Source organism: Apium graveolens, unplaced genomic scaffold (assembly GCF_009905375.1).
Source record: "Apium graveolens cultivar Ventura unplaced genomic scaffold, ASM990537v1 ctg4841, whole genome shotgun sequence".
Classification (NCBI taxonomy): domain Eukaryota; kingdom Viridiplantae; phylum Streptophyta; class Magnoliopsida; order Apiales; family Apiaceae; genus Apium; species Apium graveolens.
Genome location: NW_027418713.1, coordinates 1 through 72,089, shown reverse-complemented (window position 1 = coordinate 72,089; position 72,089 = coordinate 1). Strand labels below are relative to the sequence as shown.

Genomic DNA, 72,089 nt, shown 5'->3' with positions numbered 1-72,089 from the left:
ATTATGATTCTATAAATTCTGATGACTTAAAATCTGAACCTGTAAGTACTGATGTTATTGAATCTTTGGTAACAACTCCAAAGAAAAATACACCTGTACAGGGGAGCAAGCTGAAGATCCTACCACATCTCAAGACTCTCAAGAAGCATCAGAACCTGTCACTAGCTCTTCAAGTTCTGATTCATCTAGTTCTGATGAGCCAAATTCTGATAATTCTGGAAGCTCTGATACTTAAAATCCTGAAGGATCCAAGTCAAACTCTGAAGTCTCAGAGAGCATAACTACAGGGAGAGCATCAAAAAATACTGATGGAGACAGCATGGATCATGGGGGAGGATCCAGTTCTAGAAGTCAACTTCAATCTGCAAGGAAGTGGACCAAATCACATACACCTGACTTAATTATTGGAGATCCTGAAGCAGGTATCAGAACTAGAACTACAACATCAAATGAATGTCTCTATTATTCTTTTCTATCTCAGACTGAACCAAAGAAAGTGGAAGAAGCTCTTCAAGATGCTGATTGGGTGCAAGCAATGCAAGAAGAGTTAAATGAATTTGAAAGAAATAAAGTCTGGACCCTAGTGCCAAGACCAAAGAACAGATCAGTTGTTGGCACAAAATGGGTGTTCAGAAACAAAACTGATAGTGATGGCATAATTACAAGGAATAAAGCAAGGCTGGTTGTTAAAGGCTACTCTCAACAAGAGGGTATTGATTATGATGAAACATTTGCACCAGTTACTAGATTAGAAGCCATAAGGATCTTTTTGGCTTATGCTGCTCACAAAAAGTTTAAAGTCTTTCAAATGGATGTGAAAAATGCTTTTCTTAATGGAGAATTGGAAGAAGAGGTCTATGTTGAACAACCTCCAGGCTTTGTAGATTCAAAATTTCCAAATCATGTCTACAGGCTTGATAAAACACTTTATGGCCTTAAGCAAGCTCCTAGAGCATGGTATGAGACTTTAGCTCAATTCCTTCTGGAAAGTGGATTTCACAGAGGTACAATTGATAAAACACTGTTCTACCTCAACCATGGAAATGACTTACTTTTGGTACAAACATATGTTGATGATATCATATTTGGTTCTACAAATGCCAAACTCTGCAAGAGGTTTGCAAAGCTAATGCAGTCAAGATATTAAATGAGTATGAAGGGAGAACTCAGCTATTTTCTGGGCCTTCAAGTCAAGCAGAATGAAGAAGGTACTTTTATCTGACAATCCAAGTACACCAGAAATTTACTGAAGAAGTTTGGAATGCAATATAGTTCAACAGCATCCACTCCCATGGCCACTGCAACCAAGTTAGATAAAGATACCGGTTCATTAGTAGATATTACTAACTACAGAGGTATGATTGGCTCTTTACTCTATTTAACTACAAGTAGACCTGATATCATGTATGCTACCTGTCTTTGTGCAAGATTTCAGGCTGATCCAAGAGATAGGGCTGTCAAAAAAATTCGAAAAATCCGATATTCGTCCGAAAAATCCGCATTCGTGTCCGAAATAAAGCGGATATTATCCGTATCCGACACAAAGCGGATATTATCCGTATTCGAATCCGACGATTGCGGATACGGATATAGGCATATTCGTATCCGATAATATCCGAATCCGAATAAATATATTTTATATTTAAATATTTAAATAATTTGAAAATATATTATATTAAATTTATAGTGTGTTTATGTATACACACACATACACACACACACATATATATATATATTAAATATTATGTTTATACAAATTTTATAGACATATAGAAAAAAATCATTTGAGTTCAACAATTTAAAGAGTACGTTTATATTGAAAAGAAAAATAAAATTAATTTTTGAAAATTTAAAATATAATTAAATCACTTTATCACTTATTTTAATTTTTAAAAATGAATTTTTATTTTTAACTATATTTTTTTTATTTTTTTTCATTTTTTTTAATTTTTAATATAAAATAAAAAAATCTGACTGAAAATCAGATTCGGATCCGGATATTATCCGTATCCGGATAGTATCCGTCGGATCCGGATATTATCCGTATCCGGATAGTATCCGTCGGATCCGGATTCGGATATTATTCTTTAAATATTTTCGGATTCGGATTCGGATACGAATACGGATTTTCGGATTCGGATCCGGATTCGGATATAGGCAGATCCGTATCTGAATTATCCGTTTGACAGCCCTACCAAGAGAACCTTACTTAATAGCTGTGAAAAAAATTTCAAGTACCTTAAGGGTATAGCTGATCTGGGATTGTGGTATCCTAGAGAATCTGATTTTAAGCTAATAGGTTACTCAGATGCAGATTTTGCAGGATGCAAAATAGACAGGAAAAGCACTAGTGGAAGCTGCCAATTTCTTGGAGGCAGATTGGTTTCTTGGTTTAGCAAGAAACAAAAGTCAATTTCCACATCAACTGCAGAAGCAGAATATATTACTGCAGGAAGCTGTTGTGCACAGATTCTTTGGTTAAGTCCAAATGCTCACCTACTGAAATACTGAAGAAAAAGGATGATAAAAGTGATGATCATGGAAACTCTGATAAGAGTAGAGGTCAAGGAAAAGTTCAAGGAAAATCTTTTACACAGAACAAGTCAAGTTCTGATGATGTGAATGCTAAAAGTTGAAAGTCAAGTTCTGATAAACAAAGTTTGATGTCAAGTTCTGATATTCTGATTCAGTCAGGATCTAAAGACTCTCAGAAGTTTTTACAAACTCTGAAGCTAAAGGGGAAGCAGACTACTGTTTATTACAAAAATCCTAAAATCCAGACACTTGATGAGGAGATAGCTAGAAGATTATTTCTGAAACAAAATCCAGGAATGGATTTGGAAACTCTCAAGGAGGAAGAAGCTAGATTTGCTGCTGAGAAGACAAATCTTAAGTCTAAAGCTTCTGATGCAAAGAAACCTCCAAGGCCTAAGGAAAAAGGCATTGTGATCAGGAAAAAGTCAAATTCTGAGACTTCAAAGTCCAAGACTAGATCACAAACTAAGATTGATCCTAAGTCAAAAGGAAAAGAAAAGGTTGGTGAACCTTTAAAGATTGAGAAAAAGATAAGTTCTTCCATTCCAGTCTATCAAACTACAATGCATAATGATGATTTGATAGAAGATGTAACTGTTCATATTCTGAAGAGAAGAAAGATAATTGAAGAATCTAAAATAACCTCTGACACTGCTCAAGTTGTTCAGAATGAAGAACAGCAAGTTACAGAAGAAACAACAAATTCTGATCAAGTTAATTTGGAAAAGATGACAATTGCTGATAAGAAGAAGCTGTTATGGAAGAAAGCTACTCCAGTTGAACCAAAATCCAATCTTATGATGAATCAACTCGCAATATTTGGGTTGAGATCCAAGCAACCAAGAGATAAAGCTGGATTAGGTTCTGATGAAGAGAAAATACAAACAAGAGTAGAAGTTACTCTAAGAGATCCTTTCATGTTGACAGACAAACCATATGAACAAATTAAACAAAAGCACCTTGACAAGGTGTTGTCTGCTCAAATCGTGATAGATGTTCATGATAAGGAAAATCTAAATGAGAAATTGATTTTATTTTTCTATGATGGATTAACTTACAGGCTAGCTGATACTGATGTGTTAAAGAAGTCTGTCAGAGGACTTCAACATATTCACTATCTTCTGGAAGTAAAATCTGATGTTACAAGAAGATGGTCAGAATACATTTTGAAGGCTATAAGAGATCTATTCAGAATCTCTGGTACAAAGACTTCTCAGTATATACCAATGATTACTGAAGATGATGGAAAAGAAATTCCTATGCTGAAGAATTCTGCTAAGGTGGAAGTTATTCTGAAAGGAAAATGCTTATGTTATAATGAAAACTCTTCACATCCTAGAGTTATCAGACTTGGTGATGGACTTGAAAGAACATCAATTCAAGCTCTCAGAACAGTCATTTATCAGATTTGTGATAGTAAAGATGAAGAACTGATGTTGGTCAAAGCACAGTTAGTTGAAATTCTGAGGAAAGCTGAAGACAAGCTAGTAAGAGATTTTGTTAAGAATCATTATGGATTCAGATTGATCCAGTGAAGTTAGTAAAGCTATAAGGACTTAAGTTGTAGTTAATAGTCTTATTAAACTCTTATTGCATTTGAACTTAAATGTTTTTGACATCATCAAATTTATTAACTTGTATATTTTGAACAATTTACAAGTTGGGGGAGATTGTTAGATATATTTTAGATGTCATGTCTAATATATTTCATGTTTAGTTTTCAGATCTTAACAAACAGGAAATATCAGTACTTACTGGAATCAGTACTTACTGGAAGTCATAACTTAAGGATATCAAGACTTAGATTATCAGAAGATAAATATCAGAAGATGGATATCAGAACTTAAGTACGGGAGGACTAACAGTAAAGGAAGGAAGTTGATTTATAGGAAAGAAGATCGAGACTAATACAAAAAGAAGATATGCATGGAAAGAGTTAGAGGACTTACAGAATTGAATAAGATATCTGATTGATATATTTTATGAGACAGAATTATATTCCATATCAATTAGAAGTTATCCTGTAACAGTGTACTATATAAACATAGACATAGGTTTACACTATATGTGTTATCATTATCGAGAAGATCATACATTATAACCTAGCAGCTCTCGTGATATTTGTTCATCACTGAGAGATAACAGTTCCATTGTAACAAAGTTTATTATATCGAATATATCTGTTTACTGTTACTTTTGTTCGAAATCGATTTGATTGTATTCTACACTGTATTCAACCCCCTTCTACAGTGTTGTGTGACCTAACACGGATTAATGCCTGAAATGTAAAAATACTAGAAAACATATTAAAACACAAATAACTTGAGTACAAAAACACCAATTCAAAGCTTAATGGAGTGTTATAAAGTGTCATAAATGTCATTCAACACCTCTGTCGGGTAAAGGAAAATCTTTCTATCCCAGATTAAGTGAAGGCGTGGGAGGAGGTACATATTAAATATAATATTTCATTATCATCCTACAGTGGGTTTATGATTTCTTAAATGTGTTGTTATGTGTTCAGACTTATTAGCCTATGTTTGAAATGTAGTTAATACAAATTGGCATCGAAGGGTTTCTAGGACTTTAGATTTTTGTGCCCCTTTGGATATAAGGTCTTGTAATGCATGATGGATTTTGAAGCGGAAAGCTTAAGAGAATATTAGTTGTTCTGATCAAACAATATTTGGAGAGGATGGTCTTCATCGAGACGAGGAAAGTAATGATTTTAATGAAGGTATGATTTTATTTGGGTGTATAGGCCTGCACTGTAGATTAACAGTGTTTAATTTGGTTCATGCTTATATATGGTTGTTAAAATGTAGGTGCCAATTTTGTTGATCAGTCAGTGTGGAGTGAGGGTTCTGATGGTTTTGATTATGATGGATGTGGGTCTGAGACTAGTGGTGAGCTGGGTTTTTAAGTGCTGTTAGTGAAACTAAATTACATCATATATTTTCTTACTTTAAAACTTAAACGTTGCAGGTTGTAGCGATAGTTTGGGTGAATACGATTATGTGGTTCCTTGTTGAGTGGCATTTATGACACTTTATAACGCTCAGTAAAGCTTTGAATAGTGTTTTGTACTCAAGTTGTTAGTGTTTTAATGTGTTTTTGTAGTGTTTTTGCATTTCAGGCATTTACCAGGTAACCAGGTGAATTAGCATGGTTTTAGTGCTAATTTGGTGTTAGGATGGTGTCCAGAATAAAAGCTCGTGAAAGACCAACTCAAATCAGCAAGAAAGGAAGAAGTTTGGAAATTTTTCCAGAGGCACAGCGCGCATGCGCTGAAGAAGCGCGCGGGCCGCGCCGGGAAGGTAGAATTTTAACCATCTTACTTGTCCTATGTAATCACGAGAGATAACTTGTGCATTAAACCGTTATGTTGTCAAATTCTATAGACATATAGGGTCTCAATATAATTGGTATCTATTCAGCTTCTATCTCTTTTGTGGATGTCTGGTAGTATGATATTCGTACAACAAAAGTTGGCGTTTATCAGTTTCGTGTTATCTGATTAGTGTCATCACCATTACATGCTAAGGTTAAGAACGAAAAGGCTATTGAATGAAGTTAGAATCTCATGTTTGTGTCATATATTATTCAACTCTTTTTAAACTCTTAGTTTGTGTTCTTTAGTATAATCTCTTAGTTAATTTAGTATAAATCACCTCAATTTGTTATTCGTCTTAGCATTGGATAATAACCATACTAGTGTTGCATAGATACATTGATTGAAATTAACCTAAACCTATCCTTGTGGGAACGAATTATAATTTATTCTATATTACTTGCGATCACATATACTTGCATGAATATTAGCGCGTGTTTTAGCCCTAACAAGTTTTTGGCGCCGTTGCCGGGGATATCGGTGTTAATTTTTAGTTTATGTGTTTGTCATCATTAGTCGTTAAAGTTCAGTGACTCGGACATTGTTACTTACTTAATTCCTTATCTTGTTTCAGGTACTCTAGCGAGCGTGTATGCATACGCGTTCTCAGTCTCGTAAGAGGACACTGGATCAAGCTGAGGAAGAAGTTGTAGTCGAGGAGAAATTTGAGGAAGAGATCTTAGTTGAGAAAGAAGAAGAGGCTCTTATTGCAATGGGAGAACCAGAAGCGAATCCAAAGGCTTTGATGGACTACTCTCAACCGAAGATCGATGATATTCAGTCTCGCATTGTTCGACCAACCATCTCGGCTAATACCTTTGAGGTCAAGTCGAGCACGATTCAGATGATACAGAACTCAGTTCAGTTTAGGGGTTCTCCGACAGAAGACCCCAACATGCACATCAGAGATTTCATCGAGATCTGTGACACTTTCAAGTTCAATGGAGTTTCTGAAGATGCTATTAAGTTGAGGCTTTTCCCATTCTCTCTGTGGGATAAAGCTAAGTGTTGGTTACATTCTCTACCACCAGGGTCTATCACCAAATGGGAGGATCTTGCTCAGAAGTTCTTAACCAAATTCTTTCCCATGGCGAAGACTACTGCAATCAGAAACACACTTACTCAATTTGCTCAGCAATCTGGAGAATCTTTATGTGAGGCTTGAGATCGATATAAGGAGATGCTTAGGAAGCGTCCTCATCATGAGATGCCTGACTGGATGATTATTAACTATTTCTATAATGGTTTGGGTGCTACTTCTAGACCCATGCTCGATGCAGCATCAGGAGGAGCCTTATGGGCTAAAAGCTACGATGAAGCTTATGAATTAATTGAACCGATGGATGCTAATGAATACCAGAATCCTACTCAGCGACTATCTCAGGGTAAGGTAGCAGAAATTCTGGAGTTGGATGCAGCTACTGCCATAGCTGCTCAACTTAAGGCTTTGACGATGAAGGTGGATTCTCTGTCTAATTATGGAGTTGATGAGATCACTAGTGTCTGTGAGCTTTGTGCTGGTGCCCATGAGACTGATCAGTGTGCCATTTCTAGTGAATCAGCTCAGTTCACGAGCAACTTCCAGAGGTCACAGCAACCTGTACCAACCACCTATCATCCTAATAACCATAATCATTCTAACTTTAGCTGGAGCAACACTCAGAATGCGGTTCAGCAGCCTTATTAGCAGTATCCGGCAAAGCAGTACAATCCCCATGGTTTTCAGCAATCGCAATATGCACCAAGGCAACAACTCCAGCTGCAACAGTCTAATAAAAATCTGAATTGGAGGAGTTGAGGCTCATGTGCAAGAGCCAAGTGGTTTCTATCAAGACCTTGGAAAATCAAATCGGACAAATTGTCAGTGCCTTGTTAAATTGTCAACCTAGTACACTCCCTAGTGACACTGAAATGCCAGGAAAGAGGGAAGCTAAGGAGCAGGTAAAGGCAATTATATTAAGGTCCGGGAAGGTTGCAAATCCCGAACACTCTCAAGTTTCGGATGAAGAAGCTGTAGATGAGGAAGAAGTGCAGAAGGAAGCTGAAGTGGAGTCAAGGAAGACTACTGTTGAACACACTCCTCCTGAGGGTAATACAGGGGAGAAACAAATCTATCCTCCACCTCCCTTTCTTAAGAGGCTACAGAAGAAAAAGTTGGATAAGCAGTTTGAGAAGTTTCTGGAGGTGTTCAAAAAACTTCACATCAACATACCTTTCGCTGAAACTCTTGAACAAATGCCTAGTTATGCGAAGTTTATGAAAGGTATACTCTCTCGGAAGGTGAATCTTGATAACTTAGAGACAGTTGCTCTCACGGAGGAGTGTAGTGCTGTGCTGCAGAAAAAGTTACCTCTCAAGCTTAAAAATCCTGGAAGCTTCACTATCCCTTGCACTATTAAAAATGTGTCATTTGACAAATGCTTATGTGACTTGGGGGCTAGCATCAATCTGATGCCCTTGTCAATCTTCAAGAAGTTGAAATTACCTGGAATAAAAGCCTACTTACATGACCTTGCAGCTGGCCGATCGTTCTATTACTTATCCATGAGTAATGTTGAGGATGTATTGGTCAAGATGGATAAACTCATCTTTCCGGCTGATTTTATAATTCATGATTTCGATGAGGATAAGAAAATTCCCATAATCTTGGGAAGACCTTTCTTGGCTACTGACCGAACCTTGAAAGATGTGCAAAAGGGTGAGCTCACCATGTGAGTGTTGGATCAGGATATAACTTTTAATGTGTCCAATGCCATGAAATTCCCTACAGAAAATGAGGAGTGCTTAAAGGTGGAGTTGGTCGATTCTGTGGTTACTTTAGAACTTGATCAATTGCTAAGGTCTAACGCCTTAGAAAAGACCTTATTGGGGAATTCTGATAGCGAAGATGATGAAGGTGATGAGAAATTGCAATATATGAATGCTTCTCCCTGGAAAAGGAAGATGGAAATGCCTTTTAAATCTCTTGGAATGGAGGAGCTGAACAAATCTCCCAAGTGCCTCAAGCCATCTATTGAGGAAGCTCCTGCACTTGAGCTTAAACCATTACCTGAACACTTAAGGTATGTTTTTTTGGGTGAGGAATCTACTTTGCATGCTATTATTGCGTCTAACCTTTCAGGTAGTGATGAGGAAAAACTCTTGAGAATTTTGAGAGAATTCAAATCGGCAATTGGATGGACGATAGCAGATATCAAGGGAATCAGCCCTTCTTATTGCATGCATAAAATTATGCTAGAGGAAGGTAGCAAGCCTACTGTTGAGCAACAAAGAAGGCTAAATCCTATCATAAAAGAAGTTGTGAAGAAGGAAATTCTTAAGTGGCTGGATGCATGGATAAATTATCCCATTTCTGACAGTTCTTGGGTGAGTACAGTTCAGTGTATACCAAAGAAAGGGGGTATCACCGTTGTTGCTAAAGAGAAGAATGAGCTTATTCCTACTCGAACAGTCACGGGGTGGAGAGTTTGCATGGACTACAGGAAGCTGAACAAGGCCACGAGAAATGATCACTTCCCTCTACCTTTTATCGATCAGATGCTTGACAGATTGGCTGGGCATGAGTACTATTGTCTTCTGGATGTCTATTTGGGCTATAATCAGATTTGCATTGCCCCGGAAGATCAGGGAAATACTACTTTCACTTGTCAATTTGGAACTTTCGCCTTTAGGAGAGTTTCCTTTGGTTTATGTGGGGCACCGACCACATTTCAGAGATGTATGATGACTATTTTCTCTGAAATGATTGGTTAGAATGTGGAGGTGTTCATGGATGACTTCTTTGTGTTTGGTAATTCATTTAATTAGTGCTTGCAGAATCTTGGCGATGTTCTTAAAAGGTATATTAAGACCAACTTGGTTCTCAACTGGGAGAAATATCACTTTAGGGTGCGATAGGGCATTATTCTTGGTCACAGGGTCTCTAGTATGGGTCTTGAGGTGGACAAAGCCAAAGTGGGGGTCATCGAAATCTTCCTCCACCAATTTATGTTAAGGGAGTTCGCAGCTTTCTCGGTCATGCGGGCTTCTATAGGCGGTTCATCAAGGACTTCTCAAAAATTTCTAAACCTTTGTGCAATCTTCTTGAGAAGGATGTCCCGTTCAAGTTTGATGACGAGTGCCTAGCTGCTTTTGAGTTTTTGAAGAAGAGTTTAATCACGGAACCTGTCATAACTACACCTGATTGGAATGAACATTTTGAGATGATGTACGATGTAAATGACTATATAGTTGGAGCAGTTCTTGGGCAGATATAGAACAACATATTTCATGTGGTCTACTATGCTAGTAAGACCCTAAATGGTGCTCAACTAAATTACACTACTACTGAGAAAGAACTTCTGGGTATTGTCTACGGTTTTGAGAAGTTTCGATCTTATCTGCTTGGGACGAAGGTGATAGTTTTCACTGATCACGCTGCAATTTGATATCTCATCTCGAAGAAAGACTTGAAGCCTAGATTGATCAGATGGGTTCTTTTACTTCAGGAGTTTGAATTGGAGATCAAGGACATAAAAGGTACTGAGAATTAAGTTGTTGATCATCTCTCTCGTTTGGAAGATCCAAGTGCAACTTCACTGGATAAGACATTAATAAATGAGTCTTTTCCCAATGAGCAGATGTTTGGAGTGCAAGAGGAAGAACCGTGGTTTGCAGACATTGTGAACTATCTTGTGAGTCGTATCATGCCTCCCTGACTTGTCGTATGCTCAAAGAAAGAAGTTTCTTCATGAGGTGAAGTGGTACATGTGGGATGAACCATATATGTTTAGGCAAGGAGCTGACCAAATCATTAGGAGATGTATTCCGTATAGCGAAAGGGAGGGGATCTTGCAAGACTGTCATTTAACTGTTTATGGAGGCCACTATGATGGAGAGAAGACAGCAGCTCGAGTCCTTCAAGCGGGATTTTTATGGTCTATATTGTTTAAGGATCACATCAATTTGTTTTGAAGTGTGATCGATGCCAGCATGTGGGTAATATGTCCAAGAGGGATGAGATGCCTCTTAATGTGCTTTTCGAGGTTGATGTCTTCAATGTGTGGGGAATAGACATTATGGGGCCGTTTGTCTAATCTTGTAATAATCAGTATATCTTATTGGCGGTCGATTATGTGTCGAAATGGGTTGAAGTCAAGGCTTTTCCAATAAATAATGTGAAGGTAGTGCTTAATTTTCCTCATAAGCAGATATTCACAAGATTTGGGACTTCAAGAGTCATAATCAGTGATGAGGGATAACATTTTTGCAATCACAAATTCACTGCCATGATGTAAAGATATAATGTGAATCATTGCATTCCTACATGTTGTGTATATGTTGTGTACTTGATGATTTCATGAACAAAACACCTTGGCAGATTTTACTTAGTGAAATTATGTAGCACTCGACGGATAAGATCTATAGTCCCGACGGATGACTAATTATAGTCCCGACGGATGATAACTCATTATCCATCGAGTGAGTAGCTTATGTAACAATAAGACTGTAGCATATTTATGCATACACCATTGTATAGAATCTGTAAGTAGTATTCAAGTCATGTTGACTTCAACTAGATATGCAGAATAGGTTGATCAATTGTACATAGATGATGTCTTGTAATTCTGCATAAATGAAATGAAGTCAAGTGCCAGATTGCTACCCGACGGATAAACTACATTGAAGTCGACGGATGATCAACTAGACAACCCGACGGATGATCAATAACTCGACGGATGATCATGAACCCGACGGATAAAGAATTCAAATATCCGTTGACAATGACAACACAGTCACATACGTCGAGTGGATGCAAATAGAATGTGGTAGCCTATTCAATTGGGTTTTCGAGAACAAAGAAGCATTGCCATTTCCATGCTATTATGAAGATATTCAAAGATGCTGGAATAGAGTAATGAAGTAGCATTGTAATAGACTAGATAGTTTTGTTTTATTATCCTGTCTCATTACTTTGTAATCTTGGTGATATATAAACCAAGAAGTAGCAACTAAGAAACTATCGATCTAAGTAACATAGCAGAGAAACATTTGTAAGCAGAATTCTTAGCATTTCTCTGCAGTCTTTGTTGTTCAATTATTGTAAGCAGCTGTGAGTATTTTGCACACAGGGTTCTCTCGATATATAATATATATCTCTGGTGGAATCATTCAAATCCACTAGAAATTTTTTAAAGACTCTTGGTTTTTAATTACTTGTGTTTTAATTCATTTAAGTTTTTATTCCGCATTCTGCTAATCAATTCACACTATATATATATTTGAGTAGGAACATTTTTATTGAAGAAAAAGTTTCAAGAATTCCATTCAACCCCCCTTCTGTAATTCTTGTTATATTGTTAAGGGACTAACACTACAACCTACCATCCTCAGGCTAATGGTCAAGTAGAGGTGTCTAACAGGAGATCAAGCATATTCTAGAGAAAGTTGTGTGTCCATCAAGGAAAGATTGGTCTTTAAAGCTTGATGAAGCTGTTTGGGCGTATAGGACAGAATACAAGACTACATTGGGAATGTCACCATTTCAGTTGGGTTATGGTAAGGGGTGTCATTTGCCTGTGGAGCTCGAGCATAAAGAATATTGGGCTTTGAAGAAGTTGAACCTTGATTTGGATGTAGCTGGTAAGAAGAGAATGCTTCAATTGAATGAACTCGACGAATTTCGGCTTTAAGCGTATGAAAACAACAAAATGTACAAGGAGAAAGTTAAGAGGTGACATGATAGGGGTTTAGTGCTCAAGTCATTTGTGCTTGGACAACAAGTTCATTGTTTAACTCTCGTCTCCGTCTTTTTCCTGGAAAATTGAAGTCGAGATGGTCCGGGCCTTTCATAATCAAAACTGTGTTTCTGCATGGAGCTGTGGAGATTTTTGAGAATGATCCAGACCAAACATTTAAAGCAAATGGTCAGAGATTGAAGAAATACTATGGGGATACAGAAAACCGTGAGGTGATTAGTGCCTTTTTATTGACTACTTGATCTCAAGATTTTACGTCAAGCTAACGACGTAAACCAAGCGCTTCTTGGGAGGCAACCCAAGTATGTTGTTCATTAGTAGATAGAGGGAGCAGAAAGAAAAGAGAAAAAATACAAAAAAATAGAAAAATAAAAAAATTCAGTGCCAACTACAGTAGCATGGCGTGGCCGCGCCTGAAATTCCAGAAACTGGGCGCGCCCGCGCTGATCTAGTACGCGGCCGCGCTGAAATGACGGAAACTGAGTGCGCCCGTGCTGATCTAGTGCGCGGCCGCGCCGGGTTCCTGAGTTCGAAAAAAAATAAAAATAGCAGAATAAAGAGAAAATTGGGGGATTATAATACAAAATCAATTCCCACCCGAATTTTACTCTTCCACATCCCAAAATTCCCTCTCCAAATCAAACCCATTATTCCCATTATTCCCATAATTAATTTCCACTCCTTTTCTATAACTAATTCTCTCCTAATCTGCTATATATACATACACTTATACACAAACTTCTCCATCACTTCTCAAAACTCTCAAACACATAATCTCTCTTACAAACTTGTATTCTCTCAATCTCTTTCAATCTCAATGGCACCAAAAAGACAACAAACTAAGGTAAGCAGCAACACCGCCAATTTTTCGAGTGCAGGTGGTGTGAGGCCTAGGTTTTCAACTCCCGAGGCTGAGGCGGAGTATGTGAGGCTAATTTCGAAGCCTATAGCCAAGGAGCATGGTTTTCTGCCATAGGGGAAGGATGGTAAGTTGTTGGAGATGATATTGGAGATGGGCTGGGTTATTTTCTGTGAGACACCCGCTGCCATACCTAAGAGTGTGGTGCATGAGTTTTATGCCAATGCTAAGGCGGAGAAGAATGGTTTTATAGCGGTGAGGGGGATGCCGGTGGATTACAGTGCGAAAGCGATTCGTAGGGTGATTGAGCAGCCCGAGAGGAAGGAGGAGCAGGAAAACTGGAATGAGAAAAATCCGGAGCAGTTTAACTTGGATTTGATTGTTGCTACCCTGTGCGTGCCTGAGACGCATTGGAAGTTCAAGAAGGGCACGAGCGAGTATACCACGTTCCCTGCCTCGTGCATGAACAGGTTTGCACGCGCATGGAATCCTTTTATTTATGCTAATATCATGCCATCTTCTCATGTGCATGAGATTAATGTGGAGCGTGCACGGTTGTTGTGGGGTATTCTGCAGGGGGATTATGTGGATCTTGGGATGGTGATCCATCAGGGTATTCTGAGGTTCTTGCAAAGGGAGTACTATAGGTTCGATACCCTATGCGTCCATTGTGATGAAGTTATGCGTGGCGGTTGGAGTTTGTTAGCCCGCATATGAGTAGCTGCAGCTCCCTAGTGCTCCGATTGATAATTCAACACTGTTGAACATGACAGAGTGGTATGGTGGGAAGCCCGATCCTAAGGGGCTTGGTTATTCTTATGACCATCTGCCAGGTGGAAGGTCAGCGAATCAGACTTATGCTGGGATTTCGCAGGCTCGTCGAGCAACTTGGAGAGCTTAGTTGGGAGAGAAGGCTGGTCCTTCGGGATCGCAGCAGCAGCAGCAGCAGGAGGAAGTATAGGGCAGTGCTGGTTTGAGTTCGACACACTATAGGCATCTAGCTAGACATCTATAGCAGGTTTGCATATGACCTCACCCAGGCAGTTGGGGACTACTTTCAGAGCCACATGAGTTGACATCCAGTGGCTAGTATTTGGTGAGAACTCGGTGTATCCACCTCCAAACACTCCTGACACTCCACCCATTGTGGGTGATGATCCTGGTTCTGATTATGTATGCCTGTTTCCTTGCTATTACCTTCACCGAGGACAGTGAATATTTTAAGTTTGGGGGTAGTAGTTAAGGAGTATGTGTTTTGTGTGAGTCACATGTAGTTTCTATATTCATGCTAGTTTAGTTCATGTAGCTGCATGTTTGCCATGTAGTAATTTTTTTATTATTTTTGTAGTTTTTATGATAATTTGTTCATATAGTTTCATGCATTTGCATAATAACATGATCCCGTAGATGATTTTGCCGATTGATTGGTGATATTGATGCTAGTGTAGTGATGTCGTATTTAGTGATGTTAAGTCTTATCGAGTTGATTCACATGCTAGAGACAATTGTATTTCACTAAGTCTTATAGGTTACTTGAGGGCTAGATCATGGTCATGGTTTATTTATTTTTCGAGGTTTATTCGCATGTTTATATTTAGAATTTAGGATATTTTCTTAATGATAAAATAACATGGATATTAAAAAGTGGATTTCATTGCTAGTTGTTATGGCTAGTAGCCGGCTCATTTTATATGAGTAGTCTAGGGTTGAGCGAGATGGAGCGAAGCGCACTCGTTCAAAAATTTGTTAAAAAAAAAAAGAAAAGAAAAAAAGGAAAAAACAAGAAAAAAAAGAAAAAAAAATGTGTTTATGCATAATTGATCACGAGTGGGTTCTTAGGGGACTTTGTGCCTAGTGACCTAAGGATTTTTATAGTCTGGGATTCACTAACCTAACGCTCGCTATATGGGTATTATTATATATGTCTTTTGTGGACCTTGCTCATTGTACGATCAAATAAGCATATTTGTGTTGTTTTTGTGTTATGAATAAAAGCGTGAATCCATGTAACCTCCGATATAAAAATTGAAGTGTTATAAGTTATTTTGAGTCTAGCTTTTATTCTATTTATAGCCTTGCGATTGCTTTGCTGAGTAGTGAGTCATGATTATTGATCTAGTTGCGATAGTATATCTGTAAGCATTTGCACACATGCACGTTTCTGGATTGAAAGTTGATTTGTGGGGTTTTATTGATCTTTGTGCGAATAACCGCATTTGCTGAGAGATTGCTTATTGATTGGGTTAGTTATTCTATGGGGATCGTTGCATTCATATAGTTTGCATTCATACATTTTTATTTCTTGTTCTTTGAGTCTATTTTTGCTTGAGGACAAGCATTAATTCAAGTTTGGGGGTATGTTGAGTGGCATTTATGACACTTTATAACGCTCCGTAAAGCTTTGAATTAGTGTTTTGTACTCAAGTTGTTAGTGTTTTTAATGTGTTTTTATAGTGTTTTTGCATTTCAGGCATTTACCAGGTAACCAGGTGAATTAGCATGGTTTTAGTGCTAATTTGGTGTTAGGATGGTGTCCAGAATAAAAGCTCCTGAAAGACCAACTCAAATCAGCAAGAAAGGAAGAAGTCTGGAAATTTTTTCAGAGGCACAGCGCGCCCGCGCTGAGAAGCGTGCGGCCGCGCCGGGAAGGCAGAATGTCAGCGCACGGCCGCGCCAGGTCGAGAAAAGAAAATTTTGTTCCTATTCTGCTTTTGATCTAGAAGACTTCTACTTTGCATGGGCTGCTATATAAATATAATTTAAGGTCATTTTTCGAAAGGAGACGTACCAGAGCTAAGGAGAAGGCGTAAGAAGACCGTAGAGCACAATTCAACCAAGGCGAAGAAGATCTAGTTTATTCTTGTGATTCTTTGTTTTAAGTTGTAACTTTGAATGCTAGTTTTCTTATTCATGAACCTTTACTCTTGTTTCGTACTTAGTTTTATTAAGTATAAAGACTATGTTTATTAGACCATGCTTTCATCGAAACCCACGTTCATGATGAGTCCGATTATGGGCTAATCGTTATCGTGGGGTTATAAAGAATTTATTTATGGATTTCTTTAATTAATTAGTTTTGATGCCTTAGTGTGTGGTGATTGTATGATAACCTAGTTTTGGTTGTGCTTATTCGTCTTATGAGTATCGCGAACTTATAAGATAGCGTGTTAATCTTTAATGAAGCGAAAGTGAATTTAAGGGTTTAGAACTTGCCATGCTAGCATAGGTTCATGTATGTGATATACATGATTCGTAGGTAATTTTAACCATCTTACTTGCCCTATGTAATCACGAGAGATAACTTGTGCATTAAACCGTTATGTTGTCAAATTCTATAGACATATAGGGTCTCAATATAATTGGTGTCTATTCAGCTTCTATCTCTTTTGTGGATGTCTGGTGGTATGATATTCGTACAACGAAAGTTGGCGTTTATCAGTTTCGTGTTATCTGATTAGTGTCATCACCATTACATGCTAAGGTTAAGAACGAAAAGGCTATTGAATGAAGTATTTAATGAAGCTAGAATCCCATGTTTGTATCATATATTATTCAACTCTATTTAATCTCCTAGTTTATGTTCTTTAGTATAATCTCTTAGTTAATTTAGTATAAATCACCTCAATTTGTTATTCATCTTAGCATTGGATAATAACCATACTAGTGTTGCATATATACATTGATTGAAATTAACCTAAACCTATCCATGTGGGAACGAATTAGAATTTATTCTATATTACTTGCGATCGCGTATACTTGCGTGAATATTAGCGCGTGTTTTAGCCCTAACATTCCTGAAGATAGTGATATTAATATGGATTCATTTACTCCTGTGCGCCAGACAACCCATGAAAAATGTTTTGTTCCTGAGGAGTATGCCTCGCTTGGGGCTCCTTCTTCCATGTGTAAATATTGCGGTGCTCGGATATGAAAGGAGGAAGGGGTTAATAAAGCTATCACTAAAGGCCCTCCAGTTATTTCACTTTGCTGTATAAAAGGTGCTGTGAGTTTGCCTGTGGTTCCTCCCACTCCTCTTTATATGATGGATTTGTATAATGACATGACTCAAGGGCCTGCCTTTCACAGATTGATACACCTATATAATGCGATGTTTGCTTTCACGTCCAGTGGTGGTAATATTGATCATTCTATAAACAGTGGTAGAGAACCTTATGTTTACGGGTTAAATGGATAAAATCATCATGTGTTTGGATCTTTAATACTAAATGATGATGAGACTCCTAAATTTTATCATCTTTACGTATATGACACGGTGAATGAGGTTGAAAATCATTTTCGTTGGGAAACTGGTGAGGATAGGAACACTGTTGATGCGGGTGTTGTCCAGGGTCTCATTACGATGTTGGATGAAACTAATGAATTGGATGGAAATTTTCGGCAGCAACATGATCACTATGAGAGTGATGAAATTATTGATTTAGAGATTACTCTTAAGGTGATCAAATTTGAGAGTGGGTGGGAAACTAATTTTTCAAGTACTGACGAGGTGGCTGGGATAATGGTTGGTGACACAGATGAGACGTGTGGTGAACGTGATATTATGGTCGATGACAAAATAAAAGGGTTGCTTCGTGTCTCCTATATGCATGTAAAGTTGATGGCTCTTCAATATCCATTTTTATTTCCTTGGGGTGAGGATGGATGCCACATGAAAATCAGGTTTCAGAATAGTGATGATAGTTCTTCTAAAGTTCGTGGTTATATATCATTGAAAGATCACTACTCCTATTCGTTCCAAGTTAGGCAACATAATGGTATATACGTGTTGTTAGTTTTTCGATTTTCTTTCTTGGGTAATTTATATTTAAGAATTCTAATAGTACTATCATTTTCAGGTCTTACTCCTCGCCTTGGTGGGCGATTGTTTAAGCAGTATTTGGTGGATGCCTTTTCGTCCATTAAACAAACACGTCTTTGGTGGTTTAGAACGCATCAGACCACTATACGCAATGAATTGTACATCCATATTTGTGATTCTGTTCCTAGAGGTGATGTGGACACGTCAAATACAGGTAAAGGAATTATCCTTCCAGCAGGATTTGTTGGTTCAAAAAGATACATGCATCAAAATTTTCAGGATACGTTAGCTGTGTGTCAATATGTTGGTCATCCTGATATATTTCTCACGATGACATCTAATCTGCTGTGGGATGAGATTCAGAAGATGATCAAGTTTGTGCCTGGTTGTATATCTCCTAATTGTCCTAACATAGTTTCTAGGGTGTTTAGATTAAAGCTTGAGCAGTTGATGACAGATATAAAGAGTAAGGCCTACTTTGGTGTTTGTAATGGAGGTATGTAATTTGAAGATATAAATATATTACATATTTCATTGCTTTTTTACTTTTTCTACTTTTCGTGGTTTGGTGCTTTATTCGTATTTTTTCCCAGTTATGTACGTTGTCGAGTTTCAAAAGCGGGGCCTACCTCATGCCCATATGTTAATATGGCTTGATAGTGCTGCCAAGAAAAATTTAAAGTTGAATGTGGATAAGTACGTTTCTGCAGAGATTCCTGACCCATTATTATATTCGGTTGGCTATGCGGCTGTCAATGAGTTATGATTCATGGCCCATGTAGATTGCAGAACTTGAAATCTTCTTGCATGAAAGAATTTCATTGTATATGTCATTTTCCAAAGAAGTGGGTGTTTAGAGTTTTGTTTCTTAATAAAAAATTTCTTTTTTAAAGAATAACATAAATCTTTGTTTGTTAGGTATTGTCCTCGGACTACTTTTGATGAGAGAGGATTTCCAATTTACATGCGGCACAAACAAAAGGTTATTGTTCAAATTTGTAAGAGTGATTTAGACAACCATTAGGTTGTGCCTTATAACCGTGATCTATTGGTCAAATATCAGTGTCATATCAATGTGGAAATATGTTGTCATCCAATAAGCCTTAAATATTTATTTAAATATTGTCTTAAAGGTCATGACCTTGCCACCATGTATGTGAATAAGAAGAAGAGGTGTCGGCGAGGGGAGGAGGAGGAGCAAGGTGAAGATGAGATTAATGCATATTTTGATGGTCGATACTTATGTGGTGCCGAAGCAGCGTATAGGATTTTTGGATTTCCCATCCATTATCGGAGTATTTCTGTTGAACGCCTTCCATTTCACTTACTGGGGAGAAAATTTGTACTTTTGTGCGAATGAATCTTTGCAAAAAGTTACTACAAGGGAGAAATATAGGCTAAGCAAGTTGGAGGCATTTTTCTTGCTTAATACTGTGGATGTTGGTACACATAAGTACATGTACGACGAGATATCTAGATATTATATTTGGAATAATATTAAGAGAAGACGGGCTCCTAGAAAATGAGGTTTGCAGATTGGCCGTCTCTGTTATGCTCATTATAAGGAGAACCTTGGTTTTTAAGATTATTGTTTACCAAGGTTCGTGGTTCTACTTCATTTGAGTCCATTAGGATTGTAAATGGTGTTTGTTGTAATCCTTTTTGTGATGCCTGCAAGGAGTACGGTCTGTTGGATGATGATAAAAAATGGCATGAAGTGTTGGCTCAGGCAGCTGCTGGTGGATTGCCTCCTCAGATTCGGCAACCCTTTGTGCATATCATAGTTAATTGCATAGTTACTGATTTGAAACTTTTGTGGGATTCACATTGGAGGTGTAATATCCGGGATATATCGTGTAATTATTGTTGCTAATAAATAATGATTATATGTGTTCAGTATCTATTCTGTGAATTATTTGATAAGTGTTAAATGTGTTTGGATGTTTAAAAATATTATTAATTTAGTATTTTAATTTTTATATATCCAAAATAAAATATAGATAATTGTCATATCTTTCTAATTATTTTTATGTTGATTTATGAATTTATAGGAATCATATGAATTTTATAAAATCTTTATCCGGGTATTTAAAATCTATTTTATAAAAACGGGAACCAACCGACGTCATCCGTTGTTGTGTTTTTAGAACCCGAAACTCTTCTGAGAACTCCTTCCTAACCTAATTGCAATATTCCGAGCATTTTCCATGTTTTGACTTTTTCGATCCGGCGTACGGTTTGTCCTGCGCGGGTCCCGGCGCAACATTTTCGATACAATATTCGTTTGATAATGAACCAGAAAGAACAAGTGCTGAGGAACGAAACGGTGAAGCTAGTTAGGATCTTGTGGAGAAATCAAAATGTTGAGGAATCGACTTGGGAACTTGAAGACACCATGAGGAATAGATATCCCCACTTATTTTCTAGTTGATTCCGGGACGGAATCCTTGTTAGAGGGGAAGACTGTAATAACTCGAATTTTTGAAACCCTGTAAAACGTTTAGTGAATAATAACCCTGACAGACGGGAAAAACTTTTGAGCCCACACTATATAGTGCATAAGAAAATGAGTTTCGGAATCGATATTACAACTATACGTACCAAATGAGTGTATGTAAACGCTATTAGTTTTCGAAGAAAACGAACTTTGAAAAACGACCGTAATTACGTCTTATCAAGGACTACGGGAATCACAATATAATTACGAGATTAAAATCCTACGGATTTATATTCAATTAGGATAAATAAAAATATAAGGAATAAATACGAAAAAAATTACATTGCGAACCATTTACGAATAAGTATTGCGGAGAACGTTTAAGTAACCGAGCGAACGCGTAAACGATAAATTAAACGTAACGCACTAACTAAACCATGGTAAGGAAGTAACCATGGTTACTTCATCAAATAGTGAGCTATCCCTAGGATGACCAAGCTAGCTAGCAAATAGTGTGCTAAGGAGCTAACCTTGTAGTTTAGCTTGTAAGCTAGCAAGCTACAAAGATATGTCCATGGATTTGGAGACAAGGAATAAACCTAAAGCTATCCTAGGAAGAATGAAGATCAACTTGCAAAGATATCAAGTCACCTTCCAAGAAACAACCTAGAAATCATCCAAGAGAAGCAACCAAGTGCTATAAATACCCCCCACTTCCATTTGCTCCCATTCGGCTATTTTGAAGAAAATAGGGAAATTGCAATTCAAAACTCCAAGCTCTAGTTCTTATAAAATCCCACAATTATTTCCCAAGCCTCCTAGCAACTAAACTAAGGTAAGAAAAATCTTTCATCTCTTTTTATCAAGGTTTGATGGGTGGAATAAATTCAAGAAACTCACTAGTGAATAGTGTGAATAGTAACCTCTCTTTGGTTTCTTGATTTTAATGGTGGTTTTAGGTTCCAAAAATCATACCAAGCACTTCCAAGCCTCCACCATCTTCAAGAACACATCTCAAGATTTTAAGAAAAGTAAAAATCTTTGGCCTAACTTTATTTAAGGTTCATGTTTAAGATCCATTTAGTGGGTGTTAGTAAACCTAGCTTACTAAGTGTTGTTGATGAAATCTTGATGATTAAGCTAAGTAGATTTAAGGTTGGTTGTTGTTGCCTCAAGAACATGATGTTCTAGAGAGGAGTTTGTGTGTTGATGATGATATGATGATTGTTGGTGGTTGTGTTGATAGTTAAGGCGTAAACGAAACCCCGATCGTAAACGTAACTTCGTTAAAACCAACAAACCGTAACTTTACGTTTCTGCAGAAAGTCTCGAAGTCGTAAACTATAGATTCTTGATAAATAACCTTTTTTTAAGATAGACTATGTTATAAGGATCGTTTAGGCGCTTGAATCGCTTAATTTCGATTTACGGATCAAAAGTTGTGATCGTTTTAGTAAAAGTGTTTTATGCGACAAAAATTGCTACGAATCACGAAATTTGAAAATATAAAGGATAGACTTAAAAGTATTCATAAATCATGAAATTTTTACAGATAGTAACATATGGAGTTTCCTAACTGTAATAAAAATTTCAAGTGAAAATAATGATTTCTCAATTTTATAAAAATGTCGGAACCGAGACCGCGCGAGTAGAAATCGTAAGAATCCTTAAGCAGAGCCGACGTCGATATTGAGAATGAACTAAGATACTTAGGAAAATGAAGTGACCATAAAGTGTTTATGACTTAAAAGAAATGTTAAGGGTAGTATGAATTGAGAGGGTGTATAATGAGTAGCACATGAGTGCGAGTTATCATAAGTTAGGACGGAACCTAACGAAATGAAATATGTTTATGGTTATAGATTTCCGAGCGGAACCTAGAGCATCCTCCACCTCGAGATACCCAGGCAAGTTTACAAATCCAACTCCATTTTTACTGTTGTGTTGTGAAAGGATTGTTTTACTATCATCGCTTAAATACTATGTTTGCCATGATTAATATCAATTATCATTTAAATTATTTATAGACTACTATTTAAGTAATGATTATTTATTAAGGATTGTTATTGGTTGAAAGATCATAGATCCTGATATACCTTCTGATTTAGAAGTATTATTCGAATAATTTCAGATCATCGGTGAATATTATTCTGACTTATTGTTATATTAAATATAGTTTCTAGAAGAAACTTTTCCCCTTATTAATTATATGTTGACAACAGTCAACTCACATCCCTAATACTTCCTCCGAAATTCTCGGAAGTACGTATATACATATATGTACACTTATATTTAAAAAGATAAACTATCTCTATCAACAAGCAAAACGCTTGGGGAACTTCGATGTGGTTCAAGTTCCCGAGATTGATAGAATTCTGTTGAAGGACAGTGGAGGGGTAGACTCTGGTACTACGTGTGCTGGATGGGCTACCAAAGGTACCGCAGGCGAAGGTACTTTGTGTACTCAGGAACTTGTGAAGTATGTGCATACCCGAAAATGGGACATGTAGCCCGAATGCGGCCAGGGTGATACCCGAGAGATGACGGTATTCGTCCTTTTACTAGTAAAGAAGGTTACTTCCGTAGGACGACTGATCATCGTATGCGGTGGCTCCTGTGAGATGTCCAAACTCTTCCAATTGGAATTAATATGCAATACCATAACCCAAGCCTAGGTGCTGGGATTACTATTAAGGTATTCGCAGGTTATAAAACCCCCTTAAAAGAATTGTTTTCATAAGAAGGTGCGGGACACCAAGAAATCTACTTTTAAATAAAACATATATATAATATATGATGTTATTATACAGTCATTTTCATATTGTACATTATTATGCTGAGCATCTTAGCTCACACTTGTTTTCTTAAATTGACACAACACAACAGTGAATCAAGATGCCTGCCATGAGAACCACAGCCAGGAAATGGGTAGGAAATGGCCAGCTGTTCCGTAGATTGTTTGGTGCAGTACCTCAGGTAGTCGGAATAAGCTGGATTAGTTTTCAGTTGTTTATAGTTCGGCTTATTTATAAGTATGGTTTATGTAAGATAAGAAATAAGAAACGTATATTCGGCCGATGGATTAACCTTACTTAAAGGTCACCCCCGGTAAGACTAATTATATTTGGATTGTAATAAAATTTCTCTAGTAATGATGGTTCGTTTCCAAGACAATAACCTGTAGTGTGTGTGTGTTAAGTGTGGGGTCGTGAAGCGTGAGTATTTACATATCGTAGTGTGAGTTGTGTAAGTTTAGATAGCGTGGCTTCCGAGACTCCTGACCCCGGGTTTTGGGGCGCCACACTCTACAACACTTATCACAAAATTATACACGCTCTTCTTCTATTCGGTACAATCCTGTAACAATTTACAGTGTTCCCTCTCCATCTCAGTTATGTCATAACTTGTTTCCTAAATAATCAAATTATTGATCCCATTATTCACATAAGTATCGGAAGGCTGCGGCAGGTGATCAAATTTTTTCAAAGATTTCCCAATAAACCTCAGTAACTCATCAATTTCTGTATCACAACATAGATTAATTGGCACGCATCCAGAAACATTCAATGAAAATTATAAAAAACCTATAAAAAGTTATAATTTTACCTGCCAATGCATAGAACTGTAATTGTTTGTCATTAAGAATCAATAAGAAATTCCTAGTGCTTTCTGCCTCAACAAAATGTCATCAACCATGCTCCTCCTGTGGCGCCCTCCAAACTCGGGTCAGAAGTTTGGGGTCCAGACACACACATTATTTATAACTTGCTTATAACAATAATAAAGATAATAATAATAATATGCAGTGACCCTACTTACCAACTACCACGGACCGCAACAGGTTAAAGTATGCACACAAGACAAACACACTTACTTATATTACAAACATTCAAATCCAACTATTCCAACTCAGAACTGAGCGTTAAACATTATTACAAACTTTTACAAACTTAAATTATCCCAAAAGAAGCCTACTAGCTCAACTTGAGCAACCTGAACCCCTAGCTCTCGCGCTGGACTGGGGATCCTCGGTACCAACCGATTCCTTTTTAACTGGAAAATAACATGAACGTTGCACAAATGAGCTAACTAGCTCAGCAAGTCACAATGACAAAACTGAGAAAAATGATCATCAGGTGAAAATGGTTACGATATCAAGTGAACAATGAATTATGATTTAGAATTGGATATTATATTTTTATTTTAAAAACCAAGGTTAGGCTGCTGATCAGTCCCGCACTAACCCCGAGCAAAGCACACAACACTGCTCTAACTATTGGATCCAAGGCACACATTGGCCTAACTTGACCATTATATGGTCTGACCACAAATCTGGTTCACAATTTTATAAAAACAATCCAATTCTAACATAATAACAGAATAACATAATAAGCAGTAATAAAAAATAAACAGAATCATTAACAACATTGGACGTTCAATAATGAAAATGGTTTCAATCTGCATAAAGATCAATATGGCATTTCCAAAGCTTGGCTATTAGGTAATGAAAGAATTGGATAACAAAGGAATTGGTATTTCAGGGTTTCAAGGATTTGGCCTTTCAAAGCATAAGATACAATGGTTTGAGTGTGTAAGCAATCTAGTTCAGTGTTTGATATTTAGTTTGTATGTATTTGTGGAGTAGTATCATATATTTGAGGTTCGTATTTGGGTATACAACAATCAATGGTCTAGAAAGAATTATGTTTACGGCTCAAGATCAATAACTGGAATCAGGGTTTAGGGTTTAGTGCTTCAAAGCTCTTGCAATATAAAACAGAACTATCAATCACTACAATATCTCGAGAAAGTTCAGAACACTTGCCTGGTACTAGCTTACTATATTGCACTCGCTTTCAATTACCACTGTCTTACTCCTCGACTACCTGTTTTCCTTTCCTACGCCTTGCCTCTTCTGCTCACAGATCATAAGCATATATCAATATTCAACTTATACGATTCTATTCGACACATACTTCTATCTACCCTTCGTTTTACCCAAATCCGATTAACGGATTGAAAGTTACGCAATAAACAAGTAAACATCGAATATATAGACCGACAGTTAACCACCAATTCACATATAGCACATAACACGTCACATAATCAATGATATAATGTTATAAAGAAGTCTCGGGTTATAAACAGGCTTTCAGATATTTAAAATGATTTTTAAAACATTTTTTGGAATTAAAACGGGTCGTTGGATCAATTTTGGAGTAATAAACAGGGTTCTGTTGGCCAATTCTGGCTTCGAAACAATTTTATAATAATTATCGAGCCCTGAAAATAATTTTAAATAATATTTTAAAGCTCGAAACTATTTTTCGGAATTTTTAAATCATTTTTAAATAATTAATTCTAATTAAATAATTAATTAAAATCAATTAATCAATTAATTTTCGAATTAATTGACTAATAATCAATTAAAAATTAAATGAAATTAATTAACTAATTAATTCAGATTTATTTTTGAATTAAAAATAATTTTTGGAATTAAAATAATAATTTTTGGAATTTTCAAAAATTAAAATCGAATTTTTATAATAAAAATAAATAGGAATCATATTTTTGAAAATTTTTAAAACAGGAATCCTAAATTTACAAACTCTGGAAACTTCAGGGACCAAACTTCATCGTCCCCAAAAGTCCAGGGACTAAACTGAAATTTTTACACCCCCGTCGCTGGAAAATACAGGGGTGGCCGGAGAACTCTATTCCGGCACCCTCACCTCACCATCTGCACCATATCACATCTACAGACAACCAGGAACTTATTCGTGCATTCAAATCATTCAAATAACCCCAGACTTGGCCGGAAATTTGCCAAGAACATCGCCGATTTCCGGCGAAACATCGAAAACTTAAAAAAACAACTCTCTACGATTCAAGCATCCTCTGTTAACGAGCTATATACCAATCGATTGCCAATTTCATAAGGAACATAACCCACTATAAATCAACAGCTAATAACCCCTAAATCAAAAAGCCCCAAATTTTAATTGAAAACATTCATACGGGTTATAAACCCTAATTTTAAAATTCGAGAATTAAACCCACTTTTGAGCATGTTATTGAACTCCAAATCAGACGTATGATATATGAAAATCATCAGGAAAACAAGCTCTACAACATGCAATCATCAAATCATTCAAACAATCATCCGAACAAAAATTCATATTTTTAATAAAAATAATTCGAAAATAAATAAATTTTCAGAAAATAAACTTGATTTCTGCAGTGATATGGAACACAGAATCTGATAGTACTCCTTGAGATTTCGATTTGGTTACTCCAACTTTCCAAACGGATAGCAATGCCATTAGAATCAAGAGGTAATGAAATATTTCTTCCTAGATTCATTATGTCTGCTTCAAACTATAAAGTAAATGACATACATTTGATAGATGGTGTAGATAGATCATTAATAGGCAATTGTAAGCAAGTGTTCAAAATTCTATTTGGATCACTAGTTACAAAGAACAAGGTAACTGTAAGTCTCAAAATCACTCATTTAATGATGGAAAGGTTTAAGACTTACCCTTACCCCATGTCGGACATGAGGACAAATGCTCAATCTAGTACAACAATGGCTCCTGAACTTGTGGAAGTACAAACACAGGAACACCAACAGGGACCTTCCAATACTGAGACCATTTCTTCTATACCAATAACAGCTAGAAAACCAACCACTTCATCCTCCCAAAAGGGTGAAGTGAGTAAAAAGAAGAGAAAGCAGGCAAACCTACCAATTATAAATGGGAGTGGTGAGGAACAAAAACCAACAGAGTTACCCTTGGTCTAGAAAACCAAAGAAAGCTAAAAACTTAGAGTTGACCACTCAAGCCACCTCTGCATCCTCTCAAAAGGATGTAGTTGTAAATAAGGGACTTAAACAGACTCTAGAGGCATCCTCTCAAAAGGATGTCACTATTGAAAAGAGCATTAACCCAAATGCACCCTACAAAGAGTCTGCACAACCATCACTTGAACAAATTCAAGTGTATGGAGGAGAAATAAGGATGGCACACACAAAGATAGCACATCTCTTGAAGCTCCCTCATCTATTCAGGGGGAGCTACCAACACTCAACACTGAAATTCAAAATCTTATCTCTAAAATTTCTTCCAAGTGACTAGGTTCAAGAAACCTTGCTCACCACCCAGACACCAAATTTAGATGGTGAGAGGCTACTAGATGGGATAGACCTTGATGACATCATCACAAATATGGGGGATTCATCAGTTTTTACTGAAGACCCCATGGTGGTTACAGATGCACCTTCATGTGCAAATCATCTTTCACAGGCTGTTAGGTTTGAGGGTAGTACTCCTAAGGGGGAGTTATCTAAATCCTCTCCAATTCAATTGGAGGTTCCTGTCATAGGAACAACTCCCCTCAAAATCCTAGCTGAAATTGCTCTAACAATTGAAGCTGATAGTACAATTTCCAATGATCCTGCTATAGGAGAGGCAAGATCATCACATTCATGTGATAGTGCTTTGTAAGAACCACAGGGGTTTGAGATTGGTGCACATGACAGTAACCCAGTCAAATCCCCTCCAATTCAACTCGAGGTTCCTACCACAAGTGAAGAACAACAACTTGTCATAACCACAGTCCAATCTGTGAGTCAAACTGTGACTCCTGTCACAGGTGGTTCTATCACCCTACTTTCTTCTCACCTAACTAATCAACCTTCCACCTCTTAACCACAAGAACCTAACCTCATATCCCAATGGCTACAAGAAGCTGCATCTCAACCTTACACAATTGATGATCTCATGGTAGACCAAATTGGTGGCCTTGCTCAAATTTCACAGCATCTTCTCACATCCAACATGTCTAATCAAGACTACCAAGCCATCATGCTATCCTACCAGACAGATGTAGAAGAACAACATACCAAAATTGTTGATGAAGCTGGTCAGGATGCAAACTGTGATGCATGGTTGGACAAAGAATTTATAATTGAAATGGATGATGTATTAGCCAAATTCAGGGATGAGTCTAGATCCTTATCCCCACAGGAAGTATATGATGCAGTGAATGAAGTATATAAAGCTTAAATCAAAGATTTCCACAACTTTGGAAAAGCACTTCAAATCACTCTAACTGGGCATCAGGATAAGATTATGAGGATGGTTAGAGAAAAGATGGACCAAATCATTCCCTCACGGACAAAGATCAAGAACAAATTCATAACCTTTTCTGATCAAATGTCTAGGTATGATCTAAGTGGAGTATAAACAAGTGTCAAGAATCTGAGAACCTCATTTGTAGCTCTGCATCAACAAGTTCAAAAACATATCACTCACTCCAATGACTCAAGACTGAAGCTGGATCAAATACACTTTAGCAGATATACTCCTTCAGCCTTGCTCATAGAAGAAGTTAAGAAAGTTGTGCAGGATACTTTTGGGGTCTCTACTTCCTCAACATCTCAATCCTCATCCACCATGCAAATTATAGAACTTCAACAGTAAGTGTCTTCTCTCCAAAACTTAAATGACTCACTAAATGCATAAGTACAAGCTCTCACATCTTTGGTGCAGAGTCAACAAACAGACATCAAAACCCTGGTGAACTCTCAAAAGCATCTCCAAATGCAGAATTCTGTGGATTTGGGAGCCATCATGGGGAAGCTAAACATACCATTTCCCTCATTGCCTGAAGTTGTAAGGCCAGAAATACCAACTCCCCTACTCATGCCTGTTCCCAAAACTAGGGGAGATTGGGGCTAGGATTTAATAATTCAGGGATGCTGGTAAATCTAAATCTAAAGAGCTAACAACTCAGCATGGCCAAAGGTCTTCACAATCTCAACAATTCTAATATGTAGGAAAAGACAGACTCATCAAGGTTGTAGAAGGACCAAATTAAGATCAAGAATTCAGTGAACTTATTGTCGTCCTAAGGATGTGTCTTTAAAATAACTACATCACCTACAAAAGGGCATTGGACAAGAACATCAACTCCATTAGGGCAGTGGTTGTGAGAATTGATAACTATTTGGAGAAAAGAATTGTTGTGAATATCAATTATGCTGGTGTGGACAGATGTCTCCAGGTGTCTCTTCCAAATCTCAGAACCTTAAGAGCATCCGAGCTAGATGTAGTTGATTGACAAGGTACATGTGGTCATCACAGAGGACACCCAATTGCTTCATGAACTTAAAAAGGCTTAAATAGATGTTTTTCTTGAAGATTATCTGTATCCAAGTAAGAGGTGGCCTACATCTGTTCTAAAACCAAGATCTTCAATGCTCCCAAGAACCGTGTCGAAGGAAATATGAGGCTGATCATGACACTTCAATCTGATTTGAAATACAAAAAGAACAAGAAAATCGAAGATGAAGAAATGATCAGAATACTTAAAAGGTATCTTGTGAATGTTGACACCATGTTGCCAACCACACAATTCAATTTAAAAGATGACAAGGATGATGATGAGCAGAAGCATGATGAGCAAAAACCTTCTGGCTCAAATTCAAGTCAATTTTCAAGAGCAACTAGCAGCAAGGATAAGAAGAAGGATGGGAGTAAAGGAGATGAAAATAAGAAGGAAGATGAGAGGAAAAAATGGGATGAAAGAAGGAAGAAAAAGAAGGAAGATGGTTTAGGACAACAAAAATAATCCCTACCAATCCGAATCAACCAAGCTTAACCCACTAAACCCTTTAGCTCAAACACTCAACCATCATTCACCTCAAAGCCAAAATTCTTATATAAGCCAACTGAAAACTCTCTTCTCAAAATCCCGATCTCTACCTGCCAAACTAGCCTAAAGAAAATCTCAAACCTACCTTCATATAAATCACCAACCAAGACTCATTTTAAATCTGTTGGGAGAAAAACAAAACAACTGCAAGTTACTGAAAGATCTCTCTGGAATTGCTATGATCAATCTGACTTTCTGCCACTAAACTGGTGCCTCGCAGATGAAGAATATTTTCAACAGCTAGCTGAAGAAATAGTCAGAGTCTGGGTTATATCATATACAGAAGTCAGAATTTATTATGATGATGGTTCTTTCACTTTACTTGGCAGTAACCTAATGGACACACTTTCAATCACAAAATTCAAAAGAGTGATCAGTTTGATGAAGGATAAGGATACAATCACAAGGTTCTGGAAAGCTGTATTTTGTGTATGGGTGAAAGAAAGTGATGAGAAAATTGTAAGGGCAAAGGCTGAAAAGGAAGAAAGAGATAGGAAGTATGCAGAAGAACTTGCAAGAATTGAGAAAAGATCAAATGAGCTTAAACCAAAAGGGATGAGCAAACTCTCCAAAGATAGACATTTTCTGAACATAAAAGTTGGCAGATTCTCCAGATTTAGAGTTGGTTACTTAAATGGTTATTCATTAGATGAGTGGCTCAAGCTTGTGGAAGCTTTAAGAGGAACTAAAATTTTAGAAAAAAATGGAAGTGTTAGTAACTCTTAAGGATCTCATCAGAAAGGAGCCAGGCTATGAAGAATTTATGTAATGAATGTCATGTTAAAACTTCTAGAACCACTCAATGTTAAAGATTGTAATTTTGTCCATTTTGTGTTGTAAAGATTTATTTTTTATTGTAGTTTGGGTTAGTCTTGTTAACATGCATGAATTTATGATAAGCAATCTTCTCACAAATTGGGGGAGATTGTTATGCAAGACATGCATGTACTATAACAAGACTAAGTCAAATTGACAACCCTAAGTAAGTTGTATGGTAATCTAAGTTTGTATTTTATATTGTATTACTTAAGTCTGTAAAATGTAAATAGATTAGACTGAAGTATTTTTCTGTAAACAGTCTTAAGCCTAAGAATAAACTTTGGAAGAAGATCATGAAGATCATGTCACAGAGACATTGTGAAGAAGCTTGGAGCTAAATAAATCTGTTTTGGGAAAAATATTCTGAGTCAAGAAATCTACAAGTCACATAATATCGAGAAGTCAAGAAAAGCTTATAGAGAAGTCTCATAGATATCGACAAGTCAAAATATCACTAGAGATCTCTAAGATATTGATAAGTCAAATTATCAATAGAGATCTCTGAGATATCAACAAGTCATTTCATCACTAGAGATCTCTGAGATATCGATAAGTCAAATTATCACTAGAGATCTCTAAGATATCGACAAGTCATTTCTTCACTAGAGAACTCAGAGATATCGATAAGCCAAAATAAAGACATGAAGATGAGAGACCTCGACAAGCCAAATTCTCTTATAGAGAACTCAGAGACCTCGATAAGTCAAACAACTTTAGAGTAATTAGAGATCTCGATAAGTCATTATACTTATCGAGATGTCGAGTTCTCTATATAACAAATTGGAGATCTCGATGTAAAACTCAAGTACATAATGTAGATCAGTTAAATATCCAAGATTATCAATCAACAAAAAAATCAATCACTGATTTGAAAAATCTACAAAAAGCAGCTTGAAGAGTACAAGATCAAAGGCCATGATTAACTGACAAAGTAAAGTAACAGACATGCACAATTTGCAAAGATACACTAAACCAGACATAGAAAGTTTTAGTTAACTTAAAGTAGGGTTTAGTACATAATATTGCACGTTGTGTAAAACCTATGTTTACTATTTTATAAAGTAATCACTAGATGCTTTGTTTTAGATGTAACAAATAGATCTAAAAATCTTGTAACTATCAAAAGAGAAGCTGAGTTCTTTATCAACAAAGAACCAAAAAATTTGTAGTAAGACATACTTGATTTTAATATAAAATTAAGTGAGTTTTTGAAAGATAGTGTGTTTATGTGCATGTTTTATTATTCATGTTAAAGCATATTATCTCTACATGACAGATTATTTTGTTCACCATTCATAACAGTTCAAAAAGCTGAAAATAACCTAAAACACATTCACCCCCCTGTGTTGTATTCATTAGATAACAAGTACAATTAAAGTTATATTAGCCTTTCTAAAATAATCAATAGCTATTTGTCATGTAAGAAATATCAGCCAAAAATGTAATCAAAAGAACTACAAAGTCACTACATCTGGTATAAGTTCAAAAATTGAAAATTTAACAGCCCAAAATTTTAGAATACATACCTTCTTTATAATTGAGGGAATACAACTTTACCAACTTCTTTGTCCTACAAAGGAAGAGGAAAACAAACACGAGGGAAACAAATACGGCAAATGCAAAGATGTTTCTATTAACCAACAAACAAAATTGTTAACAATTCAGTACCTCTTTATTCTTTCATTTTTTTACCATTTATTAGTAAATATTCTTACGGCTTTTCAACCGATCTTACATTTAATTATTTTTCTTCCATAGTTCCTTGCTCCCGAATCTTTAATTTATGGGCATTTCAGGTAACAAAAAAACTAAAAAGTAATGAAGTTTATGGGTACTACTCATTAGTGCGGAAATTGTTAATTAAAGCAATCATAACATAAAACAGTTTTAGAATTTAGTGTAACGGGAAATCAAGCAGCAACTAAAAATCAATACATATCTGTCTTTTATGTCGCCAAATTATATCTCTTAAATTTTCACAAACTAGTTTCAAGTCACATGTGACATTAAACAGATCTTTAGCATCTTGATGGAACTCGTGAAAGATGTTTTTCTCACTAGTTCCCAGCTTTATAACGGGGAGGGTTTAGAAAGATAAAGGTCACATAAATACATCAAATACTGTATTATAGAGATTAAGATCATAAGTAAATGATCAAACCTTTAATAATGATCACAACAATCTACTTCATTTCCCGGACATTTGTTTTCTGGATCAGCTCAGAAAAAATAGAGGTTTACTCTGTTTGTTGCGATATTACATGAAATCAGTCTCCCTAGACAAGTTTATAAAACCTTAAGAAAAACCATTCACTTGAAAGAAAATCTTTACAAGGATGACAAGAAAATATTAATAAGTAAAAAATCATAAATTATTAGGTCTGAGATATTTCTTTGTTTTCATTTTGACAAATCTCTTCTTGCCAAGATGTGCATAAAATAGAGTTGTTTCTGCTAAATCAAGTTAATGCTTCCTAACAAGGCAGCTAGGCTAGCATTTGTGCTTTGTTATATGACATAGTAAGGTCAAAAAAGACCAATTAAAACTTATAAGCGAACACTGCAAAAATAAAATTACAAGTGGTAACTAGATTTCTATGAGAGATTGCATAATTAATTTAAAAGAACTAGAGGGATTTATGTAGGAGACTAATATGTCTAGGAGATAGTTTATTTTTACTAAGACCACTAGAAAATTAAAATCTAAAAAATAAATTGACAGTTTTTATTCAATTGCAAGAGGCAAGATAATATAATTTAAATTTACATAAATAACTAGAATAGCACAGGTCACCAAAGGGATTTTGTCAAAAGACTTGGTAAATTTTAGGGTTTCGAATATTTTGGAAAATTTGATCTTCACCGTTTACGTCATGATTTTATGCACAGAGAGATGCCTTGTAAACTTGGTAAATTGTTATCCGGGTCCATTCCTCAAGGAGTGGAATAAAAATGTATGGTAACCCGGACTGCATAAAAATAATAGTTTAAAATATGAACAAAATGGTCGATTTTTTATTTTCAAAAGTGCAAAGAGCATGGTTTCGAAAAAGGTATTAATGAAGATAAAAAAAAATTACAACTGAGATGGGGATTAAACATAATTTTCGTGAAAAACATGCTGAAAAGAAAAGGAAATAATTCGATGAATCTGGCGAAGAAGATGTTATTTTATTGGCCGAACAATCTTATAAAATTAATTTTTTTTAAATGGTTGCTAGATCATGTCGATACATCACTTCAATATAGTTTTGAACAATTTCAAATATATGAGCATACTTTTGGGTTTCAATATAATTTGACAAAGTTGAAGTGCTTAAGTGACGATAGTTTGAAGGCTTCTTGTATAACTGTTGAAGAATTTTTAAAAAATTATCCATTTTTCGATATTGATGGAAATATTGTACTTCTTGAGCCAAAAATTTTAAAAGAATGTTAACCCGTAGAAGTAAAAAAGGTGATTGATATGTTGAACTATCTAAAAAGCATGGAAGGCGACAATTGCTTACAGAATATTGTTAACTATTCCGGTTACAGTGGCTTTTGCAGAATGAATTGTTTCTAAGCTAAAATTGATTAAATCATATCTCTGCTCTAGTATATCACAAGAACGGTTGAATGGGTTAGTTATGATATCAATAGAGAAGGATATACTTGCAAATTCTAATTTCAAGACTTGATTGGTGATTTTGCTAGCTAAAATGCGAGAATAATAATTTTTAAGTCGTGAGTTATTATATGGGCAAAAAATATTGTGACCGCATGGGACATCTTATAACTCGGGACCGGTCATGAACCCAATATAATAATTTTTAGGATTATATCTAATGGTTCTTATTAATTTGATCTGAAATATCTCGCGACTCTAAATTGAGTTACCAAATTGACTACCAACAAAATTTTCATTATTTCATCTTGAATAGTATAGATAGTATAAGGATATAATATGAAATTAAGTATTGAAATCCAAGTTAAATACAATTAATACAAAAATCTTGTTTAGCCCGTTAGGTCCGTTATACCGATCAATGAATTATCCAGTTTGTCTCTCGGCTCTTACTTTATTATGCCACTCAATGAATTAATAAGTTTGTCTTTACTCTTGTTTTAGCTTCGATGATTATAGAAACCAAAACCTATTTCTTAGTTTGATTTTAATTTTGTTCAGGTATATATTCATAAAGTACATTAATTATATTTTAGTCCGCTATTAGATTGACGAACAGGTCATACACTGTGTTAGTTTTAGTGCCCGTTTAAAAATTTTTAAAATAAGTAATTTATAATTTAAAATGAATAATTGGCTTATAAGTAATAAATAGATAAATACCTATAAGTTATATTAGTGTTTGGATAATTTTACTTACAAGTGAGATTTTTTTTTACTTTAATAAACTAAAATAAATAATTTTTAAATGCAATTATCTTAATTCATGAGTTTTAATTTAGAAAAAAATTTACAAAAATATATCTTAAAACAAAAGCTGATAAAAAACTGAAAAATCAAAATAAGTTGAGAAAAAATATGTCACTTATAACATTCAATTTATTAACTTATAAGTTGTTTATTTGACTTATAAATTGGGTCAATAAACACTCGGCCAGAAGTAATTATGGGTTATAAGTCAATAAAATACTTATAAGCAGTTTGTCAAACAAGCGCTTTTGTTTTAATCCAAATCCCTAAAATATGTTAATTTTTTTACCCGTTATGTCAATAATATATTAGTTTTAATAAAGTAATGTAAATATTTATTTTGTTTTTAGCCCAAACATCTATTATATATAAATTTTATTTTAACTCGTTAAGCTCGTTATACCGAAGAATTACCTTAGAGATCGTTATCTTTAAAAAGAAAAAAACATATTTGCTAATAGCAGTGACCGAAGTAAACGGGAAGATACCAACAGCACCAGTCACTCATCAGTACCCGCATAAAGCAAAACCCTAATTTAAATACCGATTAAATCTCCGTCATCGAACCATGGGCTCCGGTAAGCAAAACCCTAATTAAATTAGAGAACAAGTTGTATAGAGATCGAGACTGTATTAGCATCAGATTATATACAACACGAAGTAATGATTTTAAATTTATATATTTGTTTGTTTATTAATTAATTATTTGTTTTGGCAGATGCTGATATGGAGGATTATGGATTTGAATACTCGGAAGAGGAGGCTGAAGAGCAAGATGTTGATATCGAGAATCAGTACTACAATTCTAAAGGTATACGCTTTCTTTTCGATTAATTCTAGTTGCTGACTGTGGTGTATATGTTTTGGTTTCGATATTCGCTTTCCTATGCTTGTAGTTTTTGAATCTGTTTTGCTTTTCTCGAGAATTTTTCCTGTTTTTGTTAGAAATATTGAATGTGGGGATATTGGATTCTGTTTTGATGGTGTAATGTACAAGTTGGGAGAACAGTTTATGTATCGGAGAAGAAATTGTAATACAAGGTTTAGTAAAGGATAGAAGTTTAGCCCTAGATCTGAAACAAGAGCTGGTGGGAATATTTGTTATAGGCTATTAGTGTAGTAATTGTACTGGTAGTGTTCAGAATCCAGAAACAGTTGTATTTTGGTCTAATTTTGCCTCACTTCACTGGCCTAGGTAGGTGTAGTGAGACACGGGCGGGAAACTCTCCAAATTTAGCTATGAACATTTATTTTGCTTTCCTCTAATTGATATGGTTTGGGTATAGAATTTGTAATTACTTTTGAAGTGTCCCCTCCGGTTCGTTTAGGGTAGGTTTACATTTTATGCAATTTCAGAATTTTGTCCCTATAGTTATTGGGTATATTTTTAATTTATCTGGATTATATAGAGTAATTACTGTCACAACTGAAGTATACTATTGAACAATACATACTTTTTTAAATTGAAATATTTTTCTTATCCGGTAGAAGTTTTGATATGCTTTGTCTCAAGTATTATGCATGTTTGTCATGGCGCTCGACTAGTCTGGCGACTAGCAGTCGTTTTTAGATGTTTGACTGTTTTGGTTGACTGGATTTTAAAAAACCCTAAGATAGAGAATAGAGGGAGGGAGGAAATACCTGGACAATCCCTTGCAGCCTTCAGATAGACAGAGACGATCATTGTGCATATATATATATATGTGTGTGTATCATGTGTATCTAGACTCAGGAGAGAGACCCTACTTCGGTACTTGTGTATTTAAATCAGTAGACGTGTGTTAGTAGTTAGCATCGAATTGTACTTTATACTTTATAGAACATATTATGTAAATTTTAAGAACACTGGATATAAAAAAGGCTTTTGTTTTAATTTTTTCATTAGAAAATAAAAATAAATTTGTTTATCTCATAGTGTTAAAAGATAGCACATGAATTTTAAACATTGATTTATTATTATAGTTAGTCTACCTTTACATATGTTGAAAACTAGACCAAAGTAGGTAGGTGCTTCTAAGTGATTTAAAATTAATTAACTAGTCTTCTGTTCTACGGAAGCAAGTGATAAATATAAATATACTTTACATATATTCAAAATCATTCAAAAGCTAGTGGCCACTGTATTGATCCAAATATAAGTTCTTTGTATTGGTACAAAGTGTAATTTATTAGTTTTAACCTGTCGACGAATAGTGGTGGAGCTGGACCGAGATGTCATGCAAACTTATTTATGATCTTTCTATGATTGATGGATTACCATTTTTCCATTTTTGATATTTGGCCGTATTTACATCATTAATATTTGACCTGGATATGGTATCCTTCTTCTGTTGATGTGTATTTGAATAATATAGACTCTCATAAAAGAGCATATATGAGCTTGCTAATGTCACGCTTAAGCGCTTACATGCAATGGTGTGCACTTTATTGAAAATTGGGAGATCATAAAATTTTGTGTAAAAAAGGAAAGAGACGGATAAAAAGATCCATGACGGCAAAGATCTTGATGAAGATTTTGAAAACTCGATGAAGAAGAGAATGAGTATGTGACAGAGAATCGACAGACGCTGATCTGTAGTGAAATTAGCTACATTAGTACATCATGATTTTGACTCCTGACCTTTCTTTTGGTGTCAATAATAAGGTTAACTGGCAAACACGGGAAATCATTCTGATGCAACCCTAAATTTGAAATTGGAAAATTTACAACGTTGATCTTCGATAGAATGTTTAGAATTTGGTCTATATTTGGGATTTTTTCTTATCCTACCAGGATGTTGTCTTTAAAACATGCTGAAACCTAGATAAGGAGGGTTGGTTATTGATGGAATTTTGAAAGGAGGCTGGAAATGAAGTCGAGAAGATAGCAAAGGGACCTTGAAAGACTAATTAGACAATTATAGTAACTTGAAAAGAGCTGACGACAACTATGTGGGTTCCATTCGAATGTTCTAAATATCAACTTCAGAAACATAGAAACTCCTGCATTCGTCGATTCTTGCTCTTAACTAATTGAATTTCAGAGGCACTCAAATAAGAAAAAACCTATTACCGGGCTTGCACGTAATTTATATGCTCTACCATCGAAACACCTTGTATAACTAAATGATGCCTTGTGTAAGACTGTTTGGGTTTTACTTGATATTTTTGCTACCTTGCATAATTAACAGGGCATGCTATGTTTTTTCGTTATGCATGAACCTTGGAAACTGACTAGTTATGTCATAAATTCCTTGCAGGTTTGGTTGAGACTGATCCGGAGGGTGCCCTTTCTGGTTTTGCTGAGGTAGTTGAGATGGAACCTGAAAAGGCAGAATGGTAAGCTTATTAAGTGTAGGAGCTGAATACTACTTATTCAACATGTTCACCTCATGTTAGTTGTGTCCAACCCACCTGTGAATACAGGAAAATTTTAAATGTTGATTACTTGATTTCTTAATATGAACTTGAGTTATTTGTTGCCTTCAGGAATAGCTTTTTATGTAATTAGTCACATTCCATTTTAATTTTTAGGTTACCTGATCTCATGGATCGATCTTATGCAAAGCCTTAATGTTATTGCGATGTGTGCAGTTTCTTGTTTATCATTTCTCAAATGCACTTCAGTAATATTTGCCACTTGGTCACGGCGGGGATAATATCTTTACAGTACATATAATTCATCTCTTCTGCTTCTACAGGGGATTTAAAGCTCTTAAACAGACCGTGAAACTTCATTATCGTTTAGGGAGGTATAAAGAGATGATGGAAGCCTACAGGGTGATGTTAACATACATAAAATCAGCTGTGACAAGAAACTACAGTGAAAAATGTATAAACAATATTATGGATTTCGTTTCCGGGTCAGCTAGCCAGAATTTTGGGCTTTTGAAGGAGTTCTATGAGACCACTTTGAAATCCCTTGAAGAGGCTAAAAATGAGGTACGAGATTGCATATATTTACTCTGAATAAGGAAATACACATTCTTAGAGGTATCACTATATGTTTCTTTGTCTATGCAGAGGTTGTGGTTTAAGACAAATCTCAAGCTATGCAAAATTTGGTTTGACATGGGCGAGTATGGTAGAATGAACAAGGTAAGCATTAGACTTTCCTACTTGCGTTGGCTCTTATTTAAGGAAGTTATATATACCTTGACCATTTTGTGAATTGTACAGATTTTGAAGGAACTCCACAAGTCTTGTCAGAAGCCAGATGGCAGTGATGATCAAAAGAAAGGGACCCAACTTTTGGAAGTGTATGCAATTGAGATTCAAATGTACACTGAAACCAAAAATAACAAGAAGCTCAAGGTGAGAAATGATTATTACCTGCAAGTTAGATGCTAGTTTTGTATCCTGATCGCAGGATAACAATTTTTTTTTGCTAAACAGATTCACGGTCTTTTTAATGTCAAAAGTATGACTATGAAATTTTAAATTTTATAGATGTTTATTCATTCCTGAGGGAGATGATCCTTTTATTTAATTTTGTGTTTATAAAGTATTGTTATTTTTTTTCTTTTTATGGTCAGTGTATATCTGTGTGTGGAACGGCGCTGATGTTATACATTGTCCTTGTGATCCTTTGTAATTTGTATGAGACAGTTATCGTGTTCCTCCTAGAAACATATTCCAGACCTAATCACCTGTAAAGCTTTTATATTGCTAATAATTGCAATTTCAGAGGAAAGTGGATATATGTATCTTTAATATCTTTATCTTTTCCTTGAGTATGGTGAAGATCATGAATTATTTTTGTACAAGAAATGTGGATGAGTGGACCAGTATAATAAGTTATCAGAAAATGTTCTTTCTTTGACAGATGTCGTGGAAGGAAAGGATGAGTAAAATCTGACCGTTTACCCCGTCAATTCTTCCTGGGGTATACTAGTATTAGAAATGTGTTTGTTTGCTTAATGACATTGTTTCTTTCGTTAGTTGTTATATATTTATATTTAGGTATACTATTTATGATTCAGTCTTTTTTTGATGTGTATAACAACCGTAATCATAGTAGATGATGTGCATGCTGCATAGTTGGATATTTTTCTTTCTTTACATGTGTAAGGTTTTTTTCTTCCATAGATATGTATATAAAATTTCTTTAAGAAAGTTGATATTTATCGCAGCAATTGTACCAAAAAGCACTTGCCATCAAATCAGCAATACCACATCCAAGAATAATGGGCATAATTCATGAATGCGGCGGCAAAATGCATATGGCAGAGCGCCAGTGGGCAGAAGCAGCAACAGATTTTTTTGAAGCTTTTAAGAATTATGATGAAGCTGGGAATCATCGTCGTATCCAATGCCTAAAGTATGTTAACACATGTGTTTCATGACTTCTTCATTTGCTCCTTTTTGAGTTAATTCTGAAAAAAAATTGGTTCCTTGCCTGTTTTGTGTGGGTTAAATCTGGCACTACTAGTTACTCTAGAAAGAAGAGAATCAGTTAATTCTAATATATGAATGAGCAAAAAATAAGTTTGTTTTGTACCTGCACAGATACTTGGTATTGGCCAACATGCTGATGGAGTCTCAAGTTAATCCATTTGATGGGCAAGAAGCAAAGCCGTATGTCACGTTTTCAATACTCCTAATCTGTATTATCTGGCTATGTTTACATTATTAATGAGTCGATTATATGTTTTTGCAGATACAAAAATGACCCTGAAATATTAGCTATGACAAACTTAATTGCAGCCTATCAAAGAAATGAAATTTTGGAATTTGAGAAAATTGTTAAGGTTAAGACGGTGGCTTGTTCATGTTAGGCTTTTTACGCTGTATTTCTTTTTCCTTTTTTTCAAGGGAGCTAATATTGAAAAGCGATTTTCAGAGTAACAGAAGAACTATTATGGATGATCCCTTCATCAGAAACTACATTGAGGACCTCCTGAAAAATATCAGAACACAAGTCTTGCTTAAGCTCATCAAACCTTACACAAGGATTAGAATCCCTTTCATTTCAAAGGTAGCAAAGGGTCAAAAAAGGCCTTCTTTTTAATGTACATTTTTCATGCTGGCCATCTAGTTATAATGTTCTTTATTTTTACAGCAAACTGATTGTGATTATTTAGACATGCATAAATGTACACGACATGCATAAATATACACAAAGAGTTCTATCATGGAACATATAGTATTTATGTATGAAAATAGGTTAGACTGATTTGAAATTTTAATTGCTAGTGTTGATGCAATTGCACATTTAATATGAAACCTGAAGGATCAACGTGGCACATCTTTGTTGCCTTCCATTTTCTGATCCCGTCTGTAAAAACTACTTCTTTACCCAAGTATATAATCGATGTTATGTATGTGGAGTCGAGGTGTGAATTGTTATATGTTTATGTTGAATTCATTATTCTATTATAGCTTTTAGATTTGTATGACTGAGACTTTTATAAAAAATGTATATTATGTGCTACATTGATACAGCTCTCCTCTCCTGCCATCTTCTTTATTGTCAAACTTTTAATACAAAATGAATGGATCTGTTTCTATCCTCTCTTTTTTTTGGTGACCTATACTTGCGTAATCTAGTTATGACCTGGGAATCATTGACTAGATGCTCATTGAAGATCTTTAATATTTTCTATAATCTTTTTGCTTGAGTGAATCATTGACTAGATGTTTGAACAGTAATCGTAAATTTCCCTTCCTAAATGTCTGGATGATGAAACTGTTATTGCTACAAGCAGATGGTCTTTGATTAGGCGTTTTTCAGTATCTCCATTCATGTGAGGAGGGGTGCATGAAATTATTAATGAACATTAAGTATCAAAATTCTAAAGTGCTGTTGATTATCGTACTTCATTATTGTACAGGAGCTTAATGTGCCAGAGGGAGATGTTGAACAGCTGTTGGTGTCACTTATATTGGATAATCGAATCCAAGGGCATATTGATCAAGTGAATAAATTATTGGAGCGTGGTGATAGGTCAGTTTTCTTTTTTAATTTCTATGTTCTCTTTTTGTTTATTAAATTTATATTGACTATAATATCTACTACATCCAGGTCTAAGGGGATGAAAAAATATGCTGCTATAGAGAAATGGAACATGCAGCTTAGGTCGCTTTATCAAACTGTTAGCAGCAGAGTTACCTGAGATTGACTTTAGAACAAGTTTTGGTGATTTGAGTTGCTATAATTTGCTATGTTAAGTTCGGTGTATGAAAGTCAGTAAAGCTACTGGAGAATGAAATTGTCTGGATTGAACTCAGTTATCGAGTCAGTTGCGAAATATTACAGACCCACAGGAGCACCTTTTATAAAGAAAAAAGTCTGAACATCTTTTGCTCAATTCTGTGTTTGATAAGGATGTTAAATTTTCTCCCTGTTATCCAATTCGCTAATGTATCCTGCTGGTATTCCTTTCTGTTGAAATTTGCTTTCATTAAGTAGTAACCAACCATAATTTTAGAACCAAGCGCAGCTTATTTATGCTGTTCTTTTGTTCGTATACACATTTCATATACATCTTTGAGGCGCTTGCCACTATATTGGTCCTCTTTATACAAATGAATGCAATTCTCAATCATTTTGCATCTATTGTATGGGATGGTCGGACTGGATGAGGTTGAGGTTATTATGAGTCTAGTGTATAGGTCATTATAATTGGCTGTACCACCATATTTGTGAGAGATTGTGAGTTGTGACATTGATTTAAAATGTGATAGTTCTGAATTTTTTGGTTTGAAAGTAACAAAGATATATTGGAGCTGGGAAAGAATCCAAGTAATCGATACTTGATAAATAAAAGCTTTGGCGGTGTGCCAGAGTGGGCGTGGGACAGCCAACGGCTAGTTAAATACTGAGAAAGAAGCAGAAGCCTAATTTTCAAACGGTCACCAAACGCGGCTCATGTTTTTCAAAGTACTATACTATACACTAGTGGCACTTTCTGTCTTTAGCAATATTTATTTTATTATTAATTTTAAATTTGGGCACACCTCCCGACAGGTTTCCAGATATGAATTCCCCACCTAATCTTTCTATTCCAAATTCATCACGGATGAATTATGTGAGCTAATTAAGTTTTTGGTTAATGAAGCTTATCAAGCAAATGTATGTTTTAATAAATTTTAGTACGAATGAGAGTCCAAGTTAAAATCTGTGAGAGAAGACTCATCTGAGCTAAACGTTATTAACATTTATTTATATACTCAGATCAATGAAAATGTAGTTGTGTACTCACTCGGTTTACCTCGTGACTTTTGAGATTTATAGTTTATAGATCCTATATTTGATTTCAAGTAAACATTGAGATTTAAAATTTTATTTCAATTTGAATGTTTGAATTTAAATAAGGGGTCAAGCGGTATCTATTTGATTTACATAGCATATTCACCAAAGGGCAAAAATCAGGTCATTTTATATAATTTGTACTGTGCGGGTATAGTGCTGTAATTCGAGTTGGACGTGTTGCGATCCTCCGGTTCAAATTTGTTTAGATGGGCTCGACTCAGGTCGTTTAGTTAAACGAGTCGAGTTCGGACGGAGGCTCGAGATCGTTTAGTTACTCGAGCCAATTCGATTGACTCGTGAAATTAAATGAGTCGAGTTTGGGTAGATGTTGAGGCTAATTAAGTGTAAAATTAAACGAGTTGACTTGTTGAAACCGACTCGTTTAGCTAAATGAGCCGGTCCGGTTCGACTCGACTCGTGAAATTAAAGGAGTCGAGTCCGGGCAAAGGTTTAGTTAGTTAAACGAGTCGGCTCGGCTTAACTCGATTAATCTCAACTTGAATTACGTCCGGCTCAAATTCAGCTTGCTCAGTGTGAATTACGGCCATGCATATTTGTTATGAAAACAATAGTAGTTTTTGAAATCAATAATAATGGAGTTGATTAGGGAATCTACTTTTACTTTGCTCTCAATCATCGATTGTTGAATTGGCCCGTCAACTCAAATATTGTTTTTCTTCTTATTCCCCACACACAATTCACTACAATATATAAATATCGTCATGCGATATTGTGTATAATACCTCCTTATGCCATGCAGTATGATGTAATATTGTAAGGACATATCTTTTGTTTCATATTTTCTTAAATGGAGATTTTAACCTCACATAAAATTTAGAAATATTTATTATAAATGTCGGGGAAGGTGGAAGAATAAACTTTAAAATTCATTTGGTATTGTTTCTACCGAGTAACGCCACTATTTTACTAAAAGTCTTGCATATTTCTACTAAATAATTTTTTTGCAAAAAATCAAATACTCAATTTATATGAAATATCTACTATAATAAGTTTTATATTTGATGATTTACGCTTTTTAAAATATTATAAAAAAAACCTTTAATTTATAAATATCCCTTTATACGGGATATATAAATACTCAATTGAAATCCACTTATCTCTTCTTGTCTTTGTACAAATCTAATAGCCTTATATGACGTTAATCTGGAACCCGTGCGAACCAAACGATCTGAATTATGTGCATCGAAGCTCATTGGCCATTTCATACAAACAATTATGTAAAAAAATATTGTATAAAATTAACGTAAGAAAGGGTCCGGGGTGTAATATTAAAAATAAAGGGGATAGTATTAGTAACGTTGTTGCACCTATCTCCTCAGGCTCAGGCTCAGGCTCAGGCTCAGGCTCAGGCTCAGGCTCAGCTCCTCTTTTGTTTGTATGTAGGTTTGTTAATCTGGAGTATTCCAATTTCTACCAACGAACATATAATACATACATACATACACCAACATCAACAATTGCACCTCTCCCTCCCCAGTAATCCTTTCTTGCTCTTTTCTTTATTTCCAGATCTTATGCAACTCTTCTTCAAATTTAATTACTTTATTTATTTCCCAAGTGCCCTTTCATAATTTTCTCCTGTTTCTTGGATTTGTTTCTTTTCTTCTTCTTTTTTGTAATGGGCTGTCTTTTTTAATTTTGATTTGCTTTCGAATTGATTCTTTGGGTTTAAAGATTTGAATTGTGTTTGATTATGCTACTTGTCTATGACAGATACATTAAAGATTGATTGTTTTTCTTATCTTGTTAGTGTTGAGTTTTTTACTTTCTTTTCTTCTCCTTTATGCATACTGATTACAATGCAAATTTTGCAGGTTCCCAATTCATACTGATTGTAAAGTTTATTTCTTTTTAGGGATCTGTTTGTTGTTGTGTTCTTTTTTCTTGACTCCCACATAATTTCCTTTTTCTAGTAGGTGATGTGAATTAGGTTTAATTGTGTTTGAGTTTTCGACTTTAAGGTACTAACTAATAGTGCTTTGTTTTCGGGTGATTGTCATGTAGTATTTTTTTTGGTTTCCTACTTGCTTTTAATATGTCAAGCTTCTGTTTTGTTTAATGCATAATATGAGGGTTTTCTTCTCATTGTTGCAGAAGTTGATTCTACATTTTGTAGTAGTTAAGATGCTCATTGTTATTTTTTTGTTTATATTTCTTTTCAATTGCAGAAAGTATGTGGTGATTATCTGATTGTATAAGCTAAAGCAAGCTTCTTTTTTCTTTTCTGGTTCATTGTAACCTGCAAGTAATTATGGATGCCTGGAGAAAGATAAAATTATCCGGAGTAACTTGTTTTTTTTTATCTAAAGAGGACGGTTCCTTTGTTTTGCAGGCTATCCCGCACACCTATTGTCTATTGTCGTCCCCTCAAGAATCCACGGAGGCCTGTTTTAATCAGTACAATAAAAGTAGTTCTTTGAGGAATCGTTCTTTCTGTTGTGGCAATGGTAAGTTCTCTCTGTATTTCATCCGGAACTTTTATTTATTTTGAAGGCTTTATGCGTGGGATTGTTTTCTTCATGTATATATATATATAACTAGATTTGCTAAGCTAATGCTATTGGTTGAGACCATCACTACCCTTTAAATTTAATTACAAGAAAATTGTGTTGCTCTATAAATATGACCTTTTAACTTGTTTTAGTAAGTTTTTAATTTAAGTAGTTCATGGTTGGATGTTGAAATCTTTGTCAAACTCCTGGCAATCTGGCATAAAAGTTCAAGTTTTTTGGGGAGTCATGTACTAACCATAATGAGGCAAAGAATCTTTTATGCATCATTCTCTAACAGTTTCCCTTGCACAATTAATGCAGGCGGCAAATGAAAATCTTCCTCCAAATGTTATAAAGCAGCTTGCTAAGGAACTGAAAAATCTCGACGAAACTCCTCCTGAGGGAATTAGAGTAGGTGTGAATGATGATGATTTCTCGACCATTTTTGCTGATATAGAGGGGCCAGGTAAAAACTATACATCAAATGTGATGCTTTCGGATAGTCATTTAGTTATCTGTTCTAAATGCAAGGATCTCTTGTTTTGCAGCTGGGACTCCTTATGCCAATGGTGTTTTCCGTATGAAGTTGATACTTGGTCATGATTTCCCATATTCTCCTCCTGCAGGTATGCTCATAAACTTGAAACTACTATTTAAGATCCTAGGACCATAGTGTTTATACTCTAAAAACAGAAGTTACTTTCTTTAAAACTTACATTCTTACCTTTCTCCACACTTGCTTGCGAGTCCAGAAGATAATTGAAGTACAATGCAATTACATTTTTTTATTTCTATTCTTCACTTGCATTGTTTTGTTTAGTGGTCTCTGTCTTCAAGTTTAAGATATCTTGTTTCCTTCACTCTCTTATGATGGACTTCGGTGGTTCAGAAATCGCACTGTTGCCTGAGTTTCATGATCTGCTTTTTGCACTTACTATTATCATCATTACTTCTGTTACATGCTAATAAAAAAAGGGTTACAGTGTTACTTGTTGCGGTATATCTTGTCAAAGCTTATTGTAATGCTGTTTCAAGTGTAGATAAAATTTGATCTTATGTTTGTCTATCTATTTTGTCAAAAGTTGTCTTCCATTCATGGTGACCTCTAGGAATTTATTCTTGAGCTACAGAATAACACTGCCCATGTTGTTTTCAGGCTATTTCTTGACCAAGATTTTTCACCCAAATGTCGCACCAAAAAATGGTGAGATCTGTGTCAACACATTGAAAAAGGATTGGAACCCTGGTCTTGGCTTAAGACATGTTCTTATTGTAAGTTTATGGTTTCTTATACTGTTCTTTCCATTTTCTTGAAAAACGAAATTCAGTTTGTTTTTTTAAGTAGTTTAGTTTATGTTTTTGCTTCTGGCATGGTTTGTGTAATGATAATAAATTTATTTCCTTCTGTGGACAGGTCGTTAGATGCTTATTGATTGAGCCTTTTCCAGGATCAGCTTTGAATGAGCAGGCTGGAAAGATGCTACTTGATGATTATGAAGAGTACGCTAGACATGCCAGGTGAGACCAAGTTTCATGATTTAGACAAAATAGACTATGACTAACGTTCTACTCTTAAAGTAACTTTTTACAGTATAAATTTAAGTACATCCCTACTTATTCCTATTACATTTAATATATAAGTAACTTTTTTTGTTTGTCCAAACACCTAAAAGTTACTAGACAAGCTGGGGGTCATTATAATTTATATGCATACTCGAAAGTGTCAGTATTTTCGGCAGCTAGAAGCGCTATAATTGTGGCACTCTTTAATGGAGTCGGGTAAAATTTCGTAGCTTTAAATAAATTACCATTGAATTGATTAATATAATATCATTTAATGCACCGACATTTTCTGGAAGCCAAATCTAATATTCATGAAAAACATGTGCACTACAATGACAAAAATTGATAGTGACACGTCTCTAGTCTGACTTGCAATGTCGTGCCACTTGTACTTTATTTGGGATCTCAGTGTGCGTCTCAGTATTAGACTAAATATAAGTTGAGATTATGCATCCTTCAAACCAAATATAAGTTGTCCAAGTGTCAAGACATTAATTACTGAGTATAATTTTAGTTCATTTATGATATATAGGTTCCGGAATCTTGATGTTTACAATTGCTCAACTCAGTTAAAAACTTAAAATTAGAGTATTAAAGATTCTGAATTCCAGTTCTGTAATAGGTTTGACAAGCAAAAGTTCAAGCAAATTGTTTTTCTCGAAATCCATCCACAGAATGTTTGGTGCATTTCTTAATTTATTTTCTTTATATTCACATATCCATGACCTAGTCATGGAAAGATTTGCACCTTTTACCGTCAGATAGTATAGTTCCACACTCGTTCTGATCTAGCAACTGGAAAAGTGCAGGATTTACACTGATTGTCATGCTATAAAGCCAAAACCGAAGTTTAAAAATGGAGCAATCTCTGAATCGGCCGCTGCTCTAAATGTTGACCAAACCAACACTTCAGCTCTTAGCACTGAACAGAAGAACGGTGCAACAGGTGCTGCAGTTTCATTGCCATCTCCGCTGGCCCCTACGACTAATACTGCGGCAAAAGTTAGTCAAGACCAACCAACAAATGCTGCCCCTAGTACAGTGACAGATACGGGAGTTCATGGCTCCACAACTTTGTCAGTGGCACCAATGATGAAAAATAAGGAAAATGTTGGGTTGCCTAAGGGGGGTAATGCAGACAAAAAGAAGATCGATGCAAGAAAGAAAAGCTTGAAAAGATTATAATGGTTGCAAGTTAGAGTTATTGCATGAGTAATTGGGTTACCCGTTTTCCTTTGTGTTTGTATGATGGATCGATGGGGAAATACCAACCGATCTTGTGTAGGGACGAAATGCATCAACTTATTTCTGTTCCTCGTCTCTCTGACATGATATGATGTTTGATTATTAAAAAAAATTAAGGACCTGTTTTGGTTCAGCAAATTATTTTGCTACCTTTGTTACGGAACAGTTTTTGTTTCATGAGATGTATCAAATATAAGAGTATACGTTTGGCAAGTCCGGACACAAACGTAGGACACTTTGGGATTCGGTATAGGTTGCTCTAAACAAAAACAAATCTTCAAGTACTCGCAAAAAATATCCCTATGATTGTCCATGAGATTAAATGCATGATCCTTGACAACGGAAAGAGTAAAACTGTGCATTGAGCGTTTCCAGTATTCATCCTAGTGTTGAGTAACTATTGCCCAATATGTGGCTTTTACTCTCATGAACTCGGACATTGCACAAGCAGTCTGTATCACCCATTAGGCCATTACATTTATCATGTACTCAATCCGCGCGATACCATCTCTATTTTTAATAATTGTACACGTGTATACAAATGCATATTACTAAGGACCTTTCTCTTCCACCAGTATTCTGATCAAACTTTACGAACTAGGATTTCAACTACTACATAGATCTAACCATGCAAGTAATGTGTTTTTTTGTTCCTCGTATGACATAACTGGAACACCAACTGCCATAATAGAGAAATGTTTTTGCAGTTGGTGTACCAATTATGTAATGAAGTATACGTTACTTGCACCAGCAGCAAACTTACATTCTCCGGGAGTACATTGTTTAATTTCCATTCATAAGAAAATTAAACGGTGAACAATCACCAAGTTGCTGTACATAATCCACCTGCAAATACGACAACCCAAGGAGAATGTAGATACTTTAAGATGTTAGCAGCACCAGCACAGCAGCACTATTGTGCCTGATGCTTTTAACAAGAATTATAATCAACTGTTAGCATTTTGATAGTTTATGACATACTTTACATCCTCTGAGTTGTAACTACATGAATCTCCCTTGCAGGTTATACCAAGAAAGGAAACAAAAGCAACTGAGCAACTACATGAATCTCCCTTGCAGGTTATACCAAGAAAGGAAACAAAAGCAACTGAGCAAGGTTAAGAAGAAAATAACAAATAATTGCAGGTTTGAAGTTATAACAAGGAGTTAAACAGCTACCAAATAAGAATAATAGACACAAAGGAATATTTTTATAAAGCCACTGATAAAAAGTTGCAACACAAATAAAACAGATATGCTACCACCACCATAATGTCACCACTACATCCATCAGAGTTTCACAATAACCATTTAATAAAAAAGGTAATAAAGACGCTACGAAACCTACTACACTATTTTGTTCTTTTCAGATTTAGGGATGTCTTTGTGGATTGTTAAGGGAAGGATCATTACTTGGCCATCATAACCTTGACAAATTCTTCATAATTGATCTGTCCATCGCCATCAACGTCAGCCTCACGTATCATCTCATCCACTTCTTCATCGGTCAGCTTCTCCCCGAGGTTGGTCATGACATGGCGCAGCTCAGCAGCAGAAATGAAGCCATTCTGATCTTTATCAAAAACACGGAATGCCTCCTTGAGCTCCTCTTCAGAGTCAGTATCCTTCATTTTCCTGGCCATGAGGTTGAGGAACTCAGGGAAGTCGATGGTCCCATTACCATCAGCATCAACTTCATTGATCATGTCCTGAAGTTCTGCCTCAGTAGGGTTCTGTCCTAGTGATCTCATTACAGTTCCAAGTTCCTTGGTAGTGATACAACCTGTAAACAGACAAATTAAGTTGGTCAATCAAACACATAATTACACTTCATAACATATACAGTAGTAGACAAACCAACAAAGTATACTTTATACAGAATACTCGCACAGGACAAATACCGGAAAATAAATTCATATTATCACACGTCATTAATTTCCTAGTGCTTTCAATCAAGTAATTAATAAAAAGGCATAAAAGGCATGTGTCCATATCTTATAGAATCTATTAACGAAAGCAAACTGTTAGGAATTGTAAGTTCTAATTCGAATCAGGATGTCTATATCCGTGTTCATTCAGAACTGGAATAATTAAGTCGTTAGCTTGTACATCTATTCAACAATTCCGACAAAAAACAAAACCACTGAGAAATTAAACTGTTCTTAAGACATCCTACACCATGTCATTTCAAACTCATCTGTTACTAAGCACAATCAACATCCAGGATTTACTTAAGCCTCCTATAACTTTAATCTGAAATCACGCAATTAACACCATAATAAGCTCAAAATAATTTTAGATTCACACTTGCCAAAATGTAAAAACAGATTTTGGAAATAAATCATGAAATTACAAAAAGCACATTCATAAAAAATGATTAGTCAATATATCTGAATGATAAATTAAAATTCATGATAGAAGATAAAGGATCCAACAAATAGAAGGCAGATCTGAATGATAAATTAAAATTCATGAGCATCAACAGAAAGTCAACAAATCACATGATACTAATAATTCAATATTGCATATAAATAGATAAATTAAATTAATTAAAAGGAGGTGGATTAAATGTGTGAGGGAGGAACCATCGCCATCCTTGTCGAAGAGGCTGAAAGCTTCCTTGAATTCGGAGATCTGATCGTCAGTAAGCTGATCCGCCATTCTCAGATTGTTTTGTTTTGTAAGTATATGTGATTGTGTATGTATAATATGAGCGAGTCAAGGGAGGATTTCGGGTGTTTCCTTTATAATCCAGTATTATTAAGACGAGTACCTTTATATATAATACCATCTACTATGGTCTCCGGCCCTATGGAGTGTGGGCCCAAATCAAAATTTTATGATTTTGTAATATTTTGGATGGATTATTATTTTACTTTTTCAAAATTTAAAAAATAATAATTTAATCGGTTTGTATTTATCTTTTATATATACTGTCTGTTATATTCAAGTCACCTGAATATATTAAAATATTTTAATATTATATTTTAATGATATATATTACATAAATAATTGATATTTATAAGTTGTTAAATTCTTAGATAGACTTGAATATTAAATAATATTATTAAAAAATCCAAATTATATTATTATTCTAATATTTTTTTTTAAATAAGACTCTAAGTGCAACTGATTTTTTTTTAAAAAGTTAGTTGTCCATGTACTTCATTTTGTCCATTTTTAGTGCATTACAGAGTTATGATATATTATCTATATACTGTAATACAAAATTACACAATGTTATTGTTATTTTAAGTAAGTACATCATTTCCCTGTGTCATTGTTACTTTAAGATTGGCTCACCCTGAATGTTTAATATTATCTTCTTCTCTTTCATCCTATTTCTCATTTTCAATACACCACTAATTATTTATTCTCAACAATTCTGCCACTATTTTATTTTTATGAGAAAAATTTATAATCTTTTCAGCATCCATTTCATCATTCATCGTGATAATCAATAACACTCCTACTTATTTATTCATCATACAACCATTCTGCCCTGGTTCATTTTTGTCAGGAAAATTAATAATTTTTTCGACATCTATTTCATCACAATAATCAATAATCTTTTTTAGTATATATTTGTAAATATATTTTTAGTTATTTTAAAACGATATATATATCAATTAATAAATTATTAATTAATTCATTCATTAATATTTTAGTTAATTAATAATATTCCCTGATCCCGATAATATTAATTTATCGAGATTTACCTATATATCAATTAATTATAAAAAAACTAATACATCAACTAATTATATTATTCTTTTCTTTGTTTTTTTACTAGGTTAGTTGAACGGAATTGGTACCTAATTTATTTTTATTAAATGGTGAAATACCCTATTTAGTCTTTACCCCTTAGAATATTATTTTATTCTAATTTTTATTAACCATAGTCCCCATTCCCCTCATTATCATTTCCGATCTTATCTTGATACAAACAATCCCAAGAAAAGATATTACTACTCTTAATATTGTCTCTTTTATGTACTAAAAATATCTTTAAATGTCTAGGCACATTTTTTTTAATATTACATAATTTTTAATTTTTTATATAATTTAATAATAAATATATGATAACACGTATATGTTCGTGATATTTTTAAAATAAAAATATCTTAATTCGAAAAAATATAAAAAATTATAAATTATTTGTGCGAAAAGGGTAATTGATTACTTATTAATAATTATAATATTTTTAACTTAATTTATTAAATACAGTTTACATGTTATTACGGGAAGAATAACAAGGTTCTAAATGAAAGATAATGTGTTTTGATAGAAAAAGGTAATTAATATTAGTACTTGTATTATTTTAATTAAATAGAATTAATATTTTTGAAAAAACGGGGGTTTATTAAAGAAAATAAAAAAAATAACATCTTTCATTTAGAAAGTTATTGATTTATAATAATAATAATAATAATAATAAAATAAGGGTAATGAAGTTTTTTTTTAAATTAAGGATAATCAAGTAAAATAATTAAATTATTAAGTCAAGCTATATAAGTAAATTAACGAAGTGACATATTGACCAACATTTTAATGTTTCCTTTATTACAATATAGTTTATTGTATAAATGTGTAAAAAATTAACCCAGTAAATTTAAAAGTAAAGAAATATATGGGAAACAAATTATCTATACTATTATATTAAAAATAAATATTAAGAATTTTGTTGGTAGTAATCACGTGGTTTGGTACATGTTGTATTTACTTGATTACCATTACTTAATTATTAATTTTATTTTTATTAATTATCTTTACTTATTTTTATAACCTACTAGATTATAACCCATGCGATATACCAGTTTTTAAAATTTACCTTTTTTATTTTCTAAAAAAAAAATTAAATTTTTTAGATGTAAATGTATATCGTTGTTGCAATATTATTTTAATTATGATAATTTGTTGCAATAAATATGCATGTATTGATAAATATAATAATATTGTATCTACTGTTGTATCATTTATCGAAATTTTGTATTTGAAGAATAGTAGAACAATGTGATTGTTTTATATTTATAAAGGTTAAATTTTTTAATCAAATTCTGACTATATTAGAACATTGTATCGTAATTGGTGTTTGAATAGTATTAGAACAATATAATCATTTTTTATTTATGATTTTATCAAGAATATTTTTATTATAATAAGATTTAATCTTTACCGTTCATTTTTAATTATATCACATCAACGGTTCAGATTGTTTTGGCGGTACTTAACTAAAGTTTTGGATAAAAAGTCCTCTATGCATATTATATATTATGTCTTAAACATATATTAATCCTAATGAGTAAATAAATTATTTATTTTTTAAACTAAAACATGTTACCTTTTTTTTCGATTAAAACACCTCATATTTCAAATCACCATCAATTCTATTTAATAAAAAAATATAATTATTAATAACTTATATTTTAATCGACCAATTACCTTTTTTTTAGGGATGAAAAATTAATCCGATCTGATGGATATCCGATCCGAAACCCGAAATTTTGGATATAACGAACCCGAAATTTTAGATTTGGCATTTGGATTTCAACTATATCGAACTGATACCCGATCCGAAATCAGAAATTCAATCCAAACTCGATCCAAACCCGAAAACGATTAAAACCTGACACATTTATTATAGGTTATATGTAATATTTTAGATGCAATACATATGATTTACATATTTTTTTGTATTTATTTGAGTCATAGTAGATTATTATCTAGATTGTCAATACTTATTTAGTAAATTATAACTTTTTATTTCAAAATTAGTTTTGATTATGTAAGATGTATTTTGTATATATTTATATATACAAAATTTGTGATAAAATACTACATATTATGTTAACAACATATCTTACATATTACTCACCAGTGTCAACCCATACAATATAATGCGTTTCAACTAGTTATTAGTCAATGTATTTTAATTTTATCTATCATATAAATGTGATTAATAGTGTTTGTATGTATAAATAATATTAAATTTAAATACATTATTCGTAATTTTGTATATCCAAAAAATATCCGATCCGATCTGAAACCCGACGGATTTGGATTTGGATAATCCGAAAATATTTGGATTTGGATTTGGATTTTACAATATCCGATCTGAACCCGACCCGTTGCTATCCCTACTTTTTTTAACTAAAATATTGCTATCTTTTTTATTTTTCCGACCACATCACCTCATTTTCCAAAAATTACGGGCAATTCAGTTCAATAAAAAATATTATAATTACTTATAACTAACCAATTAATCTTTTCATCTAAAATTCGTTGTATTTTTTATTTTAAATATCAAATTTAACACTTCGTCAAAATAATGCAGGCAATTCTATCTTTTTAGTCTAAATAAAATTAAAATAATCATGTAAGATTAAAAAATACCGTATACTGCACAAGTTATAAGTTATAATATTTTTTTATATAGGAATTAATACTTTCATGTATGTACTCATACAAATTAGATGAGATATTACAAATTTAAAATTTAAAATTTAACAAGTCAATAAAAATATAATACGTATGAAGAAAAGAAACAGTTTTTTCAATTGCATAATATTTAATTTGAAAAATTGCTACCTTTTATAAGTCGAATAAAAGACAAATGAACAGTGTTGTAAAGGACATGAATTGGATTACTCGGTAGAGACATTATTAAGTGATTTATTAGATAATTTGTGATACACTGGAATAATTATCGAATATATTAAAAAATGTATAATAACATTCGATTTATTAAATTTGATATGTAAGTTTAACAAAAATGTATAGTGTTTAACCTAATTCTGGAAATCAAATCGATTTACTATTTGTAAGAACTAATCTGCCAATTTATTGATAAAATCGAGAAATTTTAAACTCGAGCATACAAAACTTCGGATATTGCTTGGATATTGTTATAAAAATCCCGATAAATTCCCGATTCAGCCGATTAATCCCTGATTAATTTCCTATAAAATATTCGACCGATTCGATTTTTGAAATTCGCTTAATTTTTAAGAATTTTTCTTTATTGGAGTATATATAATTATTTATTAAAATTAAAATATTATATTAATTTAAATATGTATAAGTATATAAATTATGATATAATAAATTTATATTTGTTAATAAATAATTAATATAATGATAATAATATATTAAAATAATTTAATATTATAATACATCCGATTTTTACTCTGATTAATCTTTATAATTAATCCCTGATTTTCAATTAATCATAAATTGATACCTCAACCGATCTTTTTCGATTTACAATTTTTATAACAATGGCTTGAATAAGAAAATGGTAAATTGGTAATTAAATTTTAAATCTGAGGAAACGGACACAAACTCTAACGTGTCATGCTTCTAACTTCCGAGTATATTTAGTACTCACTTCTACTGTTGCATATGAGCTGAGTTGGGTCGGTTTCGACAATTTATTGATCCAGCTCATTTAGTTCGGATTTGAAAATTTTCAATTCATTAATATTAAAAAAAATTATAATCCAACCCTGTTATATGAGTGATGGGTTGTGTAGGGTTGAGTTGGGTTGAATGGGTTGAATAAAAATAATAGTAGACAATGAAAAAAATGCTATATACAAGAAATAAATGGTCGTTCAAATTATTACAGGTATATTAAAATAAGTATAAAAATATTTTATACCACAAATATAAAGTTAAAGACAAACACAACTCTCGGAAAAATAAGTGGAAAGTTAAAGATACAATCTTGATTAAGAAACATGAATTCTTAATTTAAAAATCTATCAATATTTACTTTTGCTCTGCATAATTATGTGATAAGCATAAATACTATAAACAATCAATTTGTTTAACATAATAGTTAGTGAAAGTACCTTTTTACAGTGTAACTCATTATTCGTTTCATATTACTTGAGTTCAATTCAATTAAAAAGTTTAGTTCAAAATTACGATCAAATTTAAAATATATTATTTTTATTACTTCATTTGTCTACTGCCTAATGCATAGTTAGTGTTGGGCAAAAACAAATGTATCAGGTTATGTCCAAAATTAAAATCGGTCGGGAGTCGATAATATATAATAGAAATGAGTTGGGACTTCACAATTAGAGCGGGTGGTTGGGTTAGGGTTTTAAAAAGTTAAAATCCGAACCAACCCAATATAATCGGCCGAACAAAAATTTAACCCAACTAACCCATGTGTTTGGATGATTCGGTTTGGCCGGCCCAAATAAGGGTTGATATGAACGGTTTTGTTAACCCATGAGCAGCCCTACTCACTTCGGGTCATTCTACTATTTTTTTTTGGAACGTCTTCTTGATTCTATAAATTTCAAAAATATGAGTAAAGTTTTATAAATATTAAATTAACTACTATTCACTAATATTTACTATTTTTTTCATTACCCCATTTTATATATTAAATATTAATCGGTCTAATTATTTTAATAATTTTTTATTTTAATTTATTAAATTAATTTTTTTCTAAATTTCTGTGTCAATTTATATGTATAAAAATAAGCGAGACAAAGATCACGTATTTTATTTTGCAGATTATGTGGAAATTTATAGCAAAATGAGGTCAACCAGTGATGTGTTGTGGACCTTGTGGTAGCCTCATTTGATATAAAAACTTTTTTGTTTTTTGTTATATATTTTTCTGATAAGTATATGTATATCAATTTCACTGCCCCACTCAATCGAGCTGTACGCGGTTACACGTCTCTTACGCGGTATACGACCATGTACTTTTTTCCCGGAAGGAAATGGAAAAAACATTCCAAATTGAAATATCAGCCCATCACCTTTATTAAATAAAGATATTTGTGTAATATATCCCAATTTACTGGTATAATTTACTAATATATTTAATTTAAAAAAATTAGAATATTTTATAATTAAACTTTTACTCATATATATATAGGCAATTGTTCAAATACAACCCAATATTTGAATACAAACTATACACTAATAATAGCCACATGTTTAATCTCTTTTTCACTGCTCCATGTGCATGTATATATTTTCCTATTCGTTTTTAGTTTGATTTTTCCCGTTAGTCGATTAATTTAAAAAAAATAACTTTATTGTATTTTTTTTCCATCTCCCACTCATCAATTTGCATATCATATTTGTTATATTTTGACGAAAAATCAGTATTTAAAATTACCCGAATCACTAAACTTAAATCAGTACTATTCCAGGAACTAGTAGATTTTAGTGATTTTCGTAGGCATAGTTAGTGATTTATCGCCGAAATATATCAAATATGGTATTCATACTGATTGTTGGAGGATGTAGAAAATATAGTGAAGTTAGGTTTTAAAAAGAGTTCACCAATTGACGGGAAAAATTCAATTAAAAATAGAGGGAATTAGGTGGAGTTATGTGTCGGGAGAGTATATTTAAATTGGGTGTGGTGTAGTTTGTAGTTCATATTTTAATTTAGTTTGTATTGGAGTAAGACTCTCTCTATAGGGAGATAGTCAAATAGAAACCAACTTTATTCTAAAAATTAGAAATCAATGACAACCACTTAATTTTATAGCTTGAATTGAATTTCCACCACATAAGTTTTATCCAACCCCTTCGCTCTCCTCCCTCCAATTCCAACTGTAACTCCCTCTGTACATCTATACGTAAATACTTTTATATCTGTTTTTAATTTAATATTCTCCATTAATTGACAAACTTTTTTTAAAATCGGACTTCACTATATTTTTCTCCCTCTCCCAACGATCAATTTGCATACCATACTTGTTATATTTCGACGATAAATCAATATTTATACTTAACAGAATCACTAAACCAGAATTACTATAATTTCATAACTTTCTTAATTTTAGTGATTTTGTAAGCATAAATAGTGATTTATCGCCTTTCTTCTGGTGTCCCATCTCTCTCCCCCATCATACACCATTAATCTCATATTATACGTTTTTACCTTTTACACACGAACTACTAGTTTAATGAATAACATGTGTACTATAGTAATTTTTTCAATCCTTTTTCCCCGTCCCCCTCTTCCACTTGTTCATTTTTGGTTTCTTGTTTGGTTCTTCCTCTTGAAATTGATATTGACTTTCTGGTATTTCAGTTTCTTCAAATTCCATTTTCTCTTCAAAATAGTGTGTTTTATCTTTTTACAAAATTTAATAATTCAGGATCTAGAAATTAGTATCTAAAATTTAAATTGGAACTTAATTTAATAGTTGTTAATTTTTCAGGGTTCACCATTTCCTTAAATAGGTTTTAAAAATATTTAGTTCTTTCTAATAATATGAAATTAGTTGATAAACATTCCATCTATTTTTTTATCATAGTTAACCCGCAACCGCTACCCTTCGTGTGCGCACTGGGTAAACCCTACGGGTTCACGCAACATTCCATCTATTTAGGGTTTAGGGTCTTTAGGCCCTAAACCCTAGATCCTAAACCCTAACTTAGTCTAGGGTTTATCCCTAAACCCTAAAAACCAGACCATATAAATAGTGATTTCTATATACAATATAGTGATTACTATGTGTAATTTGGTGATTACTATATACAGTTTAGTGATTGTCGTCATACGAATTAGTGATTGAAGAGTATATCAGTATGAATACCATACTCACAACAACGCTTTATCTCCCCCTTTTTAATTTCTTTGTCTGTTCTTGGACCTTCTCCTGTGTTTTTTCATTTATTTATTTGGGCTTAATAAAACCATAGCCCACATAAGTGGACCGGGCCCAATAAGGTTCAATATCTCTCTCAGTTCATTTTATATTATTGGTTAAATTAGCTAAATTTTAGTGATTCTCATATGTATAATTAGTAATTTATTGCCGGAATATAGCACATATGGTACTCATACTGATCGTTGAAGGATGTACAAAAATACAGTGAAGTCAATTTTTTTGAAAAAACTCGTAGAATGACAGAAAAGATTAATTTAAAAATAGAGGAAATTAAGTGCGTTGTGTATAATAGGCTCCTTGTAAGAGTTATGTGTGGGGTTGTCTATTTAAAATTTATGATGGGCTGAGCTTGTTTCAAGTTTTTATTTTAAGGGTGTTTCCTATTTGAACAGCCCCACATATATATATATCCCAAATATTACTATAATACCCATGAGACAAAAATATCAGGCGAAAGTGATTCTTGTTATTTATGTTTTTTTTATATCTAATAGTTTGTTTGTTAGAACTAAACTACTTAGAAGATATACTCAACAAAGGATTTTAAGTGATCACATATACTTTTATTATTACTTTTATTATGATTGATTTTTATACGATTTATCTAAAATATGAAAATAAGTTATTGAAAATATGCACTCAACAACTCCTAGTATCTATAATCATTTCAAACAACTAGCAAAATAAGATATGAGTGAAAACATTTAAGTTGCTTTCAAATGACATAATACAATTTGATTTTAGCACAAGCCAAACAAAATTATTAAATTTTCATCACATACATTAACGACACAAATTTCAAAACCTTAAGCCTATCATTACTTTGCTCAAGTTTTTGCAACAAACTAATCAAACACTAGTAAAACTTTCTCCGATATCATTGAATTGACGGTTACGTGACTTTCAATAGAAGAATGAAGGGAACTTATGCAAAAAATGATGGAATCGACAAAAATGATGGTAGAGGTGGAAGGAGATGGGAGTCTCGGCTGAACGAGTAGGAGCAAGTAAAGAACACTATTGGTGACATTTCAACCACAACACAAAATTATATGCCTAAGGCGGACGTCATAGGTAATGGCCCTTCAGAAATTATATCCAGTGCTAGTTCACAAGAAAGGTATAAGGTATCTGTGAAAGTTACAACTAATGGAGTGATAATGAGAAGATTCAACGAAGGTAAAAACTATAAGTTAAAGAAGTGCAAATCAATTTCTATTATCAGAAGTTTGAACCTTCAAATGTAAGACAGTGGGAAGAAAGTACAGTTAATGTATAGTCAAACTTAATCCTTACATGATGGAAATTAAAGAAAGAATGGAAGTAGTACCAGAGTAAGAATGAAGCATCTTTAAAATTATCCAAAAATAGTATTGAATGATATAGCAGCTGGATTTGAAGTTTATGTTCTAATGGAAGTGTTGGACGCAAGAATAATCATTTTCGCCTCAATTGAAGAAATCATAGGAAGAAACATGATGCCAGTTATTGTAACAATTGGGAATTTTGCGATGTAATTTAATGAATAAATTATAGTTTTGTGCTATAATTCTAATTTATGTGGATTTATGTGATTAAATAAAAGGTTAAATGATTATATGGTTCAAATGTTATTGTTGTATAACAGTGACTGGGAACGTAAAATAACTCATTCCAGTTTGATGAGTCAGCTAAGGGATTAAGCTGTGTTGTCGGGTTGTCGGGTCGTCAAGTTGAACGGGACCCGTATTAAAAGGGATTAAAGTGTTTAAGAGTGCAAATCTGAATTATATTTGATGATCTTGTGTGTCTGCATGATATTTGATGTATACGTGTTCAAATTTGCGCTCAGTGGTATTTTTAATGATTTTATAAGGATTTTATTAATCTTTAATCATTTTTATAAAATTATACAAGTGTGATCAATGTGCGAGATATGCTTTATTATCTTTAAAATAGTCCAAGGGACTTTTTAAAAATAATAGTTGGATTTATTTTGATGATTTGAGATTTTAAAATAATTTTATGGAGTTTATTTATATTATTTGGGGTTATTTGTAAAGATCCATAATATAAATCTATTTGTGCAATAATTTGTATAAAATATAAGAAGAGAGTTAGTTTTGTGTTTTAAGGTTTATATAAAGAAAAGTTTGGTTATTTGTGATTAAGTGGAGAGTAATAACATAATTTTAATTAGTTGTAAATCAAAATAGAAAGAAAAGAAAAAGAAAGAAGAGAAAGGATTTTGCTATTTACTAAATTGCCCCTACACTCCATTATAAATACTACCTCCCCCCACTTTCTTCTCCTCCTTCTCCTCCCTCTCTCTCTCTCTCCCCCCCCTCCCCCTATATGCAACCCCAAATACTAGCTAGAATTCAAAGATTTTGCCATTGATCTTCGTCTTTTCTAATCCTCTACCTATATACTCTTTACATGTAAGTTTTTAAGCAAGTTTTTGCAATATCATTTCTTAGATTATATCCAAGAAAACATAAATCCTTGGTGTATTATCATAAGAGAGTATAGTACACTAGATTATGTGATTTCCAGGTTCAAAAATCGAACGGAGACCCGTGCATGGGCACCCTCGAGTTCGACCACCACCGACCATGATCAAATGAGAGTCGGTGGGTTGTTAAAATGTGATTTTCAAAGTGATTTAATATAAACATGATGTGATATAGATTACATGATAGGTTTTTTTGATGATTATTCGAGTTCTTGGTTATAAATCAAGATTTTATGTTTAAAAGTTTGGGTATACAGATTATTGGTAGATGATTATCTGTTTAGATGGATAAAAGTGGATGCATGTCACCAAAACCCTTATGCATGTTATTAAAAATTATTGCATGTTGATTTCCAAGGTTTCATTCGGCTTTGACACATGTTAGGTTCAAATTTTTGATAAAAATCGTAAAGGGAAATGATTTTTAAAGATAGTTGATGTTTAGTAGTACGCATGTTAATTCTAAATGGTTGCATGTGATTTTATTTGGTTTTGTTATGGTGTTGGGTTCGAATTTTACTAATAAAATGGGGGAAAGAGTTGCTTATCAAAGGTAATTGATTTTTAAGTGATATAAGAATAATTGGATTAAGATTTTATAAAACAAAGGACTTTTGCATGTTAAATTTTTTGATTTGATCCCATTATTTTGGTTCAAATTTTTGGATTAAAAAGAAAGGAATGAGTTGTCTTGTCGTCGACTTATACGAATTGCGATTGTTTGCTAAGGTGTAAATTTTTAGTATATAAGTGTATGCTACTATGTGCTATGTGAATATTTTGTGATTATACTCGAGTATATAAGTGAAGTGTTATCACGAATTAGGGTAATCGTTAGGCGTTCTGAGAAACGTCGAGAGTATATTAAGTTGCTAATTAGGGAATCTGTTTTGGATTGTAGATTTGAATAGCGGAGGCATTCAGGCTAGAAAATGGAAGGAATCTTAGGTGGCAGTAGCTCAGTACTCATTAAGCAGGAAAGCAATTTAAGGTGCCTTCTCTTATGATTCGATTATAGAGAGGATATTATCAATGCCATGATAAAGTAGTGAATCCTAATAATGTTTATGATAAGCATGTTATTGATTTTTGAGAAACCCTGATATTGTTCTTTGTAATAACTTGTTATCAAACCCTGTTGATCCTTTATAGTAACCCTATTGATCCTGATACTTATTACCTTGCTTCATTACTGTGCTATCTTTTGATCTCTTAAACCTAAAAGAACCTTTATGAACCTCCTTACGTAGTGTCTTGATTAACCTGGATTCTTCGATAACCCGTATACTTTGCTTTGTATTGATCTTTGGAACTATTCTGATCCCAAACCAATATACCCCGTTTATCATTTGATCAAGATCTTTAATATTGATTCCTGTTTACTTTCGATTCGTTCACTTTCCTTGAAATCTTGAATTGAACTTAAGAATAATTTTTGACTTGAATGAGTCCAAATGATTTCATATTCTTGGTAATGATAAAATGAAACTTAGTCAACTTTTCCTACTTCCAACACAATGGTTTTCCAAACGAATTCCTGATGGATTGGATAGAGACGTAAGAAACTAGCGGGACTAGTCCAGTCACATAAGAGGCTAGCAGGGATAGTCCAACTTAAGGCTGAAATAATGCCATAGGTACCATAACGGCCAGATGGAGGTCAGTACGGGATGCTCACCTGTATTATTTTTAAAAGATGGATATTCCAATCGAAGGTTCTTTTATATTTTGTAAAAGAGAAAATGTTATAATCCCTTAAGCAGTTTGCTTCTTTTTAATGAGAGGAAATGAAATGATTTGTATTTTCGTAAAAGTTATGAATCATGTGAACCCTGATAATTTAACTAGTTGTGAATCTCGAAGCTCTATTAACAGCTTCTTTCAATTGAGAAACTCTTTTGTAATCCTGTTAATAATTTGTGATGAATGTTGGCTTTTTCCCAATCTTGAGCCTTGAATCCTGAAAGCCCGGAATCTTCTTCATAACCTTTTACTTAGCCTATCATAGAAAACTGCCACCTAGAGAATGATTGTAGAATGTCTCAGATATTGATATGGAAATGGTGATGTTATGGATAAAAAACTAAGGTTATTATTTGCTGTATTTATTACTAAGGTTCGGGAGCTCAAGGCCTTTAATGGCTGCTCTCGTGTTTCGTAGCTTAACTCTGCCTTTACGAGATGCCTACGTATCTCTGTGAATTAGAGAATCAAGCCAAAAAACGTAGTTCTGATATGTGGGGTGAGGCCCCTTATATAGATGCTGGGAGTCCTTGAATTGGACTTGGCATAGGAGACTTGGTGGTCAAGTCTCTGACTTAGAATGGACTTTGGAGTCCTAGGAAGTAGGAAGCTGATTTCTTATCTTATGAGGTTCCTTGGAGGCTAATCTACAAGGATTTATGTCCTTATTGAGACTCTTCTCAATAGCTGATTTTCTCCTTATTAATTAATTACGAAATTAATTAATAATCAGGGTTTTGGGCCTTCTTTGTTCCATCAGGCCTGATCTGGTCCATCAGGCCTGATCAATGTGTTAACCTTTTTGGTCTAAATATCATACATCTTCTTATTGGGCCATTGATAAGTGGCATTTTATACCACTTAGAACGTCTTAAAATGGCTTAAATTGGTGTCTTGAAATCAAGTATTTTATGTATTTGATGCGTTTTTCTAGTGTTTATGCATTTCAGGGTATTAGTTGCATTTCGGAGGAGGAATCATCAAGAATAAGCCTTGGCATGTGTTCACCATTGCGAGAGGAAAAGAACGGGCAGATTACGGCGAAGAAACGGAGCAAACCTGGATTTTTTCCAGTAGGACCCTGCGCGGCCGCTCAGCAATGCTGAGCGGCCGCGCAGCAGCCTTGCGCGCCCGCGCAGAAATGCTGAGCGGCCGCGCAGGGTCGGGAAAAGGATAAATTATTTTAGACTTCTACTTCCGTTTGGCTTCCAACTTCTATGTAATCTGAGTTTTATGGGACTATTATATAAGTAGATTTGAGACGTTTTCACAGAAAAAAAAGAAAAAAGGAGATTATGTTTTAGATTGTGTTTTGCGCAAGAAGCGAAGGAGATAAGGAAGAAGACCGATTTAGCACACCGCAACGAAGAGGAAGCATATATTCTTGTGATTCTTGTTTCGTTGTAACGTTGGATGCTAGTTTTCTTGCTTTGACTTATTTACTCTTGTGACGTACTCTGTTTTAATATAATTAGTTTAGTTATTATTTTCTTGTGTTGTTTATCATGATTTCATATGAACCCATGATGGCGATAAGTTCTATTATGGGCTAATCGTGATCATGGGGTTGCAACGAATTTATTATGAAATTCTTTAGTTAATTGTTTAATACTTTAGTGTGTGATGATTGTATGATATCTAGTATTGGTTGTGTGTATTCGTCTTATGTGCGTCGCGAACATATAAGATAGGGTGTTAATCTCTTATGAAGCGATGGTGGATCTTGAGATTTAGAACTTGCCATGCTAGCATAGGTTCATGTACGTTGTGCATGATTAGTGGGTAACTCTAACAGTTTTATTTGCCCTATGTAATCAAAAGGAATAACTTGTGCTTAAATCGTTATGTTGTCAATTTCTGTAGACATATAGGAACTCAACATAATTGATGACTATTCAACTTCTATCTTAATTGTGGATGTTTGGTAGAATGGTATTAGTACAATGAAAGTTGGCTTTTATCAGTTCCGTGTTATTCGATTAATATCATCACTGTCACATGCTAAAGGTAATAACAATGGCTATAGAAGGAAGTAATAATGAAGTTGTGATCTCATGAGTGTTTTATTATTGATAAATTGAAGTGTTAGTTAAGTGCTTAATTAAGTAGTTAATTATAATTAATATTTAATCAACAATTTTAAGTGTTATCTTAATATTGAGAAGTAATCATACATTGGTGAGTGAGTTTAATTAGACAATAACTTAGTCTGAGTCTCTGAGGGAACGAACTAGAAAGTATTCTATATTACTTGCGAACGCGTATACTTGCGTGAATATTAGTGCATGTTTTCGCCATAACAAGTTTTTGGCGCCGCTGCCGGGGACTCGGCGTATTTGTTTAGTTTATGTACTTACCATCATTGGTCATTAGGACTCAGTGATTAGGACGTAGTAGTTAATTACTCTTTTCGGTAGTGTTTCAGGTACTTTAGCAAGCGTTTATGCAAACTCGTTCTCGTGCTCGCAAGAGGACCTTAGATACAGTTGAGGAGAAAGACGAAGTTCTTGATACTCCGGAGAAGTTAGATTTTGAGGATTCGGATCCAGGAACTGAGCAGAAAGAACCAGTAAACATGGGAGATCGTATTGTTCAAGCTGATCCAGCTCTTATGGATTTTTCTCGGCCTAAAATTGATGACATTCAGTCAAGCATCCTTCATCCGGCTATTCAAGCTAACACCTTTGAAATCAAGCCGGGCACTATTCAGATGGTGCAGAATTCTGTTTCTTTTGGAGGAGCGGCAACTGAAGACCCCAACATGCACATAAGGAAATTTGTCGAGATCTGCAGCACTTTTAAGTATAATGGCGTGACTGATGAGGCTATCAAGTTGAGGCTTTTCCATTCTCACTGAGGGATAAGGCTAAAGACTGGTTACATTCTGAACCAGCTGGGTCCATCACTACGTGGCAAGATCTTGCGCAAAAGTTTCTGGTGAAGTTTTATCCAATGGCAAAGACTGCTGCTATGAGGAGTGCTCTTACTCAGTTTGCGCAGCAACCTACAGAATCTATGTGCGAGGCTTGGGAACGCTACAAGGAAATGTTGAGAAAATGTCCACATCATGGAATGCCGGATTGGATGGTAATCACTGGTTTTTATAATGGTTTGGGGGCCCAATCTCGGCCCATGCTCGATGCAGCAGCTGGAGGAGCCTTATGGGCTAAAAGCTATACTGAGGCGTATAATCTTATAGAGACAATGGCTACAAACGAGCATCAAAACCCAACTCAGAGGATGACGTCAGGCAAGGTCGCAGGTATTCTGGAAGTTGATGCAGCCACCGCTATTACAGCCCAGCTCCAAGCGCTATCAATGAAGGTTGATTATCTGGCTACGTATGGAGTTAATCAAATAGCTATGGTTTGTGAGCTTTGTGCAGGTTCTCATGCTACGGATCAGTGTTCTCTTGTCAACGAATCTGTTCAGTATGTGAATAATTATCAGCGACAACAGCAGCCTGTGCCAGCGACCTATCATCCTAACAACAGAAATCATCCAAATTTCAGCTGGGGAAATAATCAGAATGCTATTCAGCCACCATATCAGCAAGGAGTGAGTAAACAGTTTAACCCACCTGGATTCCAGCAACCACAGCAGTATGCTACAAGGCAATCATATCCTCAACAGGGAAGTGCAGCTGCACCTACTAGTGCTGATTTTGAGGAACTTAAGCTGTTGTGCAAGAGTCAGGCGGTTTCTATCAAGACCTTGGAAAATCAAATCGGTCAATTAGCCAATGCAGTGCTCAATCGTCAACCTGGCACTCTTCCCAGTGACACGGAAGTACCAGGCAGGAAGGAAGCTAAAGAGCAAGTCAAGGCTATTACCTTAAGGTCTGGAAAAGTAGCTGATGCTGAAAAGGCAAAAGAAGTCGAAGCTGAAGTTAGAGATGAAGAATCTAAGCAAAAGGAGAAAGTGGCGGAACCAAAGAAGACTACTGTTGAACACACTCTGCCTGAGGCTAATACAGGGGAGAAACAGCTCTATCCTCCACCACCTTTTCCTAAGAGATTGCAGCAACAAAAGCTGGATAGACAGTTCGGGAAGTTTCTGGAGGTGTTCAAGAAACTTCACATCAATATACCTTTCGCTGAGGCTCTGGAACAAATGCCTAGTTATGCGAAGTTTATGAAGACTATTCTTTCAAGGAAGGTGAAACTGGATGACCTTGAAACCGCTGCTCTCACGGAAGAATGCAGCGCTGTTCTGCAGCAAAAGTTACCACCAAAACTGAAAGATCCAGGAAGCTTCACCATTCCTTGCACCATTGGCAATCTAACTTTTGACAAGTGCCTTTGTGATTTGGGAGCAAACATTAATCTGATGCCCTTGTCGATCTTTAAAAAGCTGGATCTGCCTGATCCAAAACCCACATACATGTCGCTACAATTGGCGGACCGTTCCATTACTTACCCAAGGGGCATAGTTGAGGATGTGCTCGTCAAGGTGGATAAGCTCTTCTTTCCTGCAGATTTTGTTATTCTAGGATTTTGAGGAAGATAAGAAGATTCCCATAATCTTGGGGAGGCCTTTCTTGGCTACTGGCCGTACCTTGATAGATGTGCAAAAAGGGGAACTTACTATGCGGGTCCAAGATCAGGATGTGACCTTCAACGTATTCAAGACAATGAAATTCCCTACAGAAGATGAGGAGTGTTTAAAAGTGGATGTGATTGATTCCGCAGTTACTTCGGAACCCGATCACATGCTAATGTCCGATGCATTGGAAAAGGCCTTAGTGGGGGATTTTGACAGCGATGATGAAGATAGCAACGAGCAATTACAATATCTGAACGCTTCTCCATGGAAGCGAAAGCTCGACATACCATTTGAATCTCTTGGTACTTCTGACCTTAAGAATGCTGAAGGGAAGCTCAAACCATCAATAGAGGAAGCACCTACCTTGGAGCTCAAAACCATTACCTGAACACTTGAGGTATGCTTTTTTAGGTGATTCATCTACGTTACCTGTTATTATTTCAGCTGACCTTTCAGGTAGTGAGGAAGACAAGCTCTTAAGGATTTTGAGAGAATTCAAATCGGCTATAGGATGGACCATAGCAGGCATCAAGGGGATAAGTCCTTCATATTGTATGCATAAAATTCTGTTAGAGGAAGGTAGTAAGCCAACTGTGGAACAACAGCGAAGACTGAACCCGATCATGAAGGAGGTGGTGAAGAAAGAAATTCTGAAATGGCTAGATGCAGGCATCATTTATCCTATTTCTGACAGCTCGTGGGTGAGCCCCGTGCAATGTGTACCTAAGAAAGGAGGTATCACTAGTGGTCGTAAATGAAAAGAATGAGCTCATCCCTACTCGAACAGTTACAGGATGGAGAGTATGCATGGATTATAGAAAATTGAACAAAGCCACAAGGAAGGATCACTTCCCTCTCCCATTCATTGATCAAATGCTTGACAGATTGGCGGGACATGAGTATTTTTGTCTTCTGGATGGTTATTCCGGGTATAATCAGATTTGTATTGCACCAGAGGATCAGGAAAAAACTACCTTCACTTGTCCATTTGGCACTATTTGCTTTTCGTAGAGTTTCGTTTGGGTTATGTGGTGCCCCGGCCACCTTTCAGAGATGTATGATGGCTATATTCTCTGACATGATTGGAAATAACTGTCGAAGTGTTCATGGATGACTTCTCCGTCTTTGGACACTCATATGATGAATGTTTGAATAATCTGCGCGCCGTACTCAAAAGATGCGTGGAAACTAATTTGGTGCTTAATTGGGAGAAATGTCATTTTATGGTGCGTGAAGGCATTATCCTTGGGCATAAGGTCTCTAGCAAAGGTCTGGAGGTGGACAAGGCCAAGGTGGGAGTCATTGAAAATCTTCCCCCACCTAATTCGGTGAAAGGAATCCGTAGTTTTCTCGGTCATGCGGGTTTTTATCGGCGATTCATCAAGGACTTTTCAAAGATATCTAAGCCGTTGTGCAATTTACTTGAGAAAGATGTGCCTTTCAAATTTGATGATGAATGTTTGGCAGCATTCGAGACTCTCAAGGAGAGTTTGATCACGGCACCAGTTATTACAGCACCAGATTGGACAGAACCGTTTGAGATGATGTGTGATGCGAGTGACTATGCGGTAGGTGCAGTTCTGGGACAGCGCAAGAAAAATCTCTTCCATGTGGTCTACTATGCGAGTAAGACTTTAAATGGGGCCCAATTGAACTACACCACTACTGAGAAGGAGCTTTTGGTTATAGTCTTTGGCTTTGAGAAATTTCGATCTTATCTGCTTGGTACGAAAGTAACAGTATTCACTGATCATGTAGCTATTCGCTATCTGGTTTCTAAGAAGGATTCGAAGCCGAGACTCATTCGTTGGGTGCTTTTACTTCAGGAATTTGAGTTAGAGATCAAAGATAGAAAAGGTACTGAGAATCAAGTAGCTGACCATCTCTCTAGGTTGGAGAATCCCGATTCTACTTCACAAGATAGGACGTTAATCAATGAATCTTTTCCGAATGAGCAGTTGTTTGCAATTCAGGAGGAAGAACCATGGTTTGCAGATATTGTAAACTATCTTGTCAGCAATATAATGCCGCTTAATTTGACATCCGCTCAAAAGAAGAAGTTTCTGCATGAGGTGAAGTGGTATATGTGGGATGAACCATATTTGTTTAGACAGGGAGCTGATCAGATCATCAGGAGATGTATCCCGTTCTGTGAGACGGAGGGGATATTACGAGACTGCCATTCCACGGTGTATGGTGGACACTATGGAGGTGAGAAGACGGCAGCTCGTATTCTGCAAGCAGGTTTTTTCTGGCCTACTTTGTTCAAGGATGCTCATCAGTTTGTTTTAAGGTGTGATCATTGCCAAAGAGTGGGAAATTTGTCAAGGAAGGATGAGATGCCATTAAATGTGATGCTTGAAGTCGAGGTCTTTGATGTATGGGGAATCGATTTCATGGGGCCTTTTATCTCGATCTTGCAATAATCAGTACATCTTGCTGGCAGTCGATTATGTCTCAAAATGGGTCGAAGTTAAAGCTTTACCGACAAATGATGCAAAGGCAGTGCTAAATTTTCTTTATAAGCAAATTTTCACAAGGTTTGGAACGCCTCGGGTAATCATAAGTGATGAAGGATCGCATTTTTGCAACCGTAAGTTCACTTCTATGATGCAGCGTTATAATGTGAATCATCGAGTAGCTACTGCCTATCATCCGCAAACAAATGGTCAAGCGGAAGTGTCTAACAGAGAGATAAAGCGCATTCTAGAGAAGGTTGTTTGTCCGTCAAGGAAGGATTGATCTTTAAAGCTCGATGAAGCTGTTTGGGCTTACAGAATAGCATACAAAACTCCACTTGGGATGTCACCGTTTCAGTTGGTGTACGGTAAGGGATGTCTGTTAGGAATATATGTGCATTAGTTTGATGATATGTTTAACAAAACACTTAAGTAGAAATTCAGTGTCTGTAGCCTCAACGGATAAGACCACTTTGGCTATCCGTTGATGGTGTAGCTTTACTTAGAAATAAGTCTAGTGTTGTAGCATATTTCAGTCTCTGTATTTAAGATGTAATTCTTAGAAGTTGAGAGAAACTATGAGTCATGTTGACTACTAGAAGATATGCAGATAGGAAGGCCAATTGTAAATATTTCATGCCTTGTAATTTTGTATAAATGAAGTGGTATCAACGGATGACTTAAAGACGCTTCAACGGATGAGTAAGCTAAGCTTCAAACGGATGTCTCTAAAGCTTCAAACGGATAACATCCTTCAACGGATGAGTGCATCAACGGATGAAAGCTTCAACGGATGTTCTGTTGATTAACCGTTGAGAAGTGGTAGTTGTACCTACAAACAGAGGCACGTGGGTGAACAGATAACTGAAATATGGCAGCCTAATTCAGGAACATCAGAAAAG

General features: G+C 34.7%; 4 protein-coding genes, 1 long non-coding RNA gene and 2 other non-coding genes across 10 annotated transcripts; 4 read left to right on the top strand and 3 right to left on the bottom strand.

Moving 5' to 3' along the window:
• Positions 1-7,028: 7,028 nt before the first annotated feature.
• On the bottom strand, positions 7,029-7,135 carry LOC141702293 (small nucleolar RNA R71). Its single transcript, XR_012567067.1, has one exon. It is a non-coding gene; the product is annotated as a small nucleolar RNA R71 (small nucleolar RNA).
• Positions 7,136-13,675: 6,540 nt separating this feature from the next.
• LOC141702285 (uncharacterized) lies at positions 13,676-19,701 on the top strand. Its single transcript, XM_074505985.1, has 8 exons — positions 13,676-13,992; positions 15,993-16,011; positions 17,457-17,696; positions 17,805-18,297; positions 18,379-18,837; positions 18,935-19,100; positions 19,260-19,339; positions 19,475-19,701. The coding sequence occupies exons 1-8, from the start codon at positions 13,676-13,678 to the stop codon at positions 19,699-19,701; spliced, it is 2,001 nt and encodes a 666-aa protein (XP_074362086.1).
• Positions 19,702-36,158: 16,457 nt separating this feature from the next.
• LOC141702291 (COP9 signalosome complex subunit 2-like) lies at positions 36,159-43,220 on the top strand. The gene is made up of 12 exons (XM_074505992.1): positions 36,159-36,312; positions 36,453-36,545; positions 38,974-39,052; positions 39,415-39,655; positions 39,737-39,811; positions 39,893-40,027; positions 40,846-41,033; positions 41,222-41,290; positions 41,373-41,463; positions 41,556-41,690; positions 42,547-42,659; positions 42,738-43,220. The coding sequence occupies exons 1-12, from the start codon at positions 36,303-36,305 to the stop codon at positions 42,826-42,828; spliced, it is 1,320 nt and encodes a 439-aa protein (XP_074362093.1). The 5' UTR covers positions 36,159-36,302; the 3' UTR covers positions 42,829-43,220.
• A 2,100-nt stretch (positions 43,221-45,320) lies between these two features.
• LOC141702286 (ubiquitin-conjugating enzyme E2 22-like) lies at positions 45,321-49,504 on the top strand. Of its 4 annotated transcripts, none has more exons than XM_074505986.1 (7): positions 45,321-45,464; positions 46,321-46,435; positions 46,802-46,946; positions 47,029-47,106; positions 47,637-47,752; positions 47,895-47,998; positions 48,853-49,504. In XM_074505986.1, exons 2-7 carry the CDS (start codon positions 46,433-46,435, stop codon positions 49,226-49,228), a joined length of 822 nt encoding a protein of 273 aa, XP_074362087.1. In that variant the 5' UTR covers positions 45,321-45,464; positions 46,321-46,432; the 3' UTR covers positions 49,229-49,504. The 4 variants fall into 4 exon arrangements, with proteins under 4 accessions (XP_074362087.1, XP_074362090.1, XP_074362089.1 ...); XM_074505989.1 differs by having other exon boundaries at positions 45,343-45,367; XM_074505988.1 differs by lacking the exon at positions 45,321-45,464 and adding an exon at positions 45,613-45,949.
• A 708-nt stretch (positions 49,505-50,212) lies between these two features.
• LOC141702288 (uncharacterized) lies at positions 50,213-51,013 on the top strand. The gene is made up of 2 exons (XR_012567065.1): positions 50,213-50,311; positions 50,369-51,013. It is a non-coding gene; the product is annotated as an uncharacterized LOC141702288 (long non-coding RNA).
• LOC141702287 (calmodulin-7) lies at positions 50,483-52,047 on the bottom strand. Its single transcript, XM_074505990.1, has 2 exons — positions 51,874-52,047; positions 50,483-51,071 (listed from the first exon to the last, which is right to left on the bottom strand). Exons 1-2 carry the CDS (start codon positions 51,947-51,949, stop codon positions 50,698-50,700), a joined length of 450 nt encoding a protein of 149 aa, XP_074362091.1. The 5' UTR covers positions 51,950-52,047; the 3' UTR covers positions 50,483-50,697.
• Positions 52,048-67,150: 15,103 nt separating this feature from the next.
• Positions 67,151-67,257, bottom strand: LOC141702294 (small nucleolar RNA R71). Its single transcript, XR_012567068.1, has one exon. It is a non-coding gene; the product is annotated as a small nucleolar RNA R71 (small nucleolar RNA).
• Positions 67,258-72,089: the final 4,832 nt, after the last annotated feature.

Excerpts from the sequence above, each read along its gene's own strand:
- LOC141702285 (XM_074505985.1), top strand. The coding sequence starts at position 13,676 with ATGGGCTGGGTTATTTTCTGTGAGACACCCGCTGCCATACCTAAGAGT. Across the intron at positions 17,697-17,804 it reads ACAGTGGTAGAGAACCTTAT|GTTGAAAATCATTTTCGTTG; the intron begins GTTTACGGGTTA and ends ACGGTGAATGAG. Across the intron at positions 18,838-18,934 it reads CTTTGGTGTTTGTAATGGAG|TTATGTACGTTGTCGAGTTT; the intron begins GTATGTAATTTG and ends ATTTTTTCCCAG.
- LOC141702291 (XM_074505992.1), top strand. Across the intron at positions 39,656-39,736 it reads TTGAAGAGGCTAAAAATGAG|AGGTTGTGGTTTAAGACAAA; the intron begins GTACGAGATTGC and ends TTGTCTATGCAG. Across the intron at positions 39,812-39,892 it reads AGTATGGTAGAATGAACAAG|ATTTTGAAGGAACTCCACAA; the intron begins GTAAGCATTAGA and ends TGAATTGTACAG.
- LOC141702286 (XM_074505986.1), top strand. Across the intron at positions 47,753-47,894 it reads GCTTAAGACATGTTCTTATT|GTCGTTAGATGCTTATTGAT; the intron begins GTAAGTTTATGG and ends TTCTGTGGACAG. Across the intron at positions 47,999-48,852 it reads GAGTACGCTAGACATGCCAG|GATTTACACTGATTGTCATG; the intron begins GTGAGACCAAGT and ends GGAAAAGTGCAG.
- LOC141702287 (XM_074505990.1), bottom strand. The coding sequence starts at position 51,949 with ATGGCGGATCAGCTTACTGACGATCAGATCTCCGAATTCAAGGAAGCT. Across the intron at positions 51,072-51,873 it reads CTTCGACAAGGATGGCGATG|GTTGTATCACTACCAAGGAA; the intron begins GTTCCTCCCTCA and ends GTCTGTTTACAG.